The sequence below is a fragment of the Urocitellus parryii genome, chromosome X (genome assembly GCF_045843805.1).
Source record: "Urocitellus parryii isolate mUroPar1 chromosome X, mUroPar1.hap1, whole genome shotgun sequence".
Taxonomy (NCBI): Eukaryota; Metazoa; Chordata; class Mammalia; order Rodentia; family Sciuridae; genus Urocitellus; species Urocitellus parryii.
The window spans coordinates 115,413,706-115,485,794 of record NC_135547.1 but is presented as its reverse complement, the minus strand read 5'-3'; the positions used below and the strand labels follow the sequence as shown (position 1 = coordinate 115,485,794).

Genomic DNA, 72,089 nt, shown 5'->3' with positions numbered 1-72,089 from the left:
AGCAGTAACTGCTGCATAAGGGTTTGGGATAGATCCTTAGAACCTGACAGAGGGGAATCTTGGGTCTGTTTGTGCCAAGGGGAAAAAATGGAAAAGGGAGCCAAGGAAGGTTTTTAATAAGGGTTGTGTCAACACTCATAAATTTCCTTTCTTTGAAGAAGCTGCAATGGGATCCAGGAACAGGAAAAAGGAATATTTATCATTTTGCCTTTACAAACCAAAATATAATCTCTCTTTTCCTTCTGCCCCTTCCTTAGAATAACAATTGTTTGCATGTAAAATGAGTTTGTTTAAAATAAGTCATTCAATGCTACTTTTTTTTTTTTGCACTTGTTTTCAGTTCTGAATAGCAACATGTCAGACTAGAAATTCTACTGACTTTGAGACAAGACAGACCTACATAGCTCACTCTGCTATGGAATGGAATGTGGCCTTGAGCAAGTCACTTAGTTTCATTGTCTATACATTAAAGTGAGGGGAATAAACCTTGCTGATTTTGGAGATATATATATTACAAATATATATGTATGACAATTTTGTGGCCCAGCTGGGGCATAGTGATGCATGCCTATAATCCAAGCAGCTCTTAAGGGTGAGGCAGAGGCAGAAGGATCACAAGTTCAAAGCCAGACTCAGCAACTTAGCCAGGCCCTAAGCAACTTAGTGAGACCTTGTCACTAAATAAAATATAAAAAAGGACTGGGGATGTGGCTCAGTGATTAAGCGCCCCTGGATTTAATCCCTGGTACAAAAGCAACAACAATGACAACAAAAACCACATTCAGTGGCCCGTTGTAGCCTTTCAATTATGAAAGTTAGACATAAAAACAATGTAACACAAAGTTTTAGCTTAATGAAAAGAGTCCTGGCCTGGGAAATAGGATGCCACAGTTCTGGTCCTTGATCCTTTATTTAAAGTAACAAGCTCCTTACATTGGGCTTGTCCCTCAAACTTTGTTGACTGGAGTTTCATCACAAAAGGAGTGTTGGCAAGAAACATGTCAAGTTCTTGGGGAGCTAGCATGCTGTCACTAATACAAGGTGAGGTGTTCTTTATAGGCTGAATCCTGGGCTGTGGGAACCCAAAGGTAATCAAGGGAGTAAACAGGTGGCTCTGCCTGTGCCAGCAGTTGGCATTTGAGCTGTACCTTGAATGTTTGGGAATGCAAATTTGCCACCAGATAAAATAGAAATGAAATAGGGTTTTGAGGCTAAAGAGAGAGATAATGCTGAGTCTCAAAGGAAGCATCCATGAACCTCTGAAATGCAAAACAAACAAACAAACAAAAACCCATAAGCCATCAAAATGCAGAAAGCTCCCAGGAACCTCTGCAACTCCTGAACAACCCAGCTTGCCCCTAGGCCTGTACTCTTGACCCATGCCCTTGCTTGCAAAAAGTAACATGAGGGTAATGCACAAGTGCAGAAAAAAACTGGCATGAAATTGCTTTACTCCACCCTGGCTCTATCTTCAGTCCAGCTACTAACTACTACCCTTATATAAATATTGGAGCCCCCCAAACCAAGAGGGGGCTTCTTACTCTTGAGATAACCTACATTCTTCCTTAAGTGTACATCTGCTTCCTAAATAAACCTGTCTCTGTCTCTGATTGGCAAGTGCTGGAATTCTTTTTCAACACACATGCAAGAACTCACCAATCTTGAGTTAAGTTTCTCCTTCTCTCTGGGAATGCCTCGGACCCTTTGGAGATGCTGCTTCTCCTGTGATATTACAGTCTGGGTAAAAAAGCAGCATGCTTTAGAAATGTTTTACCTCTTCCATAGAAAAAGATAACTGATATGAGAGTTAACTTGTAACCTGCCATGTACTCACCATTTAGACTTAGACAAAGGAAACTAAAAGTTGAACATCAGTCTTAGATCATGAATAATATTACCTAATCTTTCCATGGGAATTTCTATGTATGTGTCAGGCACTGTTCTAAATGCCATACTTCTATTCATTTATTTAATCATCAGATGAAGAGATGCTGGCTCAGAAAGATGAGATCACTTGCTGAAGGTCACCAGCAAGAAGTAGAAGAATCAGAATTAGATGACAGACTGTATGACAAATGACCCTGATCCTAACTACACTGCTATACCGCCTCTCTGGAGACTGAGGAAGTAAGAAAAAATATATGTTTAATTAGCATTAACAACAAAGAATTTAGTCACATCTTCAAGTACAGCTGTAGTGAATGCTGCATTCAGAGGAAATTTAAAAAAAACATGATCTATTTGCTTTGGTAACAATTTTGAGTACATCATTACTTGGGCATAAGTGTTCAGGTGACACATTGCAATGATTAAGCCTCCCTTCCCCCTAGTGTGCCATTCTTTGCTTGAAGAGAGAGGAAAGGAGGAAGTAGGGTGGGTCGGGACATCATGAGGACTTAGTAGAGTCTCAAGTGGAGGCTATTTTAAGAAAGGCTGACTTTTTTTTTTTCTCTCTCCAAGTTATGTCCTCTCCTCAGGGCTGAGTGGTGTATAGGTCCCAAAGGAGCTTCAGCCTGCAGTTTTCACCCTAAGCCAGGTTTTCTTATGCTGGGAGAAACTTCTGGAAGTGTACATACATAGCTGAAGGGCTGAGCTGTGGCCACAGGTTAAGAGCAAAAACTGAATCCTCATCCTTCTGAGTTTCATATTTGATACCGGAGATAAAAATGAAGATTAAAACTGGCATTCAGGGTGTTGGCTTAAAATGTCTCAAGGAAAATCAACTTTATCATTTACTTTTCTTAATTCTCCCAAAATTCTACCAGTGGATTCCTTGGGGCTTCTAAGTGGGCTGTGGACTGTCCAGAAGCCTTGGAGGCCAGGAATATGAGTCAAATATGAATATGAGCCTGCTTCTGTTGGGGAACGTGAGTTGGCTTTTGTACCTGTCTCCCTAAATGCTCAGATCCCAGAGAACCTGGTCTTTGCTTAGGGTTCTTTGGGATGTTGAGCATGTCATTCTATTTCTCAGTTAATTTCAAATGACAGAGATATTGAGGGCCTACTATGTGGGAGGCACTGTGCTAAGTACTGGGAACACAAGGGTGAAAAGTAAGTCTTGAAGGTGGTTGGCATCTTAATACCAACATTTCCTTTTTTATTAGCACATTTTAATTATGCAGAATAATAGATTTCATTGAGGCATATTCATATCCCACATTACCCTTCATTCATGGTATCTGCCTTCCATTACCATTTATTGAATACTTGTTACATGTCAGACATTGCCCACAGTGCTTGTCATATATTTAGTCATTTAATCCTCACATCAACTCTATGAGGTATGTACTTTTATTAGCTCTATTTTACAGAGTGGGGAAGAAGGCACAGAGAGGTTAGTGAACCTGTCCACTATCACACAGCTAGCTAGATGTGGGGTAGGAACTTCACCCCAGACCTTGTTAAGTAGATTTAGGCAATAGCTGCAGAGAGAAAGGAGGGAGGACACTTCTTCCAAGGATATGCACCCTTATGAGGATGCCCTCTGGTGGGAGGGAAGCAGACTCTTACACTTGGGGGGTTGAGGTATCATAAGTGGGGAGACTTTGGGATCACTGAAGCTGAGTAATCAGAGGTAGCACCATGAAGGCGGTGAAGAGCCTTACCCTGGAGTCACCTGCCTGGGTTTGTGTCCTGGCTCTACACTTTCTAGCTACCTAATCTCTTTGTGCCTCAGTTAACCCATTTGTTAAATGGAAATAATAGCACCTACCTTTCAGGTTTTTTGTTTTGTTTTTTTGGAGCTATGGATTGAACTCAGAGGCCTTATGCATGCTAAGCATGTGGTGTACCACTCCACTACATGCCTAGCCCCTATATATAATCTAGCATTTGAAGCTGAAGAAGCTACCAAAAAAAAAGTTTTAGGGGAAGCTCACCCCCCAGTCCCAGTGGCCCAAGGAAAATGTTTACCCCAAGATATTCTATAGACTGTACTCTTAAGAGGCCTTTCCTCTTGGGTCCTAAAATATTTATAATTTTTTGACTTAAGATACTTTGTAAGGGCTGGGGGTATAGCTCAGTTGGTAGAGAGCTTGTCTCCCACGCACAAGGCCCTGGGTTCAATCCCCAGCACCAAAAAAAAGATACTTTGTAGCTAATATAAAGGAAGACTTGAAGTTAGGGGTGGTTTTGGAGCCAAGGCAGAGAAAAACCTTTTTTCTAGCCTCTGTAAGCACTTGTAAAGCAACTGACAGCACTGCCTCTGGGGTTCTAGGGCTGTTCCCCCTAAATGACTATAGGGTCTCCTGTCTTCTAATCTCTGAGAAAACCACAACCACAAGGCTAGTTTCCCAGCAGCATTCATTTTTGCTAACCCCTCATTTCAACTTCATCCCATCAGGCATTTACTGTTTGGAATTTGCTTCAGGTAATGAGACCCCCTCCCTGAAAATTTCTGTACAGTTTTACCTTACAAACATGGAGTGACTATGCTGCAGTTTCAATGTAGTTTGTCCCTGCCAAAACTCATGTGGAATCTTGGTCCCCAAGGTAACATTCATTGTTAAGGGGTGGTGGGACCTTTAAGAGGTAGTTTCACCATGGCGACCCCACCCTCATGAAGGGATTAATGCAGTTCCTGTGAGAGTGGGCTGTTATAAAGCAAGTTCCGCTTCCTCCGTTTGCTATCTTGCTTCCTCTCTTGCCCTATGATCTGTGCTCTTGTGCTTGCTTGCTCTTCTGCTTTTCAATCATGCATGGAATAGCATGTGGCCCTAACCATAAGCCAGCCAGATATGGACGCATGACCTCAAATAGAACTAAAACCAAGGGAAAAACTAAAAAAAAAAAAAAAATTGAGCTTCACCTGCTTTTAGTTGATCTTAAAAATCCTGAATTTTAAGGTCAGATATTGAAGCAGCTGAACAATATATTAGTCTCCCACTAGCTTTGCCATAGATAATACCTCTGACATGTGGGTCATGATGATTACAGTTGCCTAGGTTACTTTTGAGGGATTTGAAGGCCACTTTTGTTAAAACCACTGACTCAGGCTGGGGATGTGGCTCAAGCAGTAGCGCGCTCGCCTGGCATGCGTGCGGCCCGGGTTCGATCCTCAGCACCACATACAAAGAAAGATGTTGTGTCCACTGAAAACTAAAATGTAAATATTAAAATTCTCTCTCTCTCTCTCTCTCTTAAAAAATATATATAAAACTGTATCCTCAGATTATGCTACCCCCACAACTTTCTGGTTGTATGTTCCCATGAAGTACCATGAAGATTGATTGTGCATGTGAAGACCGTGTATTATTTCACTTCCAATCACCTTTCACCCTATTTTTGTTTTTTGTACCAGGGATTGAATTTAGGGACACTCAACCACTGAGCCACATCCCCAGCCCTATTTTCACTCATGTCCTGACTATTGGGAAAAGGTATAATGGCAGCCACACCCCAAAAACCCCAACATGGAGCCTGAGGAGCTTCTCTTCCTCTCTCCCTTTCCCGCCGGCGCCAATATTCAAATCTCGCTGGTGGGGAAACTTAGCCCCAATAAGAACTAATTTTGTGGGCTCCAGAACTGACATCTGGAAGAACTTACCAATAAACCGGTGACCCGTCATTCTCCTAAGCCCTATAACCTCTCCTTAGATCTATATAAGCCCACAGCCTTTTGTAATAAAGTGGAACTTCTCCAGTGACTTGTCTCATGTCCGTTCTTCTTTCACTGACATTCTGGACTTTTTTAATATTTATTTTTTAGTTATAGGTGGACACAATATCTTTATTTTATTTTATGTGGTGCTGAGGATCGAACCCAGTGCCTTATGCATGTTAGGAGAGTGATCTACCTCTGAGCTACAACCCCAGCCTGAATTAAGTTTAAGTCCTTTTTTTTTTCTTTTCTTTCTTTCTTTCTTTCTTTCTTTTTTTTTTTTTTTTTTTTTTTTGTGGTGCTGGGGATTGAACCCAGGGCCTTGTGCATGCAAAGCAAGCACTCTACCAACTAAGCCCAGTCCCTGGACTTCTTGATGAGTCCATTTTCTCACATAATGAATCCGAAGAAGCTCCCAGAAACAGTCCCCTTGCCTTGCAGGTTATGCCATAATTCAAGGAAAGGCTTCAGCAGATTCCCCTTTTGCTCTCACCCAGATATTAGTTATTTCCTTTACCCACAGGCACCACATCTCAGTAAGCTGAGTTAGTGGCCCTCACCCAAGCTTTCTCATTAGCCAGGGATAAATCAGTCAATGTTTTTACTGATTCCAAATACACATACAATATTGTTCATCTTAACATCTTAATATTGAGGGAAAGGGGCCTCCTATCTCAGACAGAAATCCCAATTCTTAATGCTAGCTACATAAAAGACTTGCTTAAAGCTGCACTTTTGCCCTGTAAGGTAGCAATCTTAAAGGGCATCAGACTAATAAAAATTACATTTCCACAGGGAACTAGGAAGCAGACAGTCTAGTCACCAACCCCAAACAGGTTTATATTCTGTGCCTACAAAACTCCCCCTGATGAAACCAAGGCCCTCTTGTCTTATCTCCATAATTTATTCCATCCGAACACTAGTTCTCTTCAAGTATTCCTAAGGAATACATTAAACCTGGCCCCCTCAGATTTACAATTTCTCCCACAAATTCTCTCTTTTTTTATATTAATTTTTTTATTTTTTGATGGACACAACATCTTTGTATGTGATGCTGAGGATCGAACCGGGGCCGCACGCATGCCAGGCGAGCTTGCTACCACTTGAGCCACACCCCAGCCCTCTCCCACAAATTCTCAATCATGAACAACTCATCTCAAGGCTAACCCTAACTCTAATGTGAGACCATCTCCATTTCCCACACACCAAGCTAGAGGAGTCCTTCCAGACATGGGCTGGCAACTTGACTTCACACACATGCCACTAAGACCAAATATCTCCTGGTTTTGGTAGACACCTTTACTCATGGGTTGAAGCCTCTCTAACTAGCAACAAGCAGGCTTCCACGGTAGCAGCATTACTTTCCTGGAAAATAATTCCACACTTTGGTTTACCTGCTCCCTTCAGTCAGATAATGGTCCCGAGTGTACTTCCTCCAGTGGCTAAAATTTTAAATATAAAATGGAACTTCTACATTCCCTATCATCCACAGTCCTCAGGAAAAGTTAAAGGACAAATATGACCCTGAAGGCAACCTTCAGCAAATTATGTATAGACACCAGGATTGGTTAAGCTCCTTCCTTTAGCTCTCCTTGGGATCAGAGCATTGCCCAAGAAGCCCTTAATTATCAGTCCCTTTGAACTTCTCTAGAGGTGACCCCTCATCCCACCCACCATTCAACCTGAGGCACCTAGCATTCCCCATGATGTCCTGAAACCCTTCCTAGCTCGCCTCAGGGCTACCCTCTGGACGTACACCCATACCCATCTTCTTTAGCCCCAATCTTCAGGGGCACCCCTTCCTATTACCATAGGAGATTTAGTTTACTTCTATCCTTCTCAACCAGTATCCCCCTTACAAGAAAAGTGGATGAGCCCCTTCAAGGTCATTTTAACCACTCCAACTGCAGCCAACTTAGAAGGTCATGCCTCCAGGGTCTATCTAAACAATTTAAAACTCATTCCTGCTAATGCTTGGTATCACTCAGTTCCCACAGGCCCCACCCGCCTTCCTGTCATTCCTGAGGAAGCTGCTGAGCCTCACATGTGAAATTCCCTAATGTCTCTTTCCCAGGCTTCCTCTCAACTTTTCTTAACAGTCCTCAGAGAGGGATTAAATTTTTTATATTCACTCCCCCTTCGTCTCTCTCCTTCCCAAGCATTAGACTTCATTTGGGATCTTTGGCTTCAAGGGACATTCACTGACTTAACCCCAACCCAAATCTCTTTCTTCTCTGTGTTTTCTGCATATCCTCATTTTTTTGTGTGTTTGTGTGTGTGTGTGTGGTGCTGGAGATCAAACCCAGGCCTTGTGCATGCAAGGCAAGCACTCTACCAACTGAGCTATATCTCCAGCCCTCTGCATATTATCTTTAACTTCACTTCAGACCAGAAACAGTGGAGACAAAGACAGCTGAATGAAGAAGTTTGGGGCATTTTAGCTGAAGTAATTTCTTCTCTGATCCCTTTTTAAAAAATATGTATTTATATATTCTAATTTGTTATACATGACAGTAGGATGCATTTTAATTCATAGTACACATATAGAGCACAATTTGTCATGTCTCTGGTTGTACACAAGGTAGAGTCACACCATTCTTCATACATATGCTTAGGGTAATGATGTCCACCATTTTTCTTTACCTCATGCCCCCTCTCTTCCCCTCCCTCCTCATGTCTTACTGGATTACTAACTATAACTAGTTAATTTTATTTGTTTTTACTTTGCATAATTTGTTGAGCAGGGTGGAGAAGATTAAAACACCAGGAAACTATGATTCTATGGTTAATCATGCTTGCTGTGCTCTGAAGAACCTACATGGAATCATGGAGAGTATACCCTAAATCAGAGTAGGGCACATTGCCCTTACTAAGGACAATAGGGTCCCAACTGTATTACCTGCTGAAATTATTTTCTTAGTGATATCAAATCAATTAATCTTCACCTTTCTTATAATCACCTGATTTCATCATGTAATGAAAGCTCCATCCTCACCCTGGAGGCCAATCCAATAACAAAGACAAGGTCTTGAGAAAAAAAAAAAAAAAAGGCCTATTTCTTCACTAGCAAAGGAGAAACACAGGAGACTCCTGTCCCAAAGGTTCTGATTCTGCCCATCCACAGAATGGGGGCTTTTATAGAGGTGATTCAGAGAAAATGAGATTAGAGGAGAAATCAGGAAGGAGAGAAGTATAGGGAAAAAAAGATTAGGGAGGAGAAGTTTAGGGAAAGAATATGAGGGAGAAGATTAGGGAGGAGAAGTTTAGGGAAAGAAGATGAGGGAGAAGTTCAGGGAAAAGATTAGGGAAGAGAAGATTAGGGAAAAGAAGATTGGAAAAAAGAAAAACATGTAGTCACAGTATCAAGTGAACCCCTGTTACAACTGTACTTACACTAACCTTTCCTCTGCGTATTATTAATTTTATATAGGAATGATTTTGGGGGGTACCAGGGATCAAACTCAGGGGCACTCGACCACTGAGGCACACCCCCAGCCCTATTTTGTATTTTATTTAGAGACAGGGTCTCACTGAGTTGCTTAGCACCTGGCTGTTGCTAAGGCTAGGTTTTGAACTCGGGATCCTCCTACCTCTGCCTTCTGAGCCTCTGGGATTACAGATGTGTGCCACCATGCCCGGTTTAGGAACAATTTCTTTTTTTTTTCTTTTTTTCTTTTGAGAGAGAGAGAGAGAGAGAGAGAATTTTTAATATTTATTTCTTAGTTTTCGGCAGACACAACATCTTTGTTGTATGTGGTGCTGAGGATCGAACCCGGGTCGCATGCATGCCAGGCGAGCACGCTACCGCTTGAGCCACATCCCCAGCCCCTAGGAACAATTTCTTAGTAAGTTTACCTGCCAGGCTCCAGCTGCCTCCCAGGACACATGGACAGATGCCATTTTCCTGTTCACCTTCTGATTTACTGAGACCACAAAGGGAAACTCCACTTGGATGACTTCAGGGTCCCCTCCCCTACACCTCTCCTTAATGGGGTCTCTGTGCTCTATTCCAGAACTCCAAAAGGAGTTCTTCCACTTCACCCCTTCTAAGCTCGAAACAGCTAGATCCAGATCTGGTGCCCCAATTCCTTTATCCTTCCAATGTCTGAAATTAAAAGTTATAGAAAATAATAATCATACAAAACAACCCCCCCCCAAAAAAAAGTGGATAGACAGTGCAGCTCAGGAGGAGAGAGGGGGAAACTAGCCAAGCATTAACTTTCCAGTAAATCCTTTCCTGCTAACAATGGGCCCTGAAGGAAGGAGATGAATACTCAAACTCTGGGAGACAATAAGCTCCAGAAAAAGAAATACCCATCCCTCACAATCTGGACTCCTGTCTCTCCAAGTAACTGAGTTTCAACCTTTCACAGAGGCCCTCCTGAAGTAAAAGTTTTAACCTACATAACTAGCCCTGACTGTCTGAACAGCACACCCACAAGTTCCAATGATGGAACCACCCTAATTGTACCCTATAAAACCAAAATCCCCTCTGTAACTGGTAGCCATTTTTGCATTCAGAAAATGAGTCCCCAAGGTGCCCAAATCTGTGAAGAAAAATAAACAGCTTCCCTGAATCTGTGACCCATGCTTTCTTTCTTTCTTTTTATTTTTTGTGGTGTTAGGGATTGAACCTTGAGCCCAGGGCCTTGTGTACATGCGAGGTAAGTACTGTACTAACTGAGCTATAACCCCAGCCCCAGGGCCCATGTTTTTAAAACATGAACTTTCTGGGGGACATTCCAAATCCAAACTATAACATACCCCTAACATCCTATTTGCAGGGAGGAGGATTTGGGACTTGGATCTCCTGTCTCCATGCTTGGCTGCCTTATGAATGAACTCTTTCTCCAACAAAACTTGTTTGAGTGATTGGTTTACTGTGAGGAGCACAAGAGAGGCCTTAGTTTGGTAACAGAAACTTGAGCCAAAACAAACCTTTTTGCTTTGCAAATTATTTAGCCCTTAGGTATTTAGTTACAACAACACAGAATGGAGCAAGATGGGCTGGCTACAAGTATTTTTTTTTAATTGAGTTAAAGTTCACAAAACAGAATTAGTGAAAAATTTGGAAGCATTTAACATATTTAGAATATTGTGCAACCATCAACGCTATTTAGTTTCTTTCTTTCTTTTTTTTAATGGTGCTGGGAATTGAACCCAGGGCCTTATGCATTCAAGGCAGGCACTCTTCCAACTGAGCTATATCCCTAGCCCTATGTTTAGTTTCATGATATCTCAAAAGGAAAGTGATATTCATAATGCACTTACCTTCCCTTGCTCCCCATCACTTTCTATCTCTATGGCTTTACCTATTCTGAACATTTCATCTAAATGGAACCATATAATAGGTGGTCTTTTGTGTCTGGCTTCTTTTACTTAATGTAATGTTTTAGAGGTTCATTCATGTTGTAGCATATATTGGGACTTCATTTGTTTTTATGGCTGAACAATATTTTATGATGTGACTGTGCCATTTTGTTTATCTGTTCATCTATTGATATCTACTGATGCACATTTGGGGTTGTTTACACCTTTTGGCTATTGTGAATAATGCTATTACTATAAATGTTCATATTTTTTGAACATCTATTTTCTTTCTTTCTTTTTTCTCTTTTTTTTTTGGTACTCTGGGTTGAACTCAGGGGTGCTTAACCACTGAGACACATCCCCAGCCCCTTTTTTTATGTTTTATTTTGAGACAAGATCTGGCTAAATTGTTCAGGGCCTCTCTAAGTTGCTGAGGCTGGCTCTGAATTTGTGATCCTCCTGCATCAGCCTCCTAGGCACTGGGATTATGGGCATGAGCCACTGTACCTGGTTTGAACATCTATTTTTGATTACTTTGTGTCAATATACTCAAGAATGGAACTATTGAATCACATGGTAATTTTGTCATTCCTTTTTGCCTCTTTTCTCTCTTTTTAAAAAAGTATTTATTTGTTTTTAGTTGAACACAATACTTCACTCATTTATTTCTATGTGGTGCTGAGGAACGAACCCAGGGTCTCGCACTTGTGAGGCAAGTACTCTACCACTGAGCCGCAACCCCAGCCCCTCCTCTTCTCTTTCTTTTTTTTTTTTTCCAGCACAATATTGGAAATTAAACCTGGGGAGCTACATTCCTAGTCCATTCATATGGTAATCACATTTTACCTTGGGGCAAGACCAAACTGTTTTTCAATATTTATTATTATTATTTTAGTTTTTTTTTTTAAAGAGAGAGTGAGAGAGGAGAGAGGGAGAGAGAGAGAATTTTTAATATTTATTTTTTTTAGTTCTTGGCGGACACAACATCTTTGTTGGTATGTGGTGCTGAGGATCGAACCCAGGCTGCACGCATGCCAAGCGAGCGCGCTACCGCTTGAGCCACATCCCCAGCCCCGACCAAACTGTTTTTCATAGTTGGGGCACCATTTTGTATTCCTGGCAGTGGTATAGAAGGATTATAATTTCTTGGGGCTGGGGATGTGGCTCAAGCAGTAGCGCACTCACCTGGCATGCGTGCGGCCCGGGTTCCATCCTCAGCACCACATACAAACAAAGATGTGTGTCTGCCAAAAACTAAAAAATAAATATTTAAAAAATTCTCTCTCTCTCTCTTTAAAAAAAAAAAAAGGATTATAATTTCTCTACATTTTCTCACTCCTTACATTCTAGTCAATGTGGAGTGATATCTACTATGGTACAAACTGCTTTCTGATTTGGCAGTGGCACTGTTGGATTTACATGGAGATCTCCTGGTTTTTTTATTTATTTACTTTTGTAACAATTCCAATGCCCAGATTGTACCTGGGGCTAATTCCATGAGATGATAGTACTGGGACCCAAGCAACTGCAGTATGTTTTAAAGTCCCCCAGTGGTTCCAGTGTGCAGCTGAAATTGTGAATTGTTTTGTAAAAAATCCAAGCCCTCCTTTCAGTTACACACTCCTTTTAATCAAAATTTTAAATACTGTAGTGTTTAAAGAGCTGGGTGAGTCCCACTTTCATCTGGAAAAATGGCGGGGGAGTGATCCAGACTTTTGTGGGCCATTCTAACCCTAATAGCTAATGCCAAGTTTTTAAGAGGGGAAGTGATTTCATCACAGCTGCACTGGAGGCTGGGAGGTGGAATGTCTCCTAGGGTCCCAAGTGAAATGGTGAAAAAGCAAAAAAGAAAACAGTAAAACAAAAGGTTACTAGCTTTGATGGCCAGGGCAGCTGCTAAGAGCTGCTAACCCTCCCCCATTCCCATCCCCTCCTTCACAAGGAAGGTTTGGGACAGAAGCATAATGGACAGTCTCCTAGTGGTTCAGTGGATGTTTCTTGTAAGTAAAGCAGCTCCTCTACTGCCACCACCATCACCATCACCTCCTTTTTTTTCTTAATTTTTTTTTTTTTTTAGTTGTAATGGACACGATACCTTTTTTTTTGTTTATTTAATTTGTTTATGTGGTGCTGTGGATCAAACCCAGTGCCTCATGCATGCTAGTCAAAGCGCTCTACCACAGAGCCACAACCCCAGCCCCATCACCTCCTTTTTAACAAAGGGCACTTTTCTGTTTTTTGACTTCTCCCCAGTTGGTAGTCACTGTGGCTAACAGCTCAGGGCAGTAAGGGCACATTTGAAAGCAAGTTTTAGGATAGGAGTAATGCTTAACACTAAGTAGCATTTTGCTAAGCAAGTTGCTTATGGTTTTTTACTCTAAGCTTTTTTTTTGGGGGGGGGGGAGGGTGGGGGTTACCAGGGATTGAACTCTGTGTAGCTTGGTCACTGAGCTACATCCCCAGCTCTATTTTTAGAGACACAGTCTCACTGAGTTGCTTGGGGCCTCACTAAATTGCTGAGGGTGGCTTTGAACTCCTGATCCTCCTGCCTCAGCCTCTGAGCTGCTGGGATTCCAGGCGTGCACCACCTTGCCAGGCCTGAATGGTTTTTAAAAACTCTACTTTTTTATGGCTGATTAGTTAATGGCAAAGCATCTCGGGATTTTTCATCTGTTTATTTTATACCTTGCAGGAAACAAAGTGAGGTATAGGTGATGGGCATAGGGTTTCAAGCCTGAGTTGAGGTAGCAGTCCCAGTCTGAGGGCTGCCTACACTGCCCCAACATGAGCTGCTGAGCTGGACCAGCTACATAATTTTCAGGCCCATTGCAAAAGGAAAACACTGGGTTCCAGGTTCAAAAATTCTTGAGAATTTCAAGATGGCTACAGCACATAATTAACCAAGGGCAGGCTCCTTCTGAGAACTTGGCCCACCCTGATGCTGTGTGGGGAGAGGCACATCTGAGGCCTGTGGGGCCTACTGCCCCTGCAACATACAGAAGGGGGACAGCTACATTCCAATGACCTGACTCCAGAGGAATGGTAAGAACTGGAGAACATCCCAGAAAGAAATAGGAGTTGCAGGCTCACATAGAGATACTGAAGGGTGAGAAAGCCAAATATATTGCTAACAAAATTGAGGATTTGTGCTCCACAGAAGTAGAGCAGAGTAACATACAGTTGGCCATGGGTAGGAAAAAAATTAACACGGTTGCTGAAAAAGGATTCAGCTCTCATTAGAGAACGGTCTGTTGAAGAACACTCCTGAAGACATTGCCTGGTTTGCTGAAGGACTCAGCAAAACAGCCCTTAGGACCTGACTCCAGGACAGAGGAGTTTCAAATCCAGGTTCTTGGTGCTTTTGTGGAAGCATATGAGTTTAGTGATCTAAATTTTGTTTAGCTGTTCACAGCAATTCCCTGTGGTTCAGAAAGGCACCTGAGCCTGCTGGATGGTAGAGGCATTTGCCCAGGGATATTTGTCAGTCATATCAAGGAGAGTTTTAGTCCACAGACAATTCTGTTCTCTGTGATCTCATTTTGTTTAGTACTAGCTGTAACCTCAATGTAAAAAAATAAGCCCACCACAGAAAGCCCATTGCCATGAATAGAGGCACTAGCAATGGAAAAGTCTTGCTGGAGAAGGAGCTCCCAAATCTGCAATTGCCCACCCCAAACTTAGCAACAATGTTATCTTCTTACTTTCTTCTCTTAGCTCCCCATTCTGACCTCAAATGTAAAGCAGACCTTGGTTAATAATAATGATAATAATAATCCTAATGAGTTTAATTGTCGCATTTTAAGAAAAAGGCAAGCTGTACTTAAGACTTCAGAGGTGGATCCTAGCATTTTATTTTTTTGATTGGCCGAGAAATAAAAGGGGCCTTGGCTTGGAGGGAGGCATATGGGGAAGTGTATGGGGTGGGAGGTGGGGGGTGGGGGGTGGGCCCCCCCCGGAAGTCGTGCTGCGCTGTTTAAACCTAAGGTGACCTAACGGATGGCGGGAGCGCCGGCCTGAGCCTTGGCGCAGGGCGCGGCCATTGGTGACGCACGCTGGGGAGCAAGGCGCCCACGTTTCCACCATTAGTGAGGCCTCACACCCCGCGCTGCAAGTTCGGGGCTGGAGGCGTCCCGGCTCCCTCCCTCCTGGAGGCGGGCCCGGTCCCGCCCCCGCGCTCGGGGTCGCTCCCAGCGGCCCCGCCCACCTCCTACTCCTGGCCTCCCCCGGCGCAGCTCACTCCCCGCCGCCCGCAGCCTGACACGCCGCGCGGCCCCCCAGTCTTCTGTGGCCGCCTCCCCCAGGCATGGCACAGGGCCTCTCCTCACTATGGCAGCAGCAAGGCACAGCACCCTGGACTTCATGCTCGGCGCCAAAGGTGAGGGCACCAGGCGCCACCTGCCCGGCCCTGGCGCTGCTGTCCCCGCCGCCCTCGCCACCCTTTGGGCTGGGGCTGGAGCTGGGGCCGGGGCCCGGGTCGGGGCCAGGCGGGGCGCGCGCGGCGGGCTGAACAATGCGGGCGGCCCGCGAGGCGCCGGCGTCTCCCAGGCTGCCGCGCCAGGCGCGCTGCGGGGCCTCGTGCACTGGCGACCGGGCGGAGGCCGCACTCTTGCTAGCGCCGCGCCCCTGTTCGCTCCGTGCTCTGTCCCGGCCGCAGTGCGGGGCCTAAAGGGGCCGCGTCGGGTGTCCGCCTGCCTTACCGCCCTTCCGGGCCCTGACCGTTCACCCGCTCCCTAAGAGGGCTCCTTTCCCCTGCGCTTCACCAGGAGATCCGTTTCAGGCTGCTGGGAGCTGTCTGATCCCCGCTGGGGCGGGGGTGCTGGAGCGCGTTTGAGCCTTAGCGAGGCGTGACCTGTACCGCAGGCCTGGGCTCGGGGCGTGCGCGGCGCGAGGCTGCCCTCGCCACCTTTTCCTGTGCTTGCCGGCGGGTAAATTTCCCTCGTGGGGGCGGGGGTTTCCCCTCTTGGGGTGCTCTGGCTGGAGAAGGACCACAGCCACGCAGCGCTTGAAGGATTCTTAGCCGACTGCGTAGAAGACAGATCCCCCGGAAAGGGACAGGGGGGATGGGAAAAGGAAGCGGTTATTATTATTGGGGGTGGGGAGGGATGAGGTCCGGGCGCGGGAATTATAACTCCCCTAATCAGAGAGGCTCAGAAGGCAAAGCTGGCCACACCGGAGAGGGCTGAGAAAGTCGGAACTGTGTGCAGGAATTTTGAAGGGGAGGGGTGCTTTGCTGGCTTCTTTTCTTTGGGCACCTCCAACATGGGGGTGGGGGCGGGAGGGATGGGACTGCCTGTTCTTTTTCTGGTGGCCTTTAAGCCTGTAACTGCTGCGGACTTGCATCTGCACTTTCCGTGTGCCCTCCTTGGAGTGTATCTCCGTACCTTGCGTTTTCACTAATTAAATGGAGCAGCCTTTTCTGTTACTATTTCTTTTTTTTTTTTTTTAACACAGAACTTACTTTCTGAACTTCTGAGGATCCACTTTGCATTTTCTTCAAATCTAAAGGACCTCAGATGACACAAGATTTAATAAAACTGAGGATTCAGAGCAACACCTAGGTTTGATCCTGCTTTTCCTGATTGGCTCTGCATGTGAACTTGGGTTTATTTCTCAGCCTTTCTAAGCCTCATCTTCCGTGTGTGTGTGTGTGTGTGTGTGTGTGTGTGTGTGGTGGGGGGTGTACAGAAGGGACAGTGCACAACTCATAGAACTCTCCTAGGGCTTTTATTGTTAAGGATCTAGCTGTAAACTAGAATTGTTAAGCAATACCAGTCAGTGTGTTTGGGTGGTCAGAAGTGACTTGGAGAAAATAAAGCATCTTAATTCCCACATTTCTTAAGTGAGGACAGAGGGATGGAAGACTTGCTGGGGAGAATCTGAAGATGAAATAGTGCTTGGGTGGTGGAGATGGAGGAGATATGAGATCGCTAAGGTTTTGCTGAGAATTACCCTGTCAGCTTTTGGGTTAAGTCATTAATGGAGGTTCTAGTATACTCAGTTGAGTGGTGAGGAGGAAGAAGCTTTATGGAGAAATTGTGGTTGAAAGGATCACGGTCACCCACCAGTAAGGGCTGAGTCTGGGAAGTGTTCCTGATGTAAGCACCTTGGGAACACTCGCCTATATTTGTGCAGCATGGTTTCCTCCACACTGCTGGCTGTAAGGAGAGTGGTCTCAGTATGGCCTGTGGATTTTACATTTCCTCAGTCCTTTCTAGAGTCTTAAACCTCCTTCAGCTTAATCCAGGTATTGCTTCCTGAAATGCTGACACAACAGGCTACTTCTGTCTGTTGTGGTGTCCTGCAAGTGGGGAAAAGCCTTCCCATGACTGCAGGAAGAAAAAGGGAGAAAAATTTCAGTGCTTTGAGCTGACACTGGTTAGAGAGGGAGAGAAAACCATGGGTGCACAGTTTGGAGGGGAGGAGAGAAACTGGCAGGTTCTAAATTGTTGAGGTGGTGTGGATGTGACATTTAAATGTAGTTGTGCAAAGAAAGTAAAATGATGGGTGATAAAAGGGTGTGTGTGTACACATGTAAAGCAGGATAGAAGGCTCTTAAGACAGAAAGATCAAACATTAGCTATTAATATTTTAATTCCCAGTGTTGTTAATCAGAGATAAGAAAACTTTTATGGCAAAGTGAAGAACATTCTAGAATAAATAACTGTGTGTGAGGGGGGGAATATATGTATATGCATCTATGTCAGATCTTGAGTTCTTACATAAATGTTCTGGGAGGAAATTGATTCTTACTGTATTTCTGCCCCAGTCATTTCATTTGGTGTGAAGCATTTCAGCCTTTCTGTCCAAATCTACATTTGGAAAATGAAGAGATCTGGCTAGATCAGGCTCTTCTAAATTCTTTTCCCTTTCAATGAGGGGTACTTGGTGAGAAATCCACGTGTGAGGTCTCCATAAACATTTATTTTAATTGATGATAATGAGTCAAAAGGCATTACTCTTGGCATGTGAATATTGGATGTGACTCAAGGGTGAGTCAAATGCCTGTGGAGCCTGGATTCATGTTCTTTTTTTCCCATTTGTCAGTAATCCTTCCTAATGCTGTAGTTCCATGATGTGATTTTAGTGGAATTAAACTTGAACCACTTAGGTATGTTATTATGTTGCGATTCTGTATAGCTTAGTTAAGGATGCAAGCCTTAGTACCCAGATACTCAGACCACCAAGAGAAATGGTAGGTAGGGCCCGGTGGTGGTGTTTAGTGTTCTGGCTGATGAGATAACTCAGAAAATTATTTTTGCTAAAAAGAACAAAATAAAAATAAAATTGAAAAAAAAAACTCTCATATTTGATCATTTTGTAAGTAAAGTATTGGATTATGAGGACTCTTGAGCCCAGAAAACATTTTGAGATTTTTTTCATCCTGAGGTTAACAAGAATAAACTCATTTCCATGTCTCTATAGTTTAGGCATATCTGAGTTAGTAGAGGACACATGCTTTGTTCCTGGTCCTTTATACCCCATATACAGAAGTGAGTGAGGTGCCCTTTGGAGAGAAGTCTCTAGGTGGCTAGACAGCCCTGGAAAGTTCTACAATTGTACTTTTATCCCCATTTCGTTCCCTGGGCTGGCCATATCTTCACAAAGACAGATGTCTGGGGTTTGTATCCTGGACACAGTTCTGATACATGATAGATGTTTGGTAAATTATGATTAAATGGATTAAATTTATTTTACAATAATGGTGGAATGATGATTCACATCCATCAGGGGACAGCCAGCACACATTTCCCTTTTAGAATTTTTTTGGGGGTATGGGGGACTGAACTCGGGCACATGACCACTGAGCCAGATCCCCAGCCCTATTTTGGGTCTCACTGAGTTGTTTAGCACCTCACTTTTGCTGAGGCTGGCTTTGAACTCCATCCTCCTGCCTCAGTCTCCCAAGCCGCTGGGATTACAGGCATGCCTACTGTGCCTGGCTAAAATATAATTTTCAAAATAAAAAATCCCGAAATGTGATATATAACATATGCTGCTTTACTAACACAAAACAACAAGGTGTTATCAGCAGGGCTAATAATTTATGTAATTTTGAAGTAGAACTGTACAAAATCAGCATTTTAGCTATAATGTATGTGATATGAAAAATCTGTCATTTAATTGGCAATAATGGCCAGGAATAGTTAATGTATAGTTTTTGGCCTCCAAGTGCAAGTGAAAAAAATGTTGAATTTTAGCTAATGAAAATAAGAAAGTGAGCTGGGCATGCTGGGGCACACCTGTAATTCCAGCAGCTCAGGATGCTGAGACAGGAGGATTTTAGGTTCAAAGCCAGCCTCTGTAAGAATGAGGCGTTGGGCAACTCAGTGAGACCCTGTCTCTAAAAAAAAAATACAGAATAGTTCTGGGAATGTGGCTCAGTGGTTGAGTGCCCCTGAGTGTAGTCCCTGGTTACCCCCCCCCAAAAAAAAATGTGTATTTTTTCCCACCCAGATTTACACATTCCCATAATTGGATCTCCTGGTCCCTTGGGAGTCTTTGAACTCAGATTTAGACCCCAGGCCCAAATGAGAGAACTGGGACTGCCCTTTCATAGCCAATGATCATATTGTAATTTTCTTACGTGGAGTAGGTTTCTACCCAGGTTAGCACTAAAAGCAGATATGTCTGATTCTCCTTCAAAGCATGTGTTTAGGAGTAAAACACACATTAATTGCCACTGGGACCAGACTTTGCCCTAATTGTATTACACATGAATTTAGGTAATTATCCCAACTGTATGGTAGGTCAACTTGTCCCCATTTTAAAGATGAACAAATAGTTCCATTGAGATTTTTCAACTTTTAAGTGATATGGAATTCAAGGCGATGACTACTTGATTACAAGGCCTTTGCCACTTATATAACTGGGAAACCTCTTAGTTTAAAAACATTCACCTTCAATGGAGGTGTTCCATCAACCCCTACCCTCTGGGGGGACATTTGACTGTTTGAGGAGACATTTTTGGTTGGCTAAACTGAGGAGTAGAGATGGTATTCCACTCTAGTAGGTGAAAGCCAGGGATCCTGCTCAACATTTTAACAATGTCCAGTAGAGACCCTCACAGCATTGATAGCCCAAAATGTTAATACTGCTCAGATGATGTAACCCTTCTTTATGTTCTGATTAGGTATTTCAGTAATCTGGTTGACAAATCATCAAAATTAACCTGGTCCTTTTTGGAAGTCTCCAGTACAAAGTAAGTTGTTAGGGAGGGAGGATGGCTCCTACTTCCTCCAAAGGTATTAGGAACCCATGGCTTGGCCAGCACTTACTACCCAGCCCGGCCTGTGGCTTGAGGTGACCTGTCTACCCTGATTTCCTGAACCATTAGCTCATCCAGCAAGCTCCCCTTCTCTGTATTTGGTGAGCTGCTTTCTGGTGGAAGCATACTTTCTTTGTGTGTTTTAAGTAGCTATAACTGTTTTAACTATAAAACCTAAATAATCCATTTTAATTGTATTTAGCTTTTTCTCTTGTTCAAGAGTAGAAAGAGCTTGCCCCCCCAAACCTTTTCATTATCCCCTTCCATTACACTTTATCCCCTATTGTTGTAGATAATATGTGCACCTGCCTGTGGCTTTGACAATGGAGTCTTGGGAGTGGGGAATGTAAGCTTGGGCCCTGTTGTAGATTGACTCTAATCACAATGTGGTGTGTGTGTGTGTGTATGGGGGGGTGATGAGTTCCTGAAATTTGCATTTTTAAGCATCTTCCAGTAATTTTGATGTTGATTAAAGTATGAGGACCACTCTAGTTGGTTCCTCATTAAAAACACAAACACTTATGCTAGAAACCTTTGGCACACCCACCTTACCCCAGCCACCAGTTAGCTTTTTCCTTAAGTCCTGTTGGTTCTACCTGTTGAATGCTCTCAAATTCATTACTCACTCATCTGATTCCTGACGTCAGTTTCTTGGCCACACACAGCCTCCCATTTGTCTGTGTGTTTTGATGAGGATTAGTCATCAGGGACTCAATAGGACCTGTCTCTTTTCTCATTTTAAAACCCTCCCAAGGGTCCCCGTTACCCCTGGATAAAGACTAAATTCCACATCCACCCAGAAGATTCATTTCTACCTGATTATTCCTCTTCTCCCAACAGACACCCAAATTCCTTGCTCTGAGTCTTTTGCTCTGCTTCCAAGTGGCTGAAAGAGAGGCTCCTGGACTCCGAATGGAATAACTTTAGAGCAAGAAATTTCTTTCTGTGCCTTGCATGGATTTTCTCTCATATATTAATTATATTTGAAAATGTTTTATGGACGTCTTGGGTGAGGTCCCTGGTTGGAGTCTGTCTTCCTTGGTGTGCACTTTTGTGTTATTGTGACTTTTTCTTTATTAAACTTTCCTTCTCGACTCTGCAAAAGATCCTTAATTGTACTCATCATACTCCAAATGACTCCAAGCTGAATTATCTCCCAGTGCTGGGAATTCATTTTGTGAACTTGCCATTAAAAAATTGTATAAACCATAATGATTCTATTTATAGTATAGTTCCTCTGTTATACCCATTTCTTTAAACCAATAGAGATAGCATATGGTAAAATTAGTTTTTAATTTATGTCAGGCAGCCTCTAGGGCTCATTGGGTAGTTTTCTCTTGTTTTAAGTGCTTTCGGAGGAATATTGACAGTTGACAGAAGTGACTCCATTAGCAAGACTCTGGCAGTGCCCCTTCACCCCCTTACTATTGGGGCAGAGATGCTTTTTCAAGTAATCTAAGGTTCTGTATGAGCCATTATGGAGACCATTTTCCAATTGAGTAGACGATTTGTCTTGTGCTTTTTTGAGGAGAGAAAGATGGTTTGCAGTGGAGGAGTTAACAGTTTGGAATCTTTTCATCCCTTTAGTACATAATTAAATCGGCTGTATTTGAACTGACAGTCACAGGCCCAAGTCACCTTCTTATGAGATGAAGACTGAAGTGCTGTGGCCTTTATTTCATAGCTTTTTTTTTTTTTTTTTTTTTTTTTTTACTGGGGATGGAACCCAGGGCCTTATGCATGTTAGGGGAGCTCTTTACCACTTCCGCTACTGAGTCACATCCCCAGACTTATTTAATAGCTTTGAAAAGTTAGAGCTTCTGGTTTTGAACTTGCTATCTGGAAGATTTTTTTTTTTTAAAGAGAGAGAGAGAGAGAGAGAGAGAGAGAGAGAGAGAGAGAGAGAATTTTTTTTTTTAATATTTATTTTTTAGTTTTCGGTGGACACAACATCTTTGTTTGTATGTGGTGCTGAGGATCGAACCCGGGCTGCACACATGCCAGGCGAGCGCGCTACCGTTTGAGCCACATCCCCAGCCCAATCTGGAAGATTTGGAATTAATGTTCTTTAGAATTTAAATTGCAACCAAGGTTATATATATCTGGTCATACTAACCCTTTGCAGGTAAGGATTAGTTATAAAATTACTGGACTGTTGAGCTGGGCGCACTCTAATCCCAGTCACTCGGGAGGCTAGGGCAGTAGGATCACAAGTTTGAGACCAGCCTTGGTAAGAAAAAAAAAATTACTGGATTGTGATTGGGTATCTGTTTAAAAAGTGTTCAATAAAGCTATTATTGAGTTTAGTTTTTGAAGTCAGTGCATATTCTAGGCGTTTTAATCTACCATTTCACTGCACTTGTAACCCAAAGCCTTTGGTGTGCACTCCAACCACTGTTTCTTGGTAGTTTAATTATAGGGCTCTGTTCTTTTGAAAAGTTGGGAAACCTCCTCAATTGAGTCTGCAAACCAAGTATGTAAACCATCACAAATGGTCTTTTAAATCCTTACAACCAGGCACTTTTGCGGATACCAGGAAAAACAACTCTGCAGCCCTGAGGTGTAATGGGCCTGGATTTCATTAAATTGATACTGTTATCTGTATTCAGGTGGGAGTCAATGAGGTAGTGACAATACTGTGACCAGGCAGCACAAGATCTCACCTGGAGAGGAATGATACTTGCTGCTCCAGAAAATGAATTCACAGTGAAATTGGTAGGAAAAGAGGTTTCATTCAAAGCCAGGTTTGAAGGAAGATGGAAGAAACATAATTGTTTCAAAAAGTCCATCTCTGAAATCCCTGAAAATTGGCAGAGTGTTTAAAGGAGAAGAGGCAAGGAAGTGACAAAAAGGTAGGAAAATGTAGCTATGTAGATTTAGTTAGCATGCAGCTAGACAGGCTAAGTGGGCGATTTCCATTTCTGCTCCCATCTTCTTTAGTACCTGTCAGGGTGAGGGGTTGCAGCCCCTTTAGCTTCCTTGTTTCAACAGAAGTTGTTCTTAGGAAGTGTTGGTAGCGAATTCCGTTTGTTTTATATCCCTCCTGCTTATTTCATACCCTCAGTCTTGAGAGAATTGGGGCTTCTGTGTCACCTGCCTTGATAGTCCATTGTTGGATCAGTGTGTAGAACTTGAACGTAAGAGGTCAGATGCTTATTCCTAAAGGAGGCAGATTTTGAATTTTTTTGGTCCTGGGGATCGAACTCAGGGACACTCAACCACTGAGCCACATCCCCAGCCCTATTTTATATAGAGACAGGGTCTCACTGAGTTGCTTAACCCCTCGCTGTTGCTGAGGCTGGCTTTGAACTCTTGATTCTTCTGCCTCAGCCTCCTGAGCCACTGGCATACAGGTGTCTGGGCTGAAATGTTTAACATTAGTTTGCCAGAACTTGCTTTTCATTACCTCCCAGCTGTTTATTTTTTGGTGGGGGTTGACAAGTGACTCTACATGCCTTTCCACTTTTGGTTTTGAATGATTTTCTCTGAAGACTGTGGATCATTTGCCAAGCATCTTGGCTCCCATGTTGCAGGAGCTTTCCCCACTCCTCCCTCCCTCTTTCTTTCTTTTTCTTTTTGCAGTTCTGGGGATTGAACCCAGGGTTGCTCTACCACTGAGTTATATCCCTAACACTTTTCATTTTCAGTTTTGAGCCAGGGTCTTACTTAATTGCCCAGTCTGACCTTGAACTTGAGATCCTTCTGCCTTGGCCTCCCAAGTAGCTTGGATTGTCGATATTCACCATTATATACCCTGCTTGTTTATCCTCCCCCTCCAACTCCCACCCATGGTGCATGGTAGGCAAGCACTCTACCAACTGACCTATATCCCCAGCCCATGGTTCTTTTATCTGAGTGTTTCTACATTGGAGAGGAAGTGACAAGACAGTCTGAGTCAGCATCAGAAGACACACACACTTTTAGCCAATTTTAAGCAACAGAATTTTTTTTTTAAAGATTAGCTCTTAGTCCAGAAAAATGCAAATCACTAATAAGAGCAAGGCAATCTAGTCTGTATAATAGATTTGAATAAATACAACCTCTTTAGTTTTATCATCTTTATCTTCCTTCCTCCCCCCAAAGCAAAGCTTCTGCACAACTCAATCCTGTCTGGTCTGAGTTTGAGTGCCTGTCACCCAGAGTCCTTCTTATGTAAATTAAGGTTAATTACCATCCAGTAGAAAGCATCTTTAGAATTTAGGTACATTTTATAGAACTATAAAAACTTTGAACACAAGTTACAAGAATTAATATCATTTTTCAATTAGGAACATATATGTACTGAAGTTTACTTTGTAAACTAAGTCTTAACACAATGTAAATAGTTTGAGAAAACCTTTTTTTAAAATAGCCAGTCTTACACATATTAAAATCTTGGTCTTGAGATGCAGGATGAACAAAGCAGAAGTGCCTCTTGTTAACTACAGAGACATAGCTCACATTATATAAAAAAAATGACTACAAGCAATATAGAAGGCATTATCATCGCTTTTAGAGTTTACAAATTAGACAATTTAATTACATCTACAACAATCACAACATTATATTCTGGCTCAGATTTTTAAAAAACTTTATTGTAAACTTTACTAAGAGTGGTTTAGTAGTTGCCAGACTTTTGGGTCCTATTTATGAATGTATTTTAATCCCATCAGTATATACAATTATAAAGCACCAGTAAAGAAAATGTGGGAAAAATTCATTTTACAAAAATTGTTTAAGGGCTGGGGTTGTAGCTCAGTGGTAGTGCACTTGGCTCATGTGTGAGGCACTGGGTTCAATCCTCAGCACCACAGAAAAATAAATCAAAGAATTGTGTCCATCTACAAGGAAAAATATTTAAAAAATTAAGTTTTTCTAGAATTTAAGCATTGCTAGGCTTTTGACATCAGACAAACACAATTTTTTTTTTTTAACATTTTAAAAATGGAGTGAAGTACCTTGTTGACTGACAGTTATTTTTTGAAAGTACTGTTAGGGCAGGTGTGGTGGTGCACACCTGTAAACCCAGTAACTTGGGAGGCTAAGGCAGGAGCATCACAAGTTTGGCCAGATCCAGCATCTTGGTGAAATCCTGTCTCAAAATAAAAAATAAAAAAAGACTGGGGATATAGCTCAGTAGGAAAGTGCTCTTGGGCTTAGTCCCAAACAAATTGAAAGTACTGTTAGGATTTATAGTCAATTCACAAACTTCAATTTTTAGCTCATTTTACAATGAAGTCACTCCAGAAATCAGAAACATAAACTGTACATAGGTCATTAGCATTTTAAATCATGTATTTCCTTTGGCTTATTTTAGGACTGGAACAAGGAAAGAACAGGCTCACCTGTGAATTTCCAAATCTATTAAATAATTACTATTTTAGATAAACCAAGAGTGGCATGTATAGCTACAAGCATTACATACTTACTAAAAGAAAACAGAACTGTTTAGTTCTGGACTAAGGTTTCCTTGTAAAAACAAAACAATTTTAAGAGCTACATTTTTAAGAATCAAAATGCCTCCCCTCTGTATTTAATTTTATTAATTTCAATAACTATCATTAAGTTGCATCTATGTATGATATATCAAAGTATATAAGTGCATTCTACTGTCATGTATTAAAAAAGTTGCATGGAAATCAGTCATAGTTATCATTTTAAGTATTTTTTTTTTTTTTTGGCAAAAAGGTCTTAAGAGGTTGCTATAGAAAACACTGAACACTATATCTGGGGTTTTTTTTTTTTTGGTACTAAGGATTGAACTCAGAGTTACTTAACCACTGAGCCACTTCCTCATCCCTTTTCATATTTTATTTGGAAACAGGGTCTCTCTAAGTTGCTTAGGGCCTCACTAAGTTGCTGAGGCTGGCTTTGAACTAGCAGTCCTCCTGCCTCAGCCTACTGAGCCACTGGGATTACAGATGTGTGCCATCACACCTATCTGAACACTGTATCTTAAATATCTGGAGACAAATATCCTAATTGCTTAGTAGGCCAGAAAAATTAGCTGCTAGATTTTTAAAGACATTCTTCAGTTTAAATTGCTTATTACAGATTTGCTAAAGTCATATGAATAGAGGCATTTGGGCAAATTTTCTATAAGTCAATTTAGTTCCATGCAAATAGAAAACATATGCATATAAACATATAGGTACATACAAGAAAATTTTAAAACTTAGATTTAAAATTTGCTAGTTTTAAAAGTCAGACTTTTGACCTGATATTGAAAACACTCTGTTAAGTCAAATTTGCATTTCCAACCTTGAGACCAGGTAGAAAATTTACATCTTAAAGACCATGGGCAGCAAAACTTGTAGAACAAGTTTCTTTTTCAGAGATGGGAAATAACCTCAGATAGAGAAAATGAAAAGCCTCAGTTAGACAAACAAAAACATATTTAATTTAAGGGCATAAAATTAAAAGTGAATTCACCAGAAAGAAAAAAAAAAATCTTGAAGCCCAAAGAGATTGCAGATAAATTTTGTCCATTTTTTGTTTTGTTAGAGGCCCATCCGATGACTGAAGCAAGGACTATGCCCTAGAAATGTTTTCGGTCAGTAAAATGTGTCACTTTTAGAATTTCTTCCACTGTTTCAATGGTGGGCTGGAGAAATCCATCTTACAATGTCATGGAAAAAAAAAAACCCACACGCGGAGGGGTGAATGGGGTTAGATGTGGGTTGACCAAACCCTTACTTTGTACCTTCTGGATGAACTTCTCACAGTTTCTTCCAACCCAGTAATGGGGCATGTTCTTCTGAAATGGAATTCCCCATGCTAGTAGATAAATATGATGATACAGCCATCAGAATATAGCCTGTTGAAGCCACTTGTCAAGTTAACAAACAATATAAAACAGTTGTACTAAGTTAGCATGCACTTTTAGATTTTTAGGCCATGATGTAATCTTTTTTTCCAAACAAAACTGAACAAATGAACAAATGAACAAAGGAACACTCATCAAACCAGTGTAATTGTTGGAACATTTTTTTGTCCTCTGAATTTCATCTTATTGACCAGTACCCAAAAAGCAAATGGCTTAGAACAGCTCACTCAAGCTCCAAGTAGCTTAAATTCCAAATACCTAAACAGCCCAGGCTGTTTATAGCTGATACTTCAAAATGATCCCTACTGAAAGTCCAAAAACCTCAATGGTAGAGATAAAAATCCTTGCTGTGCACCCTGATGGGTCTACCAACAGTGGCCCATCAATCATCTCTAATAACCTCATTTTCCTCACCAATTAAGCAAATTTTAGAGAGCCAAAGTTGCATCAGGAACGAAAAAGACAAATCTCCCCAGGATTTAATATCTCCAGGCAGCCCTGGTGGGACCCTTCCTAGGTCGTTCCAAGTGCAAATTAGGATAGTTGTGAGAGGTTTCAGCCCAAAGTCCTTTCCTCAGAGATTGCTGCTGGCCTGAGCTCTCTTGCTCAAGGCAGGATTTTTCTGCTGTCTGGCTTGCCAAAACTGTTACCGGATAGTATGAAATCTCCCCAGGGGAAGAAAGGGGCTAGACCATGATGCTAGGCCAGGACACTTGCTGTTTCAGAAATATTTGGAATCAAATTGGTGGGAAAAGAGATTTTATTCAAAGCCAGCTCTGAAGGAAGGTGAAAGAGATGTAATTGTTTTAAAACTTCCATCTCTGGGCTGGGGATGTAGCTCAGTGGTTAAGTAACTCTGTGTTCAATCCCTGGTACCAAAACAAAACTGTCATCTCTGAACTTCCTGAAAATTAGTAGAACTTTTAAAGGAGAAAGGGCAGGGAAGGTACATAAGGGCAGGAAGATGTAGATAATGTAGATTTACTTAGCCTGCACCCAGACAGGTCTGAGTGGGCAATCTTCATCTCTGCTCCCATCTTCTTTAGTGCCTGTCAAGAGTGGCCAGTTGGGCCCTTTATCTTCCTTCTCTCAGCAGAACTTCCTCTTAGGAAGTGGAGCTGGTGACAAATTCAGTCCGTTTCAGTACTGGTGATTAAATGCATTTATGTGTTAAATCAAACTCATAAGGGGTTGGTAAGAGCCAGTAGGATGTTCTAGATTCTGAGCTGACTTGAATCTTGACTTTGGGTAGTTTAATGTGCACCTAAATTCTTCCCTCTCCATGAAGGTGCTAATGATAACAAAAATCCCACACACGGCATTGTTGGGTGGGATGGCCAATAAAATGTTTGGAAGACTGTCAAATAATACATAAAATACTTAACACTAATTGCAATATTTAGGTGCTAGTACTTTGAAATTGTGCCAAAGTGGATAAAGATGCTCAGTTATAAAGAGGTGCGAATTTAACTTACTGAAAGATTTGGAAAGTTCTTCTGGCAAGAGAAGAGGTAGAAAATAATAGTTGGCTTGTTATTCGAAGACTTGTCTACTTTAGATAAAGCACTTTCCTAAGTAATTAAAGCAGAATTTTTAAAGGATATTTTGATTTTTTTTAAGGTATTGCTTAGGTGTTTGTGTTACTTGTACATTTTCCCTAGAATGGAAATCTCTCCAGAAAGAGTCCCAGGCAATTTTTAGGACATTGTAATGTTTAATATTGAAGTCTTTTAGAAACACTGCAGATAATAGTGGCCAAATAAGACTGGAATGAGCATTCCAGATTTCCCTCCTGACCTTAGGGCATAGAGATGAATATAGAATGTTTCTGAAACTTGGTTCAATGAAGAACCCTTTTTCTTGAAGTATTTTTAGGTCTCGTGCCTTAAAACAGTAGTGGGGTTTAACATCGGAACAGTATAATGCTGAAGTTGTCCAGTTTTGGAATTTTAAGAAAGAGGGTCATGAGTCTTTCTGTGCATATGTTTGGTATTCCTAAGTGGGGTTTTTATAGTCTAGGGCAGGTAGTCTTGGTGTTGGAGGAAGGAAAGACCATATACCATCACCTTAACTCCCTTCCGTATAAGGCTCAAGAACATGATAGGGCTTTTTTTTAAAAAAGCATCTTGCGAATAGTAAGTTGTTAGTGGAGTTCCTTTGTTTAGAAGCATTGGGGCTTGGAGCCCAGCTGCTTGGATTTGAATCCTGACTTCATCACTTACCAGCTATGACCTTGAGTTGTTAACTTCTCTGTGCCCTTCCTTACTGAGCTCGTTACACTTTGTTTACTGTGTTGAACAGCCACCATGAAAACAGACATACTTACCTTGTTAACCATCTTAGGGGGAAAATCATTCAGTCTTTTATCATTGAGTATTATGCTAGCTATAGGATTTTTGTAGATGATCTTTATCAAGTTCCTATTTTTTTATTTTCTGTGTTCTTTGTTTTTGATTTTTGTGTTTGTTTTTTGGCTAGAATGGGTGTTGAATTTTGCCAAATACATTTTCTGCTTCAATTAATGTGATGCATGTGATTTATTTTTTCCTTTTAGGTTTTTTTTTTTTTGTCCTGGAGATTGAACCTATGGCCCCTCTACCACTGAACTACATCCCTAGCCCCTTTCATTTCCTTTTCTTTTGAGACAGGGTCTCACTAGGTTGCCTAGGCTGTCCTTGAATTTGCGATCCTCCTGCTTTAGCTTCCTGCCCCAAGCTGCTGGGATTACAGGTGTGTGCTACAATGCCCTGCTACAAGTTTCCTTTTTGGTACTGGCTTTGTCTGATTTTCATATTAGGAAAATACTGGCTTCATAAAATTGGGAGGCCTTCTGCTATTTTCTCTGGAAGAGACTGAAGAATTGCCGTTAATTCTTCTTAAACTGTTTGGTAGAATTATCCAGCAAAACCCTCTGAACCTCAAGATTTCTTTCTTTTATTTGAAGCTTTTAAGTCATATATTTAATTTCCTTAATAGTTTTAGGGCTGTTCAGATTGCCTATTTCCTATTAGGTGAGTTGTGATAGTTTATGTTGTTAAGAGGAATTGGCCCATTTCATAAATTGTCAAGTTTGAGTGTGTACAGTTGTTTGTGCCTGTTAGTGCCTATGGGTCTATAATGATAGCCAGTTATTCTTATTATTGTCAGTCTATGTCTTCTCTTTTTTTGTCAGTCTTGCTAGTTTGTCATTTTATTGATCTTTTGAAAGAAACAGCCTTTTGCTTGATTTTATATATATATATATAATTATAGCTTTTCTGTTTTTAATTTCATTGATTTCTGTTATTAATCCCTTCATTTATTTTACTCTGGGTTTAGTTTTCTCTTTTTCTGGTTTCTTGAAATGGAAGCATACATTGGCCATTTGAGGTTAAAATGGATACTGGCATTCTCATTCTCTAGTGTGAGTTGTTTCCATTAATTGTCAATGTTACTTATATGTATACCTCAAAAGCAGGAGTTCCAATTATAAGTTATCAGCTGTTTTTTTTTAACATTTAGTAAGTTGTTAACTTAAATGCAGAAAATATTTCTCAAATTATTCTAGTCTTAAGTACTAAGAAGTCACTTATGGAAATTTAGCTTAATATCTTTGTTGCTTAGGAAAAAAAAAAAAACCTTAGACACAGGGATCAGCAAACTGAAGCCCTTGGGCCAAATTCTGCTCAACTGGCCTATTCTTGTCTGACCTTCCAGCTAAGCATTTTTAAAGGGTTATAAAACACAGGCACAAACACACAGAGAAGAACCTGTGGTAGTGACCTGCATGGCCAGCACAGCCTGAATATTTTCTTATGTGGCTCTTTATGGAAAGTTGCCACCCACCTTTAGACCATGGAGACTCAGTGATGTTGGTTGTCTGTTTCAAAGCCATCTGGAAAAGCTCCAAAGTACAGATTCCCAGGCCCCCCACACGGCCTTGTTTCTCATCTGGAATCCATCATAGCACATGAGCCTCTCCATGTTTGGGTAGTTTTGACATGTGTCCTTAGCCTTTCTTTGTCTACTCCTGTGGCATTTATTTTTCTTGTGCCTTCTAGGTTCTGAGAAATCTCCTTGGAAGTCCATTCTGAAAAGGCCTCTTTGCTGGTAGTGCCATAGTAAAGCCATACGAAGGGAAGGTTGAGGTGCCACCTCAGGAACAGCTCTGATAGAAATGTGATTTTTGCCACCACAAAGTTCATAAAGTCCAAACTATGTGATATTTGCAAATTCTTTGTCATTGTTGATTCATAGTCTGGCACATGCACTCAGGCAGAAACCCTTGAATTGTTCATAGAAACACAAATAGTAGTAGATAGGACCTTCCCACTTAAAGTTAGTGGGAAGAAAGCTGGATATTCATGATGTTGGCGAAGTGCTCAGAAAGCAGATTTTATCTTCCTGGGTAATAAAAGTGGCAATACCACACTTTCTACTTTGGGAATGAAATCCTGCTCTCCTTCTGGACAAAGCTGAAAGAAACGGTTACCATCTGTTTGTGGGCCGGCATGGAACAGGGCCTGCTGCTCTGCAATGAAGGCAGGAAGGAAGGTGGCAGCTGGGGACCCTCTCCACACCTCACCCGAGAATGTGGATGCCAGTGTTGAACTGAAGAGAAGGGCTGGCCTTCTTAAAAGGCTTTGGTCCTCTGACCTCAAGCACTGAAAGTCCCCCCCTCCCCCCACTTCTTCCTAGTCTTCTTTATGGTGCTGTTGTGCTGAGTCTTGCTCACTTTTCTTTGATTTTTGCAGTACTGGTGATTGAACCCAGGAGCTTTCTGGCCGTGAACTACACCCCTAGCCCTTTTTAAAAATTTTATTTTGAATCGGTGTACTCAGACTGGCCTTGAACTTGTGACTCTCCTGCTTCAGTCTCCTTCATAACTGGTATTACAGGCATGTGCCACCACACAAAGTCCCTCTCTTATTTCTTTAACCTCTCCTTCCTGTTGGTCATAGTTTGACTGCCTTCCCTATTGGTTGCTTTGTGGGGCCTGATCCCTTTTCTTGTCCTCTGCCTTGGAATTTATTCCTTCCTCTTCTCTGAAAACTTATTCCTTAAGTTGATGAAGCCCACATTGCATCCCTTGTTACTTTGTGTTGCTCAAATGATTCCTTTCGGGAGATGTCAAGTGGCCTAGTCATTTAGTATCTCATAAATGCACTAACATAGTTTACCTTGCCAGCAAATGAAAGGCAGGCTTTAGTATAGTCTTGTGTTTCTGTGCCTTATTTTCTTAAATCTTGGTTAAATTCTCACATGGGTTAAGTCAAAAGGGTAAGGGCAGGGGAGAGGTTGGGTCAATTGACAACTCCATCTAGCCAGCTGCCTTCCTTAGTGCTGGATGAAGTAGTTAAAGGTGAATCACAGCCTGGGGCTTGTTTCTCTACTTTTAAGACTCCTAGTCTTCTCAGGGAAATGGGCTTAATTGGTGTTCTGTTTCTAAACCAAAGGGGGTTTAGGATGGTGTGTCATAAATTATGTTTTTATAAGCCCTACTTTAATTTTGTAAGGAGATTAGCTAATGGAGGATCTAAATTGGTTGTTATTTTAAAGTAGAAAAAGAGAGGTTCTGTCCACTTTCCAATAGGTAGTAGGGGAGGGTAACAGGAGCTGGCCCCACATGTCCATAGGAAATGCCCCTGTAACTGCTTTCCCTTGTGGGATATGGAAGGCAGGGCAGTGAAATAATTAGCAACACATTCCCATTATGCTGTAACTTAGTGTAGTTTTAAGAAATAGTCATTGTGGCTGGTACACTAAACATTCCCATCTGGCATTCCTTAATGCATGTTTGCATGAAAAGAGCTTGGGTGTTATTTCTTTGTTGATGTTGCATGACTGTTACTCCAATTTCAGTAGGCCTTCTTTTTTTTTCTTCAGCTAATTTTTCCTGTTTTGGTTGCTCTTTATAAACATCAGAAACCATGCTCTTAAAGGAAAAAAAAAAAAAAAACTCTCCAAATTGTTTATTCTGCATCTGCAGCCATACCTCTCTGCTGTGAGTGAACAGAGAAGCCCAAGACACTGGTTGCAGGTGCTTTAGTGGCAGGAAAACTGTGAAGGAGCTTGTCAGTGTGTATTTCTAGTGCCTGGGACAACACGTTTGCACAGCAGCTACATGGATACTTGCCATACAGTGATAGGTGGGGTTGGTAAAGACAGCTATCCCTTGCAGTCCCTTTACTTGGTGTACATTGCATCTGAGCTTGTGCCTGGCAAGGGCTTGTGGTGGAGGAAGGGGAACAACCAAATTTCTGGGGCTTTCTTGTCTTGCCTTTGTTACCTTTGAATGAGTAGAAATCTGAAGGCTCAGCTTGACTTTTTTTGGGGGGGAGGCACTTTACTGAGTTATGATTCACATGCCATGTAATTCCATTATTTCACATGTACAATTTGGTGTTTTTCAGTATGTTCACAGAGTTGCATGACTGTCAATTTTATAATCTTTTTATTGCCTCAAAAAGAAACCCTATACTCAGCCATCACCCCCATTCCCCTTGGCTTCCCTCATCCATTCATTCCTTCTAGCCTCTGGCAACCACCAATCTACTTTCTGTCTCTTTGCCTTTTCTGGCCATTTCATATAAATGGCATCTTACACTCTGTGGTCCTTTGTGCTTGGCTTCTTTCTCTTAGCATTATGTTTTCAAGGTCCATCCATATTGAATGCAGCATGTATGTGTATGTTGTTCGTTTATGGCTGAATAACAGCCATGGTAAGGATAGACCACATTTTGCTTATCCATTTATAAGTTGATGGACATTTGGGTTGTTTCTGCTTTTTGGCTATTATGAGTCATGCTGCTCTGAACATTCATGTTGGCTTGGGTTCTGTGCAGTGAGATTAATCATCATGCAGCTGTTGTAAAAAGGACTGAATTTGAGAATATGAAACCAAGCTGTTGAAGTAAGGCACGCCCAGAAACCACATGCTTGACCTTCACTTTAATCCCTGGAAATTCATCAGGCTTCTGAATGTATGAGGAGTCTCCTTATGGTCAGACCTTTTTTTAAGGAAAAACAAAAAATCAGTCAAGTCTTTGTGTTTCTTATAACACTTAGAATCTTTTGAGTAAATTCAAAAGGTATTCTTAAACTGATCAGGGTGGTACACACCTATAGTCTCAGCCAATCAGCTACCCAGGAGGCTGAGAAAGGAGGATTGCTCGAACCCTGGAATTCTGGGCCAGCCTGGGCAACATAACAAGACCTCATCTCAAAATATATTCTCAGACCTTGGCTGTACTAAGCTACCAGTTTGGGTGAGAAGGTGCACACGAGGGATGCTATAGTCTTTTGTATTTTACAGGGGGATTATGCCAGTGATGTTGGTAACTTTTTATTTTTTTTATTTATTTTTTATTTTTTTTAGAAAGAGAGAGAGACACAGAGAGAGAGGAGAGAGAGAATTTTTTAATATTTTTTAGTTTTCGGCAGATACAACATCTTTGTATGTGGTGCTGAGGATCGAACCTGGGCCGCACACATGCCAGGCGAGCACGCTACTGCTTGAGCCACATCCCCAGCCCTGTTGGTAACTTTTTAACACACATTTCTTTTTTAACTGTAGATATAGTTTACATGGAATAAATTTTAGTATGCAGTTCTGAGTTTTGGATGATGCTTGCTGTCACGTGACCACAACACCATCAAACTTAAAACATACAAATGGATTTTTTCTTTGGTAGTACTGGGGATAGAACTCAGGGTTACTCTACTACTGAGCTGTGTCCCCAGCCTTCCCACCTTTTTTTTTTTTTTTTGAGACAGTGTCTTGCTGAGTTGCCTAGGCTGGCCTTGAACTTGTGATCTTCCTGCCTTAGCCTCCTGGATTACAGGTGTGATATTCCACACTTGTCTCCAAATGGATTTTTAAGACAGTTGTCTTAATGACTTCAGACTGAAAGGTCTGAAGAAAAAACAGAAAGCTGGTTTATGTGTGAAGGAAAATGCCGCATAACCCAAGCCTGGCTCTTGGGTTCTCTGAGCCTGGGGTTTGGGGGAAAAGATGCTTGTTTTTTTCTGCTTCCTCTTGAAGGGAGCTGTAGAGTGCCTCTAAGTGAAAGGACATGGAGCTTTGGAAATACCACAGTGGATCTGTGACATGCCCAGGTCTGAGGAGTGGCCAGTTCCTGTAGTTGCTTAAGAAGGTGGGTTGGAAACAGAGCTTCTGCCATGGACCTTATCACTTCCAGTGTGACATGGTGATAGAATAACAATCACCCCTTGGAGCTTAGGTAGCTTGGGCTCCTTGTTGGGGAGAGACCTAGGTGGCAAAGAAGTTTAGGGAGATGTCAATGATGAGGTGTGGAATTTCTAGCCTTCATAATTAAAACAAAAATATGGTTGACCAGAATGGGAATTTATTCCCTAATATTTAGAAGCCAAGGTCTGCTTGAATAGAAGAGAACTGAAAAAAATGGGAATGAAAATTTTCTGTTTATCCCCCTTCTTTTATTTAAGGAGATTGTTCAGGAAGATTCTGGCTGATGAAAGGGTAGACTGAATTCTCCATGGAGTCTGATAAGCTCTGGATTAAGGGTGGTGTCCGCACATGAAACTTGACATTGGATAGCCCTCAAAAAGTTCACATATTGCCTAGCATGCCCATGACTGGAATTTTCCTACCTGAAAATGTTGAGATTGAAAAAGGTTATAGCTACACTCCAAGGACACAAATGGAGAATTAAGTTTTTTTTTGTGGAAGTGTGAACATCTCTTATTTCCTTAGTGTAGCCTCTAATAGTAAAGGCAGACCAGGACTACAACTGAAGCTTCTTTTTCTGCTTTTTATCAAGGGTGGTGCATGGCCTCATGAATTTCTAGTTAACATGCCTCCCTGAACTTCCTGGGCTAGTAAAGTTGAGTTACTATAGCTAATCTACTTATACATGCAGGGTTGCTCACCATATGGATCAGCAGTTAAATAGCGGTGCAAGACTAGGAGTGGATTGTTGGAACTAACATTATTTCTGGGTTCTGTGCAGGAATCCTACAAAGAGTTGTCTCCATTATATGGAAGTTAGGTCTGTGAGTTTGGGGGGAGCAGGGAGGTTTTGGTGGGATATTTGGAAGACCTTTAGGTTTTTTTTTTTTTGTACTGGGGATTGAACTCAGGGACACATAACCACTGAGCCACATCCCCAGCACTTTTTTTTTTAAACTTTTTTTTTTAAAGAGAGTGAGAGAGGAGAGAGAGAGAGAGAGAGAGAGATAGAGAGAATTTTTAATATTTATTTTTTTTAGTTCTCGGCGGACACAACATCTTTGTTGGTATGTGGTGCTGAGGATCGAACCCGGGCCGCACGCATGCCAGGAGAGCGCGCTACCGCTTGAGCCACATCCCCAGTCCCCCAGCACTTTTTTATATTAGAGACAGGGTCTCACTGAGTTGCTTAGTGCCTTGCTAAATTCCTGAGGTTGGCTTTGAACTCATGATCCTCCTGCTTCAGTCTCGTGAGCCATTGGTATTACAGGCTTGCACTTCCATGCCCAGCCATTTTTGTATATCTTAAGTGGCTGGTGGTACAGGTGGAGTATCCGTTATCTGAATGTTTTTGAGAGAAGTGATTGAGATTTTGTAGTATTTTCTCATATATATGAAAATATATATACAGAGACAGACTTGGGGATGGGACCCGAATTTCAATGTAAAATTTATTTGTTTCCCATATGTCTTTTTTTTTTTTAAGAAAGAGTGAGAGAGGGGGAGAGAGAGAGAGAGAGAGAGAGAGAAAATTTTGATATTTATTTTATAGTTATCAGCGGACACAACATCTTTGTTTTTGTATGCGGTGCTGAGGATGGAACCCGGGCCGCATGCATGCCAGGCGAGCTCACTACGGCTTGAGCCACATCCCCAGCCCCTGTTTCCCATATATCTTACTCACATAGCCTGAAGGTAATTTTTAGTGCAGCTGCATTTTGACTGACCCATCTCTTGGGGTGGGTCAGGTGTGGAATTTTCAGCTTATGGTATCATGTTGTTGGTGCTCAGGAAGTTTCATATTTTTAAAGCATTTTGAATTTTGGATTTTCAGGTTATGAAGGCTCATCCTGTAACCATTGAAGGGAGCAGAGAAGTCATGAGCCTGATTGTGATTTCAGACTTGTGATTGGAACAGAGCCTTGAGCAGGCAGCTGTGTAATATACAGATTTGGACTTCAGCCATCTGGGGCTGATACTAAAGAGTCAGAGGACTGAGGTGCTCCAGGAGGGAACTATAAATAGATCCCCAGGATAAAATGAGGCAGGGAGATGAAACTTAGGCCTTCATACTTTTTTCCCTTCCTCCCTCTTTCTGTCATCCCTTCTCTTCTTTTGTTAGGGGTGTATTTAATTTGGACCAGTTGATTTATTCTAAGTTATTGTTGAACAAACAAAGCAGGCAGTGGTCTGGAAATGGGGACATTGCTTTGTTCAGTGGACAAAGGATACATTTTGCCCTGGGAGAGGTCAACTGTGTTTCAGAGTACTTTGAAAATCTCGGAGTGATGCACTAGTTATAATACATCATTCTTGCCTGGCCATAGAAGCAAGATTTCTAAGAACTTCTGTCAAACATTTTATTAGCCTAGTTCAGATTACCATGTCTACTTGAAAGTGGTATATTTATCTCTTTTAGCATTTGGAGCTGCTTTTACATTTTCTTTTGATTCATAGACATTTATGACTTTTCTGTCCTGTGTTCCCAAATTTGGGTATACTCTGATCGTAGGCTCATTTTCATCATGTATAGAGTACCTACTAGTTCTCAAGGGATTGAATTGGCCCCCCTTCTGTCCTTAGACCAACTTGAGTATTTTTTTTTAATTTCCTTTGACAAGGGGGCATCACTGACATCTAGTGGGTATGGGTGAAGTTGTCCAAGTCTTAGGTCAGTCCTTTATATCATGTTGTCAGTTTCACCCCCAGTATTGAGGAACATAGATAGAACAAGTCTGATTGGTGTGATCATGTTCCATGTTCCATACCAAACCTGAACAAAAGTTGAAGTTTTCAATAATTGCGAAGCACTTTCTGGGGTACTTCATGGGTTACCTTTGACTTTGATTAATAAAGAGTTCAGACTTTTTCAGAGCTTTTGTTGAACATTTTCTATAACTTTTTGGTGACTTGAGTATATTTAGTATGGAGATGGTAGGGGGTTTCTTTCTTTCTTTTTTTTCTTCTTCGTGTGCTAGGTATTGAACCCAAGGCTTCATACTTGCTAACCATGCACTCACTGTACCATGGAGGTACACTCCTAGCTTTTCTTTTTCTTTTTTTGTATAGAATGGTTTAGATTAGCTATTCTCAGTCATGGCTACATATTGGGATTTTCCAGGGAGCTTTGAAAAATACTGGTGTTGGGCTGGGGTTGTGGCTCAGTGGTAGAGTGCTTGCCTATCATGTACAAGGTACTGGGTTTGATCCTCAGCACCACATAAATGTAGCATAAGATATTGTGTCCACCTAAAACCTAAGAATAAATAATTTAAAAAAATACTGGTGTGACTGGGTTTTATTCAATTGTTCTAGTATGTGATATTGGAATTTTAATCCCCCAGGTGGTTGTAATGCACAGGTAGGATTGAAAATTACTAATCTAGATATTCTAGAAATTCTGCAAAGATAGAGTGATATGGATGTAGATGATGAATTCATCAAAATGAAATAACTTTTCATTTATGCACAAAACATTGAGTGCCTAGGATTAAAATGATTAAGCAAACCCACTCCGAGCCTAGTGGAACTCATACCTTTGGCTTTCAGTTTTCACTTTAAAGCCCTGATTCTGGAAAAGACGTACTGGAGAGTTGGTTCAGCCATAACACCTCTTTTTAGAGTCTTCCCCAAGGTCTGGGAACATCTGGTTGACAGGGCATGACCCAAGTTGGAAGGAAGTTGAATCTGAAATGAGGTAGACATTGAACAAAATGGCAAGTTCCCCATAGTGCCCTTCAGACACCTTCCTGGAAGACGCAACACTAAGACACCAATAGGGACCGGGCAGCTTCAAAAATGCACTGGGTATGTGGTGAATGAAGAACTTTTTGTCAGAAATACATTGAGATTTGGCCAGTTTTTACTGAACTGAGAATGAGGAGTATAAGTGTAGAAACAAGTAACTCTTTAATTAGCTTTCTTTTGTACCACTTTGTCTTCAGTTTGAAACCTGGCTGGAAGACTTCCTTTAGCTCACTCAATGGTCCCTTTCTAGTAATTGTGCCAGTGAGAAAAAGGGGATGGCTGCCATGCTGGGCTTGGCCAGCATTCAAGGCCTTTGCATGGATCAAAGGCATCCCCTTTCTCTGGCCTAAGGGATGGAATCCTCTCCCCAAGTCTACCCCTAGGACAGGCTCCTTGTCAACTTCACAGCCTGCTAAGTCCCATGCGGGGTGGTCTTGCCTGGATTTTCCCTTTCACCAGTAGGGGGATTTGTGTTCTGTTTGGTAATTCGTAATGTGCCAACACAACCCAGTCTTGAGGCCATTTACCAGGAGGGATGATTTGTTTTATACACTTCCAAAACAGAAAACATCTGGTTTAGCTGGGGAGTGATCACATAATTACACAGTAGCTTTCACATTTAGGGTAATTCTACTGGGCTAGGTGTACTTTTTCTTGCTGCCCTATACTCAGCTCAGACACCTATATGGTAGGTTGGCTTACCAGTCTTCAGTGACAACACAAACCAAAATGAACATGTTTATTTCATTTTATCAAGTTTGAAAGAGGTTTTTTTTTTTTTTTAAATTTTATTTTATTTTATTTTTTTAGGAAAGTGAAATTCAGTCTTAAATGCTGCATTCTGGAGATATAATTCAGACCTTCCCTTTTAATTTCCTGAAACCAATTTCAGAAGAGCTAAGTGAGCTAGATTATTTTCTGCCAAATGAGTTTCCCAAAGGCACAGTTTTGCTAGAAATGAATGAGAATTCAATGATTCATTGGACCACCACTCATGTGTAGATGCTTAAGTTGTGATGGGTAGGAGATATGAATTCTGTGCTGACAGTCTATCCGTGATGTGGGGTCTTTTTCCTGAAAGTGGCCTCAGTTCGTTTGTTTTGACTATTATACCATTTGCTCCTCTTTCTTCCTGTGTCTTCTCCTTTTCTGTCTTTCGTAAAGACATTTGTCACCCACCATCCTGACACTATCTGGCCCTACCCCAGGCTGCTCCTCTCTATGGTTTTAGCTATGTTCTGGCTTTGGTACTGTATTCTGAGAGGAGGAAACTCCTAGATCTCAGGGTGTGTAAAGTTCCTCTGCATTCTCTCTCCTTCCTGTCAAACAATTGCTGGTGCTGCACAGGTCTCAGGGTTGTGAGCCGGTTACCCACTCCTGTTTTGGGGAGCTTGGGAGGCATATTCTGTTATCTAGTTTTAAATGTTTGTGATTTTTGGTTTTGCTATCCTAATTGCTATCTTTGGCAATTCAGAAGATTTAATAATTATGGTTTCACTACTATTTTTGCTATTATTTGTTGAACAAAGTTGAAATACAGATTTTTGAGCTGGGTGTGGTGGTGCACTCCTGTAAACCCAGCTACTTGGGAGGCTGAGATGGGAGGAATGTGAATTTGAGGCCACTCCAGGCAATATAGTGAGACCCTGTCTTAAGAAAAAGACAAACAATTTTTAGTACATATAGAGTTTGCTTAGAGCTGCTATAACAAAGTACTGTAAATTCAATGGCTTAAAACAACAGAAATTTTTTCTTTCAGTTCTGGAGGCCAGAAATTGGAGATCAAGGTGTGGGGCAGGGCCATGCTTTTCCTGAAGGTCCTAGGGGAGAATCCTTTTTAGCATCTTCTTACTTCTTATGGCTCCTGGCTTTCCTGGACTGTGGCCTTTATCACTGCAATCTCTGCTTCCTCTTCATATCGCCTGCCTTCCTTTTCCCCTGTCTTCTCTTCTGTCTCTTGGCACAGAGCTCTACTTTGGGGGACAGGGTGTGAAATGGGGCAGGGTTGGAGGGAGTGAATACCTACAACCCAGCAGTCTATCCCATATGGAATTGTTCAGTGTTTACTGTTCAGAACTATATTAGTGAGCATAACAGTTTCATTTCTGTTTTTCAGTTATATAAGCAACACCTGGGAAATAAAATTGGAAAATTTCAAGTCATTGATAATACCCATCAACAGCAGATGGGCATCCTCTTTCTGGCTATGTTTCCTTATTAATTCATTTAACCTGAAGTGGGATCTCCTCTCTATATTTGATTTCTGGTTATGCTGAATATTTTGTTATGCTATCTCTAGTTAGGTTGAATATCTTTCTGTATCCTTGACAAAGTTCTTGGTGGTCATCTTTTGTGATCTTAGGTAACCAGGCATTCCGTGTAGCCTTTCCTCACAGGGTGGAGAACATTTCTAGTTCTTAACACAGGGATTAAGAGATGCTGACAATTCTCTTTTCTTTCTTTTCACTATCTCTCTTTCTTTTTTGTGGTACTGAGATTTGAATCTAGGGCCTTACACACTGAACTATATCCTCAACCTTTTTTTTTTAACCTTTATTTTATTTATTTTTATGTGGTGCTGAGAATATAACCCAGTGCCTCACATCTGCTAGGCAAGCACTCTACCACTGAGCTACAACCCCAGCCCCATACCCTTTTTATTATTTTGTTTTATTTCTTTGGTACTAAGGATTGAACCCAGAGGTGCTTAACCACTGAGCTACATTCCCAGCCCATTTTTAATTTTTCCTTTTGAGACAGGGTCTTCCAAGTTGTTTAGGCCTCACTAAATTACTGAGGCTGCCCTCCAACTTGCAGTCCTTCTGCCTTGTATCCTGAGTAGCTGAGATTACAAGTGTGTGCTACCATGCCTGACTGTTCAGATTTCTTGTCAGGTTCAGTCATCAAAACATGTATCATTAGCTTTTCTTCTGAATGTTTCTTTTTTTTTTTAAATATATATATTTTTAAGTTGTTGATAGACCTTTATTTATTTATGTGTGGTGCTGAGAATCGAACCCAGTGCCTTACACATGCCAGGCAAGTGCGCTACCGCTGAGCCATAGCTCCAGCCTCCTGAATTTTTTTTCTTACCATTTTCTTTCCTTTGTCTTACAGCTGATGGTGAGACCATTTTAAAAGGCCTCCAGTCCATTTTCCAGGAGCAGGGGATGGCAGAATCGGTGCACACCTGGCAGGATCATGGCTATTTAGCAACCTACACAAACAAAAATGGCAGGTGAGCAGCCTCAAGGGCTCTTATTTCAGATTAGAACTTTTAAGGAAGAATAAAGATAGGAACAAAGTGGGGGCTGGGGGTGGTATCCCTTGACATCTTGTAGAGGGACTAGAATTCATTGCTTCTCAACCAAGCCTGTACATCAGAATCTCCTGGGAGAGTCTTTACAAAATACCCCTGCCCAAGCATTTCCTGCAGAGATTGAGGCCACTCGGCCTGGACATATTTGTTTCTTTAAATCCCCAGTGATTCTTCTTTTTAAAAAATATTTTTAGTTGTAGATGGACACAGTACTTTTATTTTCATGCAGTGCTAAGGATCAACCCAGTGCCTCACATGTACTAGGCAAATGCTCTACCATTGAGCCATAAACCCAGCCCATTTCCAGTGATTCTATTCTGTGTTAGGACCAATAACCCCTAGCAGCATAAGCAGAGTGAAGTGGCAGGCAGTGATCTGGAGTTGGTTAAAACATATTCTTGGGTCCCCTCTGCAAAACTTTGTCTATAAGTTGCTTGACAGGAAGCTGAGATGATCCAAGAGTTCATATCTTTGGTGGTGGTATAGATTTTTAGATTTTATATACTGTATAGATTAGTAATAACCTATTTTCCCAATAGTACAAAGTACTAAAATTCTACATGATTTCCTTAATGCTCCAACCACCTCCAGAGGTCCAGAAGAAAAAGGTCGTTGAGATGAGAAAAAATAACTATTTTTTGAGCCCTTCTGCTCTTTAGTTATTCTCTGTCTGTCTTGTCTACCTCTGGGGCATTAACTGGTGTTCTTTATCCTGATGCTTCTCAAAGACTAGCATGCCAAACCTAGACTTTCATTCTAACTATGTGGCCAGCCTCCCTATGTGTGTTTAGCAGATGCCTCAAATGTTTCTGAAATGAATATTTCTTCCTTAAGCGTGGTCCAAAGTCAACACCACCACCAATCCTTTCTCTATCCCTCATCCTTCTCCTCCATGCTTTGGTCTAGTTAATGGAGAGGCTCCCAGAAGAAGAGGGGCTCTGCAACTATCCTCCAGCTCCTGCAGACTTGCACTCAGCTCCTCCCAATTGCTGCTACCTCACACTGTTTTTACTGTGCTCATCCTTTGGAGACCATAGCAAGTCTCTGCTACTTTGGTGGGCACTTCCTCCACTCCCAGGTGAAAACTTCTCTCCTACCATCTCCTATAGACCTTTGTAGCCAAGTCCTCCTGCCGTAGTTTTAAAATCTTCGACTATAGGCACAAATTCTAGTTGTGCAGAGGACTTAGAGTCCTTCCCAGAAGGAAGTTTTTAAATGACAAGAGCTATTTTCATTTTTAGGAGTACCCAACTTTGGCTTTGGTACTGGATCCCACCTTCCAGCATTCTCTGTATTCATGCTGGAACTACCTATGTGGTTAAGGGACATATTTCTCTATCTTTGATTTAACCTGCACTCCTCTGTTCCTTAGTGCTGTTGCAGCTGCTGGAAAGGAAAGATGATCAGCTCATCTATTCTCATGTAGGTATAGATGAGCTTGTGGTGTCTGGGCCTGAACTTGATTTTGGGGCCATTTTAAGGGCTGAAGGTGAAAATGAATTAGTTTTATTTATTTTTTAATCCAAGCCCATTGCCTGTATTCTCTGATCAGAATTTCTTTTAATTTAGCATTTTTCAAACATTTCTTAAACCACAACTTATAGTAAGAAGCAATTTATTTCATAACCTGGAAATGCACATGTGTGTATATTTCATACAAATATATGCATATAATCAAAAGTTTCATCAGACACATCTTACTGCATGTGTTATACTCAAATTTATTTCATTAATAAAGGACTGATCAGCTCCACTAAATCAGGTGTAAGAGAACTTTATTACCCCTGAATTGCATAAGGTTGCTTTCATATATTTTCAGATATTCTTTCTTAAACAACCATTTTTTTTTTTTTTTATCTTTTGTACTGGGGATTGAACCCAGGAGAGCTCTACCAGTGAGCTGCATTCCCAGCCTTTTTTACATTTTCTCTTGAGACAGTGCCTCACATAGTTGCTGAGTCTGCCCTTGAACTTGGAATCCTTTTTTCTTAGCCTCCCAAGTCAGGGGCAATCATAGGTGTGTGCCACCACACCCAGCTTAAACAACTCTTTAAAAATATAAATCATTCTAAGCCTGTAGTCAGGACAAGGAACTCTAAGGGTTTACTGGGAGAACCCCATTTGCCCTTCCCTTTCCTTCCTTACTGTACAGCTGTACTCTATGGAATCACCTGGGGAACTACTGAATCACTTTTTGGGCCCAAGAACCAGTTTGGAAAGCCTTAGTATTTGGTGACATCCTCTAAATTTTCTATAAGTGATTGATAGCTTGCTCTTCAAGGAGAGGCCCTGAAAAAGAAAGCCACAGAGTTAACTGTATAATTCAGGGAGAAAAAAAAAGAGCAGTGGTCTTATTTTCTAGTTGGGGTGGCCTCTTTTTTTCCTTTGGTTTGCCATGATATGATTTCTAACATTTCTAACTTTCTTTTGTAGCTTTGCCAATTTGAGAATTTATCCACATGGATTGGTGTTGCTGGACCTTCAGAGTTACGACAGTGATGCACAGGGCAAAGAAGAAATTGACAGTGTTGGTTTTTTACTTTTATTTATCTTAAAATTTTTTTCTAAAATTTATTTAAGGATCATAAAATCCACTTAGCTTAATTTAATTAAATTCTCCTCCCCACAGATAAGTGGTTTTGGTAGAGAAAATAGTTGTTTCTTAGTTGGTTTCACTTCCTGAGTTGGTAAAGGAATTCCTGCACTGCCTGTCTGACAGGGTCACAGTGTGGGGGATGCTGTGGCAAGGCTGCACCATTTGGAAACTTGAACCATTAGGAATGTTAAGTGTTTTGTTCATGATACTCATGATATGGATAACAGCGCATACATAAATCAATAACAAGAGTATGTATTGCCTGAGATTGCAGGAAAATTCCCAGAATGAGACCAAGGATACAATGGAGACATGCCATGGAGTGTTTCAATGTCTCACAGGATGGTGTTATTCCTCAAGCCTAAGCAACAAGAAATATTTATCCCATGGTTAACAATTTACACTAGCCCCCCCCCCCAACCCCATCCTAAAACCACAACCTGTACAACAGCATAGCTACAGAAAAACAATTGCTGTGCCAATAAGGACCACCGTGTGTAGCTTATGGTATCCCCTTGAGGACAAGAGGCTAATAAAAATACATCCCCCAACCAATAGACCCTCCTTTGCTTTATGCAGAAATTTATGATGAAAATGGAAAACACATAGTTAATATAAATGACAAATGGGTTGAGGTGTAAAGCCTGCCCTTTAGTTGAAGATTACAAAGACATAAGAATTGGTGTGCTTTGACCAAGGATCAAGAAAGTTCTTTAAGAAGGCAGTTGAATAGCTCATATGAAAAAAAGAAAATTACTTTGGAAATTAAAAATAGAATAATGTAAAATTAACAGATATATTTTAGAGGCACTTCAGAGTAGTAGACTTTTCTACTTTAAGTGTGTTTTACTGGGATTTTAGTTTACAAGTAAGAAAGCTTACCAATAATCATAAGTATGCTTTAAAGTTAAAGGTTAATGAAATAATTATAGGTATGCTTTAAAGTTAGAAGCGAATAATAGGTCAGGAGTCATGTAGACTTGTTGCGTTGCCTAGCACCTAGTGATTGAGGTGAAAACGTAAAGCTTAATCATGATTGTCTAAGGTTACAGAAAAATATTTGAACAATGTACTCAATATCTTTGGTAATCAATGTGTGTCACAAAAGATTGTAGTTCTTATAAATTATGTAAATCAAAAAAGTTTCGGGCTTGCTTTGAAGCTATCCATTAACTACCTGAAAAAACACCTGTAAAACAGGTATAAAAATAAAGGTCCCTCCAGGGGCAAAGAGATGTCTTCTGGAGGTTGCTTGTAACTTGCAACCTGTCCTCCCAACTCTTCTTCTTTCGCCAATGTTACTCATCCTTTGGGACCACCCTGGACCCTTACCTCTCCCCCCGCTGGGGCTGGACCTCAGCACTGAGTATGAGTAATGATTTTACTTTCCACTGGAGAAATTATAGAATTTTTTTGTGTGTGTGGTGCTGGGGCCTTGTTGTGTGTTCTAGGTAAGCACTCTACCAAATGAGCTATATCCCCAGCCTGAAATAATAGATCTTTTAACCAGGATTTTATACCTATAATATCCTTTAGTCTTCTCCTTCCCAGTTATTTTGTTGTTAACTAAGTTAAAGTCAGTGCCATGAGTTAGTTGGAGTGGAAGTATGGTATTGGGCCATAGCTAGAGGGGGCAGGTGTATATGCCAGTATGACATATTTCTGTCAACCTGGCCTCAATCCTTTTCTCTGTCATTTAGTTGTTATCTACAGCTTATTCTATATACCCATTGATTTATTTGCTTTTAATTGTAGCTTTTGAACAAAGTAGAAGAAAGAATGAAAGAATTGAGTCAGGACAGTACTGGGCGAGTGAAGCGGTAAGTCCACTCTTCAGTGTTCTTTCATATTTGCTTAAATCAAAATGGCATTGTTGTTCCCAGCAGTGTCTGCTTAAGATGTGGAAGAGACCAAAGTTAATGCTGGCTTTTGGCAGCACTATGAATTAAGCTTCCCCCACACTAAAATAGGACAACATGTATATTTAATACACAGTAATGGTGGGTAGTTTTGGTACATAGAGTGAAACTAAAATCTAGGAAATGTATAAAGCAGAAACTCAGGTAGAGCTGTCACCTAAGTCAAAGGGGGAGCTAGAACCTCCAAAAGAGAAAAGGGTGTGTCTCTGCTCAGGGTTCTGTAGTCCAGAGTAGAATTAAGCAGTTTTAAGACATTTCTGGTAGGATAGAGTGATAAAAAAAATTTACTGGAAGCTTTCAAGTTAGGAAACTTTCCAAGATACTAAGAATTGAGAGGCCATCCATCATCAGCTACCACAGGTAGGCTGTTGTCAAATAGTGATGAAAACAACTGAAGCTTTTCCTGTCTAGTCAGTTAGCTAACAGATTTTTTTTTTCCATGCTGGGGATCAAACTCAGGGCCTCTAGTATGCCAGGCAAGTGTTGTACCATTGAACCACACCCCTAGCCCTGCATGTGGTGATTTAAAGTTAAATAAACAGTTCAGTTCCTCAGTTGTGTTAGCATTATGTCAATAACAAGTGGCTACCACACTGGACAGCACAGATACAGAACATTTTCATCATTACAGAAAAATTCTGTTGGCTACCTCTGAAGTGTCTGCCAGTGGTGCCTGATTTTGAAAAGGTTTTTGACAGACATAGCAATTTTGACATTTGTTGGAAGGGATAGGGTCTGGTGGGTCATCTGAATTAAGTGCTTTGAATACTCAGCATCTGTTTCTCAGCAATTTGTTCTTGCCTTACCTTGGTGGTTCCTCCTCAGGCCATAAGTCATGGAAGACCTGTGCCTTTGCTCATAAAGTTAATTTCATAGATGTGGAGACAGACAAGGAGGGATTTTTGTCAAGGTCACTCCATCATTGATGGGAGCAATCAGAATACTGGTTTTGCTAGTTCATAGCAGTTTCCAGAAGAGGGAATCCTTATTGGCAAGGGCTAGGATGTTTAAGTACATAATGATTCACCCTTTTCAGTTTGATCAGCCCATAGGAAAGCTCCAGGGCAGATGCAAGATAACTAGGTAATTATTTAACTTCCAGTAGGTAGAAAGGGAAAAAGGAAACTAAGTGAAAAGAACAGACTGGGTGTGAAACTTGGCCACTTTTTAAAACATATTTGAATACTCAGTCTTTTTTGTTACCCCACCCAAGTTCAGTTTAGGGGCCCTTGGTTATGTCTTTTTCTTTTTTTTTTTTAAGGAGAGAGAGAGAGAGAGAGAGAGAGAGAGAGAGAGAGAGAGAATTTTTAATATTTATTTTTTAGTTATCGGCTGACACAACATCTTTGTTGGTATGTGGTGCTGAGGATCGAACCCGGGCCGCACGCATGCCAGGCGAGCGCGCTACCGCTTGAGCCACATCCCCAGCCCCCTTGGTTATGTCTTGTCCCCTTCTCCATTCTTTTTCTTTTTTTGAGGGTGCTAGGGATGTAACCCAGCGCCTCATGCCTGCTAGGCATGTGATCTACTGATCTACATCCCCAGATTAGGTTAACAAGTGTTTAGATCAATGAGTTTTATACATTCATAAGTCAATGAGTTATAGGAAGATACTGAGCAGACAAGTCAGTTACTGGTCTCTTCAGCGACCAGGCCTGCTTGTTATATAATATTCTGAGGGATAGAGGATATGAGAAAGCAATGCCTAGGTCTGGACCAGATATCCCACTAGCCCAGCTGAACTTTCTCTTCTTTCATAGGGAGTGGCCCTGGGGGTCTTCTGAGCCTACAGTGTAGAGTGTCTACAACACCTTATACCTCCATTCCAGGTCATCTCCTTACTACTCCATTCAGGCTTCTTTTCACATACACAGACCAAAAAATCTTGTTACTGCTGATCTGTACCTTTCTGGAGGGAGTATTAGGGATGAGTTCCCCATAGTCTGCCTTCTGAGTCTCAGACTTGTCTTCCTTAGCACAGAGCCCTTCTGAAATAATAAATTAAGATTCTTCCTCTTCAATCTGATCCATAAACCACGTCCTCGTCTTGCCCATATCTTCTAACACCATGAAAGCTCCATACTAGCTACCTTCCTTATCTAACCTCTGGACCTTGGGTCCACCAACCCATGTCTTTACCTTATGACATCTTCAAATGGGCACATCCAAAATCCAGCCCATGATCTTCTCTTTGAAACCTGTTTCTTGTGCTGACTTCCCCAACACCATTCTTTCAGACTGGGCTGGGGATATAGCTCAGTTGGTAGCATGCACAAAGCCCTGGGTTCAATCCTAGCAACACACACACACACACACACACACACACACACACAGACTTTCTGGCAAAAATTATGGGATGAACCTTTACCTCCTACTTTTCTTCACAGTTCTAGCTAATGCAGCAGGAAATCCTGTCACTTCTATTTTTCAGATTTGTCTGATATCTAATCACATATCCTCTCTGCTGCCACCCCTCTGTCTAGCCTCCACTTAGAGTTCACCCAGGGTCAAGAACAAATAATCTGAAGGCAGGTTACTTATGAATATAATAATTTAGGTTTCTGAAAATCAACCCCCTCCATTTCTGATTCTGGGTGTTTGTGGTCCAGAATGAGGCCAGATCCCCACCCGAGATCCTGATGAGTCAAAGTGACTTTTTCTTATTTTCCTTTAATTCAGGGAAGCCTGATTATAGCCTGTGGCTCAGTGGTGGCTATGGTCCAATGGTATATTCCAGGCAGGTTCAGGCATTGCAACATCCATATTATATAATGCCTGCCTTTGCCACTAGGGGGCTTCTCATTGCTATATCCAGGAATACCTCAGAGAAGACAGAGGAGAGACAGTAGAATTCATGCCTGGTGGGATCACAGGCCTCTGAGTGCATGAGCCATAGACCAGAATGTCCACTGGATCATCCTTCAGGTTGGAGAAACCCAGGGCCAGCTTGACCTCTTCCTCCTTAAGGGTCCTGGTTTTCATCAGTGCTATTTGGAGTCTTCTGCAGATGGCCTTCCTCATCTTTTTCTTCTTTCTACCAGGCATTCATTTCTGTGAATAAAGGGAGGTTGTCATATTTTTAATGTATTTCTCATCTAAACTTTGCATCATTATGGGCTTTTTCCCCATAAGATCAAACCAGTGGCTTCCCTCAGTATTCCTGTTTTTATTCCCTGTCCCCTTTCCTCTCCCAACTTTATTAACACAGGGCAGAATAATCCTACAACTAATCGTCCCTCACGGCACCATCTCAGATTTCCATTACAGCAGAGCCTTCACTTTACCTCTGTTCCTGCAGACACAGTCAATCCTGGGTTTCCCCAATGCTGCCAAATTAGTAGTACCTACAAGCCTTTGCACATGCCACTTCTGGATAGGAACTCTCTGATAGTCCCCATGATAATGGCTGAAATGGTGATTCCTGCCCCCTATCCCACCCAGTACCTCTCTTCTAGACACAGGGGTCTTATCTGCAGTGAGCTATTTAGATTTCTCTATCTGGCTTCAGTATTTGAAGGTGTGGGGGTTGTGCTAGGGGAGGGCCTAGGAACACATTACACATCTGAGAAGAGCTTATGGGCACAGCCTTTGCCATCTGAGCCAGGGAATATGAGAGCAGTGGATATGATCTGGATGGGGGCCAGAGCACTGGAGTCCGAAAAGCAGCCAAAAGGAGTCCCTTCCCCATTTCAGGTGAAGAATCCTGCTCCCTGGTTGACAGCCAGCTAGCTATAGGCAGTACTGAAGTAGGCACAAACCCACTGAAAATGGACAGTGCCTATCCAGAAGCAATCAAAAGAAGTCCCTTCCCCATTCTTAAAATCATATCCACACCCACACCACTTTCTGGCCACTTCATCTTTTCCTTCTTGAACAGTTTTGCTTATCTGCATCCATTGAATTGAATCTGTTCTCATTATGTGGGAAAATGAGTTGGTCCACATCAAAATACACCCTGATCTTTATCACTTCTAGGAGTGAGCAAATAGAATACATTTCTGTGCTTCAGCATTCATGAGAAATCTGGTTCTTTTGTTTTTTTGGTATAGGAATTTTCTAAGTAGAACTGGAGCCAAGCTTTAGGTCTTCAAATCAAAATGCAGATCCTGTTTTTGCTTGTCACAGTTTTTACATCTTCTTTTTATAAAATAAGGGTCAAAAGAGCAATAACTTGGGAATACCTTGTTGTAGACCCTTTGTTAATGGCCCAAAAGGACAAGGATTGTTTTACTTTTTTGTCTGGGGAATGACATTGTTACAGATGAAATCATGAACAGAAATCTCCGTAACATTATTTGAAATTGTTACTATTCCCCTTTGGCTAATGAATTAAATCTGATTTTTTTTTTTTTTTTTTTTACTAAGGAGCCCCATAGGATTTATCTGAACATTTATTTCTATATTTTCAAATGAAAAGGAGCAAGAAAACAAGCTTACATGTTTCTTGTTTCTCCCCAGTGCTGGGGATTGAACCCAGGGCTTTCCACATGCTGAGCAAATCTTCTGTAACTGAGCTTCATTCCCAGCCATTTCATTTTTAAAATCTTGCAATTTACACAGCACACCTGAGGCCCAGGACATATTCCACCTGATGTTCTGCAGTCGATTTTTTTATTTTCAGCAGTGAAGGTTGAAATGAGTTTTCTAGAGCTCCACAGCATCTTCTGGTAGCCCATTACAGGATGATGTGCTCTATGCTGGGTTGAGTACTCTCAGGGTAATGGCTTCCACATCCGGTTTGAGATCCTTGTTGCCTTTTTGCCTGGCTTTAAAAACCATTGTGTTGCAATGGAGAAGAGAGCTCTTCATCTTAACCCAAGGCACTATTGACATAAATGAGGCTAGGCACTGTTTATTTTCAGTGGATTTGTGCCTAGTTCAATATTGCCTAGAGCTGGCTGGCTGTCAACCAGGGGGCAGGATTCTTCCCCTGAAAGCTGTGACTTTTTTATCTTCATTCAGTGCCACCTCACAATATACACTATCATCTATCTGGTAGAAGAAGCTTCCTCCAACTCCTCTTTGCTTGGTCTTGGGGACCTGTCCTGATTGGGGTTTCACTTTTTACTTTTTTTTTTTTTTTTAAAAGTATATGGGGATGAAGTGTGATACCTGCAGTGACCATTTTCTCCTTCAGCTTTTTATTAGGAAAAATGTAAAGCATGTCAGAAAGTTTGTGAAAAAATAAACTCGTATGTGTAATAGTTGTTGATATGTGGTTGTGGATGTATAAAGGTAAATGCCCCAAATCTGGATTTGTTTTTGTTCTTTTAAAGAAATAACTCTCTGGTCTGCCTAACATTTTGAAAGCTGGATTTGTTCACTGGAAAGATGAAGTGGTTAAATCTGGAGTTTTTAGGATTAAATGAGAGCTTAAGGAAATTTTCTTTGTCAGCCTTAGTGCTCTTTATGATGTTAGTATTTTCTCAGAGAAAACCTTGTTAACTTGTAACAGGCTCAAACTGTTACTCTTGGAAGCCAATGATTGGGGAGTGGGAAGAGACTCAGCAATAAGGCAGAGGTAGTTATGTTCTAGTGTTGTGGGTGTCTGTGGCTATACTTCATGCCATTTTACTATTGAACACTACTATGTTTGAGAACACAACTTGCATGCTCTTGTGTTGTATGTGCAATGTGTTCTCAGTTTCTTTGTGTTTGAGTTAGATTTGCCAAGCCCCCTTTCCAGGTCCCTTTTCTCCTGTCATTTAGTGCCCTCTACTGGTATTTTCTAGTATATTCATCCTGTCTAAACCACTGAGTATTTATAAAAGCATGGACCAAGAAACTCATCATTTTGTAGCTACTCCAATAATAATTAGTTCAGGCAAGAATCTTCTAGATAACACAGCCACTGGTAAAAATATATTGGCAGATCAGGACAGTCACCCAGCTTCAGAGGCCCCACCACAGCCTGCTTAGTAATTTCTGTGGGTGAAAGGGACCTTTGCAAATGAGAGATCCAGCAAGCATTACTGTAACCAAATGCCCACCCACTTTGCATCACCAGTGGTAGGACAGGAACACCTCTTGTATTCCTTATGAGGTGCCTGTGTAATATGTCAACCTGACTGATCATGAAAAGACCAGGCAAACTCACAGAAGGGATTTTTCTTAGCTGATCTGAACTTTGTAGAGAAATCATAAAACATACCAGAATAGAAAAAGAATATTCTATTATTTTTCTATATATTTTTCTATTAAGAAAAAAAAAGAGGGGCTGGGGATGTGGCTCAAGCGGTAGTGCGCTCGCCTGGCATGCGTGCGGCCCGGGTTCGATCCTCAGCACCACATACAAACAAAGATGTTGTCTCCACCAAGAACTAAAAAAAAAATAAATACTAAAATTCTCTCTCTAAAAAAAAAAAAAAAAAAAAAGAATAATAGGAAAATGCAGTGTGCAAACCTTTATTCAAAAGCAGAACTGCAATAAAGGACATAATTGGGACATTTAAGGAATCTTGAAGGTGAACTCTGTACTAGATAATGGTTGACACTGGTAACGGCCATATGGCTATGTAAAAGGTCTTAAGCAAAAGTATATGGGGAGGGGCTGGGGTTGTGGCTCAGTGGTAGCGTGCTTGCCTAGCATGTAAGGCACTAGGTTAGATTATCAGCACTGCATAAAAATAAATAAATAAAATAAAGGTCCATTGCCAACTAAAATAATATTAAAAAAAAAGTATATGGGGATGAAGTGTGATACCTGCAGTGACCATTTTCTCCTTCAGCTATTTATTAGGAAAAATGTAAAGCATGTCAGAAAGTTTGTGAAAAACTTTAAACTCGTGTAACAGTTGTTGATACGTTGATCTTGTGTTGTATGTGCAATGTGTTCTTAGTTTCTTTGTGTTTGAGGATGTATAAAAATAAATGCCCAATCTCTGGATTTTTTTTTTTCTTTTAAAGTATCCACCTGTGGCATGTGGCTTTCTGTTGTGCACTCTTCATCCCTTATCCCCTTTTAAGGCTGCATTGAAGAAAGGCTCATTTCTGTTTCCCTTTTTTTCCAGATTACCTCCCATAGTTCGAGGAGGGGCCATTGACAGATATTGGCCTACTGCTGATGGACGCCTGGTTGAGTACGACATAGATGAAGTAGTATATGATGAAGATTCTCCTTATCAGAACATTAAAATTCTACACTCGAAGCAGTTTGGAAATATTCTTATCCTCAGCGGGGATGTTAGTAAGTATTCTATCCCTGTCTTGATTAAGTGATAAGGTCATGGTATGTTGAATGGTTGTGTTTTCCTGACAAGTACCACAGATATGGATTTGTCCAAGTTTGTCTCTAACACTGCTATCTTTTAAGACAAACATTTACAATCTATTAACCTGTAGATTGCCTGGATTTTCATGTAAATTTTGTCTTGACTTTTTTTCTTGATGAATAGTTGGATTATATTGCAAAAGAAAGTGCAATTGCTTATTTTAAATACTTTGTTAGGGAAATATTCAAACCTTAAGTAGTGTTACGAATTGGGTATGTACTCACCATTTGAACATCAACAATTATGAACTCTTGGCCAGTCTTGTTTCACCTAAGCCCCAGTGTGTGCATTTTGTTCCTGTCATATTATTTTGAAATAGCTCCCAGACATCATAATTTCATCCCTAAAGATGTCATTGCTTTAATTATTCAGCATATAAGCACATTCCCAAGGCTGGATTTTCTTTACACTGACTACTAACTGTTCATTTCTGTATGGTGTTAGATGAGACCTACTTAATGTTTGCATTTTTCTCTAACAAAGTATTTTTAAATAAGCAATTGCACTTTCTTTTGAAATATAATCCACATACTCATCACAAGAAAAAATAATGTCAACACAAAGTTTACATGAAAATCCAGGCAATCTACAGGTTAATTAGTATGTTGTGAATGTATATATTAAAAGACAGTAGTGTCAGAGACAAAGGGTTGATTAAAAACTCCTCAATCTAAATAAATAAAAAAGCAAGCAAGTAATTAAGTAAGTAAATAAATGCTACTGATAGTTTTCAAAGATTGAAAATTTTATATTACAGGCTAGATTCCAGTACTTTCTAGGATCGTGAGATCAGGTGGTTTGTGTATTTGTGTAGTCACCATTTGGCGCTTTGTTTCTTCTCTCTAGATCTGGCAGAGAGTGATCTGGCGTATACCCGGGCTATCATGGGCAGTGGCAAAGAAGATTACACTGGCAAAGATGTGCTGATTCTAGGAGGCGGAGATGGGGGTATATTATGTGAAATAGTCAAACTGAAACCAAAGATGGTCACTATGGTAGAGATATCCTTTGTCATATAAAAGAACAAGTTCACTGGGCTTCTTTTTTTCTTCCCTTTTTGTGTTTTAAGACTCAAGTTAATATTACCACAGACTAAAGGCAGACGTGTTACATAGACTGCCTTCAACAAATGCTTCAGTTTAGTACTAGTAGCTTTTTATGTGGCTACCAACAAAGAAGCAGAGATAGCATAGTTGAGGATTAAAGAGGAAGTGGCTTTGGTACCCTGTCGCTGTTTAGCAGTTGCCAAAATGGCTTCCCTAAGCCATTTCATAAAAAAAAAAAAAAAAAAAAAAAGAAAAAAAGAAAATTCAGGGGGCTGGGGATGTTGCTCAGTGGTACAGTGCTTGCCCGGCATACATGAGGCCCTGGGCTTAATTCCCAGTATTATGATCAAAAATTAAAGATAAAAGAAAAAAATTCATTTCTTTTTTAGTATTCCTAGTGTGAAAATAAAACCATTATGTCATCAACTTTCTTTAGCCTATAATACTCAAAGTCCTGTAAGACCTTTATGTTTGTCAGACTCGATGGTGCCCACCTATAATCCCAGTGTCTCAGGAGGCTAAGTCAGAAGGATTTCAAATTCAAGGCCAACCTCAGCAACTTAGTGAGGCCTTAAGCAACTCAGCTAGACTCTCTCTCAAAATGAAAAGGGCTGGGGATGTGGCTCAGTGGTAAAGTGCCCCTGGGTTCAATCCCTAGTACCAAACAAGACAAAACAAAACAAGTAAACAGTAATAACAACAACAAAAACCCCTTCATTTTTGTCTTGACCTTCTTTAAAAATAGTGTTACTATTTCAGAATTCTTTGATACATTTAAATTCTCCTTAACCTGTTTCGGACATTGACCAAATGGTGATTGATGGATGTAAGAAATATATGCGAAAAACATGTGGTGACGTCTTAGACAATCTTAAAGGAGACTGCTATCAGGTAATTATGTTTTCCTGGTAATGTATTTTAGGACAACTGGTACGAATTATTGATTGGAATTGTATCTTAAAACAGCTTTTAGATAATTGGTTAAGAAGATAAATAGATTGTCTCTCTATGTGAGTGTCTCTCTATGTGAGTTCAGTGTACACTTACATTTAGGGTGGATATGTACAGATAAGGAGAAGTAAACCACCAATTCCAGGTTTGAATCAGTTTGAATTGAATCACATTACTTTTTTATTTTTGGTGCTGGGGATCACATTCAGGCACACACTTTACCACTGAGCAATACCCCCAACCTCATTAATTCTTGTAGAAAAGATGTCATGTACCTTTTTATGAATTGGCAATCATCACCTTCTGTTTTATCCTGAATCGTTTCTTTGAGTTTTGATCTTTCAGTAGGAATTCAGGTATACTTAATTGGTAGGTATACATGATTAAAATGCATGAGATAGGAGCAATGTCTTGTTAATAAGCAATTAATTTCTGTTCTAAATTCCACTGTGCTTGTGATGTGTAGTATATATTTTGTATTGTATTTTGGAGATGAATGTTTGGTACACATACCTACAGGTTTGTTGAAGCAAGGCATCTAAGAAAATGCATATTTTAACAGAATTTTTAATGTGTTTCTTCAGAAATTTTGATGAGTGCTTTAATATGTAAATTATTTAATACCTCCTTCCCTAATGTATGTGCATCTAAATTTGATTTCATGGTACATGCATGTTAGTCTTTTGAGAGGAATTTTGTGCACCTTAAAATTCAGTTGTGATTATTTTATGGGAAATAGGGGAGAAAGACATAAATTCAGCTTCACTATATGAAAGCTTAAAGGTGGGGTGTGTGTGGTGATAATCCCAGTTACTTCAGAGGCTGAGGTAGGAGGATTGCAAGTTTAAGGCCAGTCTGGACAACCAATCAAGACCCTGTCTCAAAATAATATTTTTAAAAAGGAGTGGGATTTAGCTGAGCTGTAGAGCACTTGCCTAATAAATGTGAAGCACTGGGTTCAATCCTTACGGTTGGGGGAGGGTACATTAGGTTGTTCAGAGTGTGTTTACAGCTATTTAACATATTCAATCAAATTGTTTCATGAGTTTAAAGTTACCACTGTTTGCAAACAGTGAACCAGACCCTCTGCCCATGGTATTTAACTTTTATACTTATAACTGGTGGTACTATTTCAACTCCAGGATGAGAATGAAACTTAGAGAATTTAAAGGGAATTTCTTTAAGGTTATAGGAGTGTGGCATAGACTCCTATCTCCCTTCCTTCTTATGTGGCTTTCTTACCTGGATTAAGACCACAAGCAAAAACTCAAAACAGTTGAGTTGTCGACTGGGGTTTTGTTTGTTGGTGCTCAGTAAATATGCATTGATCAAATTATACTATATGAATATATCACAATCAATCCCACTTTTATGTATAACTATAATGTTAAATAGAAGGAAGATTAATATAGATCAGGGGAGGGAGGTGGGAAGAGAAGGAGGTCTTAATGAGGATTGAAATGGAGCAAAATAAGTTATGCAATTGTGAATTTGTCGAAATGAACACAATTATGTGAAACTATAATGTACTAATAAAAATATAAATTAAAAAAGAATAAGTGAATGAATATTGTTAAATTCACCTGTTAAAAGAACTCATAGTATCAAATCACATCTTGCTTTTAGTTAAGGCATCATTGGAGAGAGTTGGTTTTGGAGTGCATCCTCATCCTCCTCTTTTCTGGAACATCACCATTACCAGGGGGAGCCTGGAAAATTCTTCTGTGACTGACTGAGTTCTCTCTCTTTCTCTCTCTCTCTCTGAGCCACATCCCCAGCCCTGTTTTGTATTTTATTTAGAGACAGGGTCTCGCTGAGTTGCTAAATGCCTCACCATTGTGGAGGCTGTCTCAGCCTCCTGAGCTGCTGGGATTACTCTCAAGAGTTGATAGGCTTGGGGGCTGAGTGCATGGCCTCCTCTGTGGGGGAAGAAAGACCTACCTGACCACTTCCCCTCAGGGGCATGCAAGTCCCTTGTCCATTAAAGTGCTGCCATTGATGAGAAGCCAAGGCTTTGCAGCTATTTCATATTTGTTTAGAAAATAGAAAACATTTCAAAGCCCTCCTGGATTTATAACTATGGAATAACTTTAATACTGAAGTACAGGTAGTATACCAAGAAAACTGAAGACTGATCATACATTTGCATGTACACACACACACACACACATACATACATACACACATACAAGGTTTCCAAGTAAAATGTACAAACTTATTTAAGAATTCTACATTGTGCCTAAGTAGGATTTCATTCAGATATGTAAAGACGTGGATTTTGAGAAATACAGTTAACATAATTCATTATATGAACAAAGAGTGATATATTAACAAATTACAAGAATTTGAGAATACTTAGCAGTCATTTTTTTAAATGTTTTTTGGTGGTGCTGGGGATTGAACCCAGGCCTTGGGCATGTGAGGCAAGTACTCTACCAACTGAACTACTGAGCTATATCCCCAGCCCCCAGTCATTTTTTTTAAAATATATTTTTAGTTGTAGATGGATCTAATACCTTTATTTTATTTATTTATTTTTATGTGGTACTGAGGATTGAACCCAGTGCCTCATGTGTGCTAAGTGAGCATTCTACCACTGAGTCACAACCAGAGTCCCTATTCTTTTTTTTTTTTTTTTTTTGGTAGATGTACACATTACCTTTATTTATTTATTTTTATACATTCATTCATTTATGTGGTGCTGAGGATCAAACTGTGTGCCTCACATGTGCTAGGCAACTGCTCTACCACCGAGCCACAACTGCAGCCTAGCAGTCATTCTTTATAAAAATTCTTTAAAATAAAATTGCACTAGAGGGAATCATCAAAACATAATAGAAAACTAATTATCAGAAACTTAATAGTAGGGGCTAGGATTGTGGTTCAACGGTAAAGTGCTCGCCTAGCATGTGTGGGGCCCTGGGTTCGATCCTCAGTACCACATTAAAAAAATAAATGAATGGAATAAAGGTATTGTGTCCAACTACAACTAAAAAAATAAATATTAAAAAAGGAAACAAAAATAAAAAAAATAAAAAAGGAAACAATAGTAAATTATAGTAATATAAGTGGTAAAAGCTATTTCACCTGAAAATTAGGAACAAAAAGAGGATGCTTATTATTTGTCTTCATGGTTGCTTTTGAGGCAGGTAATATAGTCAGGTAGGAAGATGAACACTGTAAAAAATCTAGGAACCATAGAAAATCAGTTGGATTCATGAGAATTTGGTAAAGTGATAGATAGGGACAGATGAAAAATATTTTCCCTGCTGAAATGCTGAATAGTTTGAAAAAAGGGAGGAGTGAGTGAGCAGGAAATCCTATTCAAAGTAATAACCAACGGTTAAACACCTAGGAAAAACTGAACACGAATGGTGTTGTGAGAGTTATCTGAATTATGTTAAGATCTTATTGAAAGATATCACATAAAGTCTGAATATGTGGAGGAGAGGCATGCTTATTTCCTTCACAGATAAGAGAAAAAAAATACCTGTTTTGTTTTTTGTAGTTATAAGCAATTCCAAGGAGTAGATTTAGACTTAGACCTAGTGATTTTAAAGTTCATTTTAAAAGATAAATAAATATCTAAGAATAGTCAAGAAGATTTTGGAAAATAATCATATTGAAGGGAGACTTGTCCTATTGATTGCTAATTTTTAAAATATTTATTTATTTATATGTGGTGCTGAGGATCGAACCCAGGGCCTCGCACATACTAGGTGAGCACTCTACCACTGAGTCAAACCCCAGCCCCTATTGATTGCTAATTTAAGTCACAGTATTCAAATAGGAAATATGTCATAGGATTAGACATAGTTTAGAGGAATGAAACAGGAACTTGCATATTTGGGTGTGTATCCCTACATATAGTGTTAGTACATGATCCTTAGTGCATGACTTAAGATATAAGATACGTTTCAGTTCACTTGGGAAAAGGAGGTTTAATTGACTTAATAAGCCATAGTGGGCTAGCTAGCCATCTGCATGAGAACAAAGTTAGCTAACCCTAGAAACCATGGAAAGAGGAATTTCAGATCAATAGATTTATGAAAATTTAGAATTGGGAAACATTTTAAGAAAAGACATTCAGAAAATGCGGATGCTGTTTTGTTGGCATTACCAAGCCAAAAGACAGACTAGAGTAGTACTGGTAACAAATATGATAGGGTTTTGATCCTATGACTAATAAAAAGAGTCCTTACCACTTAAAATTTAAAAATGAAGTTAGCTAAATTTAAAAAAAATAAAGAATATGAACTGGTACTTTTTAGAAGAGGAGAAAGTCAAATGACTTTTCAAAATACTTCAAGATGCTTACCCCTGTTGATGACACAGGAAGTTTATTTGGAAACATTAGCAAGCAACTTGGCAAAATTTAGGACAGTACTCCATGCTAGGGAGGATACAAGGAAATTGTGGCTTGCAGGCATTGTTGGTTGGAACATTAGTTGTTTCCAAAACTGAAAACTTAAAACACATGTGGCTGATTACCTTACTAACCCAGTGTTTGAGCACCCAGCTCACAGATGAAGGCATCAGGAGAAGGAAGTTTGTTATGTTCATAGAGGCCAAGGCTTGGTGATCACAAGAGTAGAACATTTTTAGTGAAATGGCATAATTTTAAGATTCATTATATAGAAATACATTTATTATAATAAAGATAAAAACAATATTAGACAAAAATGTCCAAGTTGAGAATGATGTATGTGATTCAGGTTTTACAAAACAGAACACATTTGTGTTTAGGTGTGTGTGAGTATAAGAATCTATATGACTGGGAAAATTATGACAAATGAGATTAATATGTAGATTATAAGATGCTGTTAGTACGTCACCTTTGCCTACTTGAACTATTCTGATGCATTGAGACAAGTCATAAAAACAATAGGACAGTAAAATTCTTTTAAAATTATGACTGATTAAAAACTACAGGATGTCATCATAGGGAATTGTGGCACACTTTTGATTTCTGACTTGGTACATGCGATTTTTTTTTTTTTTTTGTAATTAGGAAAACAACAGATGAGGAGAATAACTCCTGTCTTGTTCAGGGTTTTACTTAGACCCAGGTGTGTCCTCAGCATACAGCTTCAGTATTTCAAAGATGAGGCAAACCCCAAATTTATTAATCCTCTCTTATTCTGGAGGAATATGATCCCAGATCCCTAGTGGATGCTTGAAATTGTAGGTAGTACAGATTTCTATATATACCATGTCTATAAATATACTAATGATGAGATTGAGTTTATAAGCTATGTAGAGTAAGATTAATAATAGCTATTATTAATAAAGTAGAACAGCAGTAATAACATACTGTAACAAAATTCCAGCACCATTGGTTTTTGTGCTTTGGGGCCATATTAAGCAAAATAAGGGTTACTTTAACACAAGCTCTGCAATGAGGTGGCTACTAAGTGGCTATTAAATGACTAGTAATAATATATACTCTGGACAAATGGATGATTTATGTCCTGCACAGAGTGATGTGAAATTTCATCATGAGAACAACAACAATTTAAAACTTACAAATTGTTTATTTCTGGAATTTTCCGTTTAATTATTCAGACTGAGGTTGGCCAAGGGTAATTAAAACCATGCCTAGTGAAACTGCATATAAGGGGGAGTCTACTATATTTACTATACAGGATCTGTCTGAAAATTTCAGCCTTTAACTACTATTCTCCACTCTTGATGACTTTTCTATGGTGGAAGTTGATATTTATGAAATGACTTAATTATCTGTAGTACTCAATATTTCAGAAACCATAGGTTAATAGTTTAAGATGCAAAAATTAATAAGCCATGAAGTCATTCAGTGTTTAGTATAAATTACAAAAACTAGAAGAAAATTCAGATAGTATTAGGAGAGGGAGTCAGGATCAGAGTTAAAAATATGAACTTGGCTTTCAGATAGTTCTTGGTGTACTTTTTGTCTGTTTATTGGGTGGCTTTGGGTGTGACCTCTCTTAAGTCACTTTCTCCATTGGTAAAATGGTGATGATAACAGGCCTTGTAGAATTGTTGTTTAGTTGAAATGAGAAGGCATATGAGGCATATACTGCTTATTTTTGCCATTACAAACATGGATGAAGGTCTATTTTTGTGTGGCAGGTGCTGTGGATCTAATCTCCAGCTTGCATTTTCCCCCTTCCTCTATAAGTGTTGTTTAATTACATCCACATGTATTGGCTCACTTGTATAATCCTATTATCTCTGGAAGGTTCTAATAGAAGACTGTATTCCAGTACTGAAGAGGTACGCCAAAGAAGGGAGAGAGTTTGATTATGTGATTAATGATTTGACAGCTGTTCCAATCTCCACATCTCCAGAAGAAGGTAGATTGTGTCTTGTTTTTAACCAAGATAACTATTAATGGAAATGTTTTCTCCTGGCACTTTGTGAAGGTGAAAAGATTTTAGAGATTGTCTAGTTCTTTCATTTTTTAAAAAAATATTTTTTAGTTGTTGTTGGACCTTTATTTTTTATTTATTTATATGTGGTGCTGAGAATCGAACCAGTGCCTCATGCATGCTAGACTAGCGTGCTACCACTGAGCTACAGCCCCAGCCCCTATTTCATTTTTTTAAAGGGAGTTAAACTGAGGGCCATGGTGGAAAGATGGCTGGATTCGGATTTGGCTTTAATTCCTGTTCTGCCTTTAAATTAATTAATTCAGTCATTTGAAACAAACATTAAGTGAAATGGCCCATAATCACAATATGGAGACATTAAATTATTTGATATTTTATTTAAATAATGTGTTTTTACCTATAATGGGACAAACTGATAATCTTTGTAAGCAACACAAGAGACAATTCTCCTCAAACCACATGCTCCCAATTGCTGCTAGTTTGTGTTTTCTATTAATGTTTTTTTCTGTAAACTTGATTTACTGGCTGAGTTTGCAGAATGGGGTCCCAATCTGATGTCCCTTGCATTTCTCTCCCAATGTTGCTACTTCCCCCTTTGAAGCAATTTTAGATTTCAACCATTACCTTTGTGTGGAATTTTTTTTTTTTTTTTTTTTTACTTGGGTGCATTGTGGAGGTTATTGGCAGCGGAACCCAGGGCTCTTGCAGGCTACATAAGCACTTTACCACTGATCAATAATCTTGACGTCCTATGTCAAATCTTTTTTGGTGGTTTGAGAACAATGCTAAGTAGATACAAATTTGATTTTGACCTTGGAATTTATGTGTGTGTGCATGTAAGACTAACTATATGACTGTTCCATTATTGTTCATGAATAAATCCTCTAATAGTGGGTCTCAAGCTCATGGATCTTCCTTCCTGTTTTTGTATTATTGAGTACTAGAGTGAATATTTGGTGATAGATGTTTTTGATGCAAACCCGTACTTATAAAATTTAATTTTTTTAACATTCAGATTCCACATGGGAGTTTCTCAGATTGATTCTTGACCTCTCAATGAAAGTATTGAAACAGGATGGGAAATATTTTACACAGGTAGGCTACTCAAGTTTGTTTTTTTTTTCCTCCTAAGACTCTGAATAAGATTTTTATATTTTGAAGGTTGATTGTGTATTATCAAAATTTATGTCTTTTAATGATAGAACAATGTCACTGGATGATATTTTTTCAAGTAGTAAGTTTCTAAATTCCTGACCTGTCATCTCTTGAGAATTAATCAGTTCATAGCAACACTCAAGATTTATCCTTATTTGTCTTGGCTGTAGTATGAACTGCTGCCACCAGATGGAGACACAGATTGTGGTTCTTTTTTTCCCTCTCCCCCTCATTCTGTAGGACAGTTTTGGTTGAAAAGCCCATTTAGCAACATACACTTAATAATATAATAGCTTTGCCTGTAGTATGAGCTGCTGCCACCAGATGGAAGCAAACTGGTGTTTTTCTCATTCTCTAGTGAATTTTTAATTCTCAATGAATGTTTGAAGGTATATTTATTCATCTCTATAAATAAATAAATAAACAAACAAATAAATAAATATACATACACACACACACACACACACACACAGAGAGAACCTATTAAAATCCTTAATAAAATTCTGAAAGTGACAGCAAAGATAATTAGTTGATAATTCAGTCTCTTGGTAAAAATTCCTTGAGCCAGAAGCTTATGTAGTATTGCACTCTTGTCTCTGGCTTCTTCTGGGTTTACAGGAAAATATCCCCACTACTATTTAAATCATAAACACTATCATAAACAGTATTTCATATTCTACCATATATCCACAGTCCTAATCATATGACCCTGTATATGTAAACAACTTTACAAAGTAATAATATATTGTATTTAGATCTTGGGAACTCATTTCGTACTTTATTTGTTAAGTAATATGTGCTACTTTTTAATTAAAATTTTTAAATTGTTTAAAAGATATAAACCTATAAAAATTGTTATATTAATGAGGTACCAGGTGATGTTTCAGTACATGAATATAGATGGGACAATGTTTCAATCAGTAAGTATTTTTGTGTCCTCAAATATTTCTTATTTCTTTATGGTAAAGACCATTCTGAATCCCTTACTTCTAGCTTTTTAGAATGTGTAGTATATTTTTGTTATCCATAGTCACCATTCTATGCAGTAGCATACCAGAATTTCTTGCTCCAATCTTACTGTTAACTTTGTACCCATTGATCAATGGCTTTAAAAAAAAGGTTAATATGTTTCACCATCGATAACAAATAGAGGTCTATATTTTCCTGGGAAGATTCCTACCTCCAGACCCTACCCAACCCTGGACTTTTTATGGGATCTGATATGAAAAATATAAAACTTTGAAACACCTCAACTCAGACTGTAGCCTATTCTGTTTTCTCCCACTTCCCACTGTGTGCAATGCCTACAGGCACGTAGTGATTCATCCTGTCTCTGCAATTGGTGAAAGAGTTGCAAAGCTTTGAAGCGAGTACATAACTACCTATAAGTGGATAATTTATCTCCTGATATTTAGAAGTGATTTTTTAACACATTCTAAATTTGATTCTATTTAGAGTAAGGGTCTGCAAACCATGGCCTTCTGCTGCTTTTGTAGTTTTCTTGGCACACAGTCATGCCCATTCATTACATAGTGTCTATGGCTGCTTCCATGCTACAATGGCAACAAGGAGTAGTTGTGGGGGTGGCCATATGGTCTGCACAGCCTAAAATGTTTTCTCTCTGGCTATTTACAGAGGAAGTTTGCTGACCTCTGTTTTATAGGATATCTATAGTGAAAGCTGCTCAAAGACTTCTTATTATAAAAGCAACCCAGATTCAGTGAATTGGGCATTTTTGTGAGTGGAATTTCTTAAGCAGGGCATATTTATACCATTTTTTCTTTCATGGTTCTGCAAATAGAATGCTCATGCAGGTTTAAGTTAAAGAAAGATGTTTAACTAAAAACAGAGCCCCCCCTCCAAAAAAAAAGCCAGGTGGCATGGCATACATCAGTAATGGCTGAGGCAAGAGGATTGCAAATTTAAGGCCTGTGATCATAGCAACTTGGGAGGCTGAGGCAGGAGGATCACAAGTCTGAGGCACCTTAGTGAAATCCTGTCTCAAAATGGCAAAAAGAAATTTTTTTAATGGACATTGAGAAAAAATGTGGATCCCCACAGTCAGTTTATAATAGATAACAGGTGGTGTTGGAAAGGAAATGTGACTGTTTTCTTCATCCTGAACATTTGACTGGTTGACTGACTCCTATAGAGAACTGGTATCTTAGTATGGGAGTCTAATAGAAATGCTTAATTAGAATACCAGTCCAGTCATAAATATTTATTATCCAGGCTTTGATAACTTGCCTTGGCCAATTGACTTATTTCAGAAATCACAGGTATTATGTGCTCAGGGGTTTGCTGTTTTGCAAGAATTTTCCAGAAGATATATTACAACATGTTTTCTGTCTCTATGTTCATTATAGTTGGAAATACAAAGTGATCTTGTTTTGTGATATCCATTTTGTGATATTCATTTTGGGGAACATGGAGTAAATCCAGTAATGAAATGTGCCATATCCTGAGATTCATATGGAATGAAGTGTGCAGGCCTTTTAGGAAGCTGAAGACTAGTCAAGAAGCAGGGTAGCCTAATTGAGGATATATTGGTATACTTACCAGTGAAGGCTTTTGTTTGTTTATTTGTTTTGGTGCTGGGAATGGAACCCAGGGCTTCATGCCTCATGCATGTTAGGCAAGCCTATACCCTCAGCCCTTGATTTTTCTTTAAACTGCAGAGTGATATGCTTGGGCAATACCCTTAATTTATTGCTATGCTTACTCTGCTTGCTGAAGTGTGCAGCTTAGAACTGGAGTGTAAGGTTAAGGATGGGATAAAAGTGCTGTATAGGTTGTATAGTGATTCACAAAAGCTAAATGTTCCTGCCCAGAATGGTTTGTATCACATTGAAAGTTTGTGATGTCACCTTACTGCTTGAAGGCAGCCTTAGTAGCATGCCATGAAGCTGGGGAATGTATTGTGGGAATTGAGCTGGTCCAGGTGGGGCTGTCAGAAGTAAAATTGGAGAGGAATTGTTCTCATAGGATTAGGAGGAAGGTTCTGGGACTTGAACACATGCCTTCTTTCCCCAACCCTATTTTTAAAATGATAGGCTATTTGATGCATAAAAAATAAGTGTAAAATTATGCTGTGAAATAATAGCAGACACCTGACCACTCTACCCAACTTGAACTGGGCATTACCAGTACTCTTTATGCAAACTATATTCCTGCCTAATACTTGCTGCTTTTGGAAGTAATCCATCCTTAGTATCATTTTAAAAAAATTCTTATATTTTCTTTATAGATGGTTCACATACTTGTGATTTCCTATATAACTTAGTTTTGCTTGCTTTTGAACCTGATTTTAAAAGGCATGTCAAGGATGTGTTCTTCAGTTTTCTTTTTATACATTACAGAAACAATATATACTAGGGCTGGGGATATGGCTCAAGCGGTAGTGTGCTCGCCTGGCCTGCTCGGGGCGCTGGGTTCGATCCTCAACACCACATAAAAATAAAATAAAGATATTGTGTCCACCTAAAACTAAAAAATAAATATTAAAAAAAGAAATAATATATATTAATTAACTGACCTTTAAAAGGTACAAACAATACAGAAATCTATAAAATAAAAAAAAATTGTCACACGTAACATGGGACAAGCAGCTGAAGCTGTCGAATTGAAGTTTAACCCCTAGTTATGTTCCTACCTATTGTCCCATCTCTTTCTCTCATCCTTAAGGGGCATTTGTTTTTTTTTTTTTTTGCTATTTTTGGTTTCCATTCTGCATGCCCTATGTGTCTTAAAAATAAAAGAAAAAGTGTTCTATTTAAGTAGACAGCAAAGTAAAATGTGTATCATGTTATTTTGGGGGGTAGGTTTCTATTTGTGGAGAGTTTCTTTTTTTTTTCTTCTTAAAAATTGCTTCTTGGCAGTGTTGGGAAAGAACAAATTGAAGCTTTCCCATTTACTTTCCACATTCTCTATAAGGAGGTCCTCCCATGTGTCCTCTCTAAATCGAGAGTGTGGTGTCAGTTTTAAGATGGAAAAGAAGACCCTTCAGCAGTGCACCTTGGTGGCATTTCCATTCTATAGCAGCTTCCCCAGTGGTGATGTGTTCTAAAAACAACTGGTAGCATTTTCTATTTATGAGTCGTAAATTACACGTGTGGTGTTTATACGCTCTCATGGTGAACTTGATGTTGAAACCAAATTATATGCTGGTGAAGGACACTTTGGCCAAATCCCACTGCATGACCCTAGATGATGTGTTATTAAACAGGCTGGCACTGAATGGCAACGTCATGCTGAGCGAATGTGCTAAGTTAAAACCACCAAGGCCAGCTCTTGGAATAGTTCTAACCTCTTGTCCATGGCTGACTGGCTGGCTGGCTGGCTGGTTGGTTTTGAAATGCCATTCTCAAGAAATTCTCACATTATGGGTGCCTTTGTTTGTATATTATTTTGCCTTATATCGTACTTGGCTATTTTGAGGCAAATCAATAGTATAATTCTTGTGAAGAAGAAATGGAGTTAATATACAGATTCAGTGGTATTCTGAATGTTAAGAACTTCAATGGTTAAAAAATTGTAGGTGATATTAAATATATCCATCTTGTTTTCTAAATCCAAAGTGAAAATCACTGGGTGGAGGGTGGTAGTGATTGTGCTGTAATGATGATAAACCATATCCCAGAACCAGTGAATCAAAATCTGCATTTTAACAGAATCCCCTTTGGTTTATATGCACATTAAAGATTGCAAAGCACTGTTCTTGAGGTAGGCAGATTTAATCACTGATTCTCTTTACCCTTTTTCCTTTGTGAACATAGGATGGCTACTGCAGCCCCAAATGTCACCTCCAGGTTATAGACTGGAAGAGATTTGAAGGGGCAGATCACTCCCTCTATTCTTGATTGTTTAGAATCAAAAGTTTTCCTAGCAGACTTCCACTGTATCTCATTGACCATCCCTAGCTGCTAGGGAGACTGAAAAAGTGGTGACCAAAAAAGGGAGAAAAGTTATGACAGTGAAGAAAGTTTTTGATAAAGAGTGCAATCAAGGGGGCAGATATCCTTAGCATATATCCTGAATAAACTTGTGTTGTCATATGCCTTAAGGTAAATCACAGATTTGGGGAAAGAAGCGTGAACTGTGAATGTAGTTCCTTGTCAACATTTTAGATTCTTAGTGTTTTAGTTTAAACCATTTGGAAAGCAAGAACACTGTCTTTTTTAATACTTCATTTTCTACACAATGGTGACCATTATTGGAAAAATTTACTTTGAATGAGTTATGTGTATGAATCTTTGCTAAATTGCATGGTGCAGATACAGTGAACTGTGTCACTAATGAGAAATTGGTCTCACTGTTTTCTATTACTTCATACTCTAATAATTTGAAATAGCTTGGTAAATGAAGTAGAAGGAGAATGAGCTAATAAGTCTATAAATAGAATCCTGTGCAATTTGTGAAAGTACAGAGGCCTTATCTCATTTTTAAAGATGAACTTTTATCTCAGGCTAGAATTCTTCTCTTTTATTAGAAACATTCTAATGACTAGGACTCAAGAATCCCATTGTTTGCTTTTCTTTCTTTGATTTAGGGGAACTGTGTTAATTTGACTGAAGCCTTGTCACTCTATGAAGAACAGCTCGGGCGCCTCTATTGTCCTGTGGAATTCTCAAAGGAGATCGTCTGTGTCCCTTCATACTTGGAATTGTATCCTTTGATTGTGACATTGTGTTGTCAGATCAGAACCCCCAAGTCAATCCTGTGCTAGTTTAATATTTTAAATCCTAGTAATAAACAAATAGATCTGTGGTATATAAACTAAGCTGAGAGCTTTAAAAAAAACTGATTTCTGGGTTATTCTTTTAGAGACTCTTGGGTGTGGCTTGCCACAGTTTGCCAGGTGCTTTTAATTATCAAGTACCACTGGTCCAAAAAAGAGGTTCTCAAAGGTGGTCCCAGACCTGCCACGTCACTTGGGAACTTGTTATATATAGAGATTATCATAACCCACCCTGACCAGCTGCCCTATCAGAAGTGCTGGAGCTGGGGCCAGTGAGCTGTTTCACCAGTCCTCCAGGGAACTTGGGTGCACCTGTAATGCTCTAGTGTAAAATGCTGCCCCACCTGTGGCAGATAAAAATCCTAGAGACACTTTACTCATATTAAAATCATCAGTCTTTAATGTTAGTTTCTACACTTGCTGCTAATTGCAGTAGAAATTGAGAGCTGAAATAATGCCGGGAGTGCAGAGTTAATGCTGGTGTTCTCCATGAGTTCCACTTAAGTTAGTCCCAATCACAAAGGAAAGAACATGGAGAGAAACCAAAATTAGAGCATCATTGTTGGAAATTTGCACTGTATTTCCTTCTTCTAAAAAGTAGGCAGACTATGGCTGAACCTAGGTTCCTGTGACAGCAGTTTTTTTTTTATATGATTAAAAAATTAAGTGATTAAAGATTCACTCTTTTAAAAATTCTTTTTATTTATACATGACAGTAGAGTCCACTTTGATATAATTATACAAGCATGGACTATCTTATTCTACTTAGGACCCCATTCTGTAGAGGTACACGATGGTGGGATTCACTATGGTGTATTCATATATGTACATAGGAAAATTATGTCATTCATTCAGGGATTCCCACTGTCAGCCTGTGGTAAGGCTGGAAGTGACAGAACCTGGCAGAGCACAGGCAGCCTGCTGAGGCCAGATGCTGGGCAAGAGGCAAGAATTTCCTAAGTCCTCCATGAGAGGAGGGGGATCCTCTCATTTGTGAGGCAGCCATGTCCTTCCATGGCCTGTAGAAAGATTCAGTGTCTCCTACCACTCAGCTTGATTCAGGGTTTCCCTTCAGGAACATTTTTCACTCATTCTTTTTAGTTGTACATAACATTAGGGTTCATTTTTTTACATAATTATAAGGGTATGGAATATAATTTCCTACAGGAGCAGTTTTGTTCATTCAGGTGAGTGTTCACATGCTTAAGACGTTTGAGAGGTCAGTTGGTAACATTTGGGAAAAGGTTTCAGTCCTATGGTTCCCCTTCTTCCCTCTTTCTACCCTTTTTCCCCCTCTCCCCCTGCTCACCCTCTCTCTGCCTTCCTCACTTCCTCACTCCTTCCTCCTTTCCTTTCCTTTCCTTCTCATACCAATTCCCCAAACCTTTTGTGAGACCTGGTAAGCAGTAGTGATACCTAGGAGCATCTGTGCATTTCTTTAGCCTTTTGTCTACTTAGTGCTCCCTTCAGAAATCTCACACTTTAGAGTGGCCTTGTTCAAAGGCTTTCATTCTCATTATCACAATGCTCTAAGCCATGAAGTGTTTTCATCCATCTTCCAATTTGTAGGCCAACACACAAATGTTAAGTGATGCCTGTTCCTCCTTGAATTATCTGTTTGCATTCCTTGACTCTCAGTTCAGGTGGGTATTTTACACTGTTTGGAAGAAAGCTAAACCTTGAAGATGAATATCCCCTAATCATGTGTGCTGCAAACAGCTTTCCTGACCTCTGAATGCTGTACATGACATTAAAAAGAGTCGGGCAATTGATTGTGAACTCCTTAAAGTTTCTCTTCTTTTAATTATTATTTTTAATTTAAAAAAGCAAATGAAAAATGTATATTTTGATGAGCTAGGGTGTTATTTTTGGAAAGTCAGCTGAAGGGCAATTAGATAGTACAGCAAAGACTGCGAAGTGCACTGACCCTAGAATGTGATTTTTGTTACTTTTTAGTTCTGTGTGGGTTTTTTTGTTTTTTTTTTTTCTTTTTGTTTTAGTTTTGGTAGACCTAAATTTGGATGTTTGGAGGAATGAACATCATTTTTTTTTGTTCTGGAGGGAAGTTCTTGGTTTGATTTCTTTCCCCCAAAATGGATTTAAATATCAAAATTTGGTGCTTATAAGAAAGTTAAAAAATGAATAGCAATGCTTCAATTAAAATAACAAAGGAGACATTTCATGTGTTTTGTTGTTTTTTTTTTTTTTTTTTTCCCAGCCCAGTCCCCTCTTCCTCCCTCTGGCTTAGAACAAAGGTATCTCCTGGATTGTTTTTACTTCTGTTTTAGCACTTGGTACTATTTATCTCTTTATAATGGGATAGCCTTGGGGCCTTTCTTGAACAGTAATAATGACTTCATTTAGCACTGTGGTAAATGATACACAGCCCATTACATTCACCACTTCCTTCTTTTAAAGTTGACCTGAGGATAGCAAGAAATTTTGCTTGACTGTGAAGTTGAAAGTCAAAAGCCTATTTCTATCCCCACTCTTACGGGTATATTAAGTGTAGAAATGAGATCATTTAGGATAGCTGCTATGAAACTTTGAGAAGATTCTTAGATGCACAGCTACCTGATAGAGTTTATGGAGAGGCCTGTGGCAAAAGAATGACTTAAAAACTACTAATAAAGTGCACATAACTTAGAGCTTGCTTTTGTATTTTGGGTAACAGTCCAATATCAAAGGGGAATTTATAGTGACTTGGATTATTAGACAGCACTTGGTAATCCTGTTGTTTTATAAAGATTTATACTAATCAGTGGAATCATTTCATTTACAGTGAATTTATTGTAAGCAAAACATTA

At 39.9% G+C, this 72,089-nt stretch overlaps 1 protein-coding gene across 1 annotated transcript; it reads left to right on the top strand.

The window, feature by feature from the left end:
* Positions 1 to 15,014: 15,014 nt before the first annotated feature.
* Sms (spermine synthase) lies at positions 15,015 to 71,054 on the top strand. Its single transcript, XM_077793775.1, has 11 exons — positions 15,015 to 15,284; positions 42,035 to 42,155; positions 44,670 to 44,763; positions 46,588 to 46,652; positions 53,762 to 53,937; positions 54,869 to 55,025; positions 55,881 to 55,959; positions 62,240 to 62,354; positions 63,406 to 63,485; positions 69,094 to 69,209; positions 70,926 to 71,054. The coding sequence occupies exons 1-11, from the start codon at positions 15,236 to 15,238 to the stop codon at positions 70,963 to 70,965; spliced, it is 1,092 nt and encodes a 363-aa protein (XP_077649901.1). The 5' UTR covers positions 15,015 to 15,235; the 3' UTR covers positions 70,966 to 71,054.
* Positions 71,055 to 72,089: the final 1,035 nt, after the last annotated feature.

Coding starts and splice junctions, on each gene's coding strand:
- Sms (XM_077793775.1), top strand. CDS start 15,236: ATGGCAGCAGCAAGGCACAGCACCCTGGACTTCATGCTCGGCGCCAAA. Junction 44,764..46,587: donor GCAAAGAAGAAATTGACAGT/GTTGGTTTTTTA, acceptor TTTTAATTGTAG/CTTTTGAACAAAGTAGAAGA. Junction 55,026..55,880: donor ATGGTCACTATGGTAGAGAT/ATCCTTTGTCAT, acceptor CATTGACCAAAT/GGTGATTGATGGATGTAAGA.